The sequence below is a fragment of the Cydia strobilella genome, chromosome 7, assembly GCF_947568885.1.
Source record: "Cydia strobilella chromosome 7, ilCydStro3.1, whole genome shotgun sequence".
Classification (NCBI taxonomy): domain Eukaryota; kingdom Metazoa; phylum Arthropoda; class Insecta; order Lepidoptera; family Tortricidae; genus Cydia; species Cydia strobilella.
The window spans coordinates 12903147-12975235 of record NC_086047.1 but is presented as its reverse complement, the minus strand read 5'-3'; the positions used below and the strand labels follow the sequence as shown (position 1 = coordinate 12975235).

Genomic DNA, 72089 nt, shown 5'->3' with positions numbered 1-72089 from the left:
AGGTTCATCATGTGAAATAACTTTTCATCTAATCTCCACTTTTTAAAAAGTCGTCAAAAACTAAGTCGTTTAGTGATTGAAATGTGTCCGTGATTCTCTAAATGACCGACTGGATAAGCGACACTAAAGTCGTCAGATTGGTACGAAACCTAGTCCATTCGACGCAGAAAAATTTGGCGATTCCAACGATGTATATAACTCAATATCTCTAAAACTGTTGCTTATCCCATTTCTCCTTTCTAACGTCAATATGAATAGTTTCAGCAAATGTTGTAGATTGTTTAAGTATCAAAATTACGTTGAAATTAAGTCGATTTTCAGAGAAATTTTCACTTTTGTTGAAGTAATTTCCGGAGAAAATTGATTTCGTTTAACTTTTATTTAAAGTCATAATAATAAAAATGTAGTCTGTAAACGGTGGAGTACAGGATATGTGTAATACAAAATTACCATGTTTAGCCGTCCAAACTACGAAATTTACAAATAAGAGCGACAAAATCAGTGCTTTACGCGCGTTTACCTAAACGTCCATCAGAAAAAAAACATTACTAATTTAGTGAGTCTGTTTTCAAAAAAATGATCTGATAAAAGGTAAGATAAGAAGACGTGCTTATAGAAACCAGTACGTGTTTATTCAATTAGGTAACAAAAGGTGTATAATTTAACCGACTACATCTATCAATTTTACATTTTTGCGACTAAAATCGACACCGGCCTCTTAATGGCAGTTAAAATATTCCATAATTCCCATCCAAAACACTAAGGGAATTCAAGTAGTCAAAATACATGAAAAAAATTAAACGAAAAAGTATGCGAGCACAGGTCCTTCACTTTGTAGTTTGTACCGCGAAATTTTTGAACAGCTCCTCAAGAGTCTCAAGACTACTGCGTTGCTCGCGCTTTAGAGCGCTATTGGTCCAGGATTTAAGAATGACTGACCGCATAGCCTGAGTATTGCGTCACATGCATAGGTATTGTAATTTTCAAGAAATTGACTTGTTTCAGTCATAACGTGTTTCAATTGTCCCCGTCCTACCCTACTGTCCTAAAACAATAATAGGTACCTATTATTTAATTTAATTCTTAATAGATATCTTACCGTTTACCTAGAACTAACTTTAAAAAACACTCTCGTTTTACCTACGATGGTTGTTGTATAAACCATTCAGTCAAGCAAGCTTGTAGAATTTTTTGGGATTACATTATTGTATCTTAAGCTTAACTCGGCAAGCTCGGCCGAATTTACTTTCCCATACAAACGGAGTCCCGTTCTCATTTAAAAACTACGTGTTGGATTGTAATAAAACTTTACACATAAATCTGAAATTAGTTTATATAGCTCTAGTGTATATAACAATCGAAATAGAGCAAAAACAAGTTTTGTATTAAAAACTTAAATTCGCTGTAGTTTTTTTACTATGGTATCTGAAGCTACATAAAATAATTTCAGACCTAGATATACCTAATCCTATTGTAATTGTACTAAGTTTCAGAGCAATCTAGCTAGTCGTTTTAAAATGAGAGCGTAACTAAGACCGAGCTTGCCGGGGACTCTTAAGTCGATTTCTTCTTGCATGTTCCCTGCATTGTATTGAATGAGAAGGGGTTAAGAATTCGATTAGTAAATTTACAGCTACTCTATTATCTGTGGTTACAACGAGAGCAAAACGCGCGCTGAGACGCGAGCTCGCAAATTAATCGGACCTCCGTACTACGGGCTCGTTAGGCGGGTTCTTTCTTGTCCGGGACTGGAAATACTTTATTTCACACCAATATTGAAATAACCCTACCTAATCATTTCAAGTTATACTTTCAGCTATTTTTATTGTTGAGATCAGCAGGTTTGAGGTTGTATGACGTACTGAGGATTGGTGTTATTTGATGTCGTATGATGCTAGTTGCAAAAAGCTTTTCGCCTAACTTTCAGCGTTTTCATAAATCCTGTTGTGATGACCGCGCGTCGTCGCCATATGGCAACACATACACATTATTGAAAGCCTGCGCCTTAATTCCCATCAGAAATTGGAATCGACAAGCACATTCTTCCTCAAAGGACAACGGAGGGCTGTATCAGGCTTGCGGCGCGATTCGGGAAATGAATTAGTGATTCACTAGATATGAAATAGTAAATATATGTGACGTTCCACGGCAAAAGGTACCTTACAGCGGCTGGCGCTTACGTCGCATAGCGTGTCAAATTATAATATTGCAGCGCTATGCGACGTAAGCGCCATCCAATATTAATTGGAGCGGCGTTAATAATAGCGTACGCGCCAACCGCCATAAGGTACCTTTACCCATGGGACGTCACATCTTTACTATTTCATATCTAGTGAATCTCTAATTCATTTCCTGAATCCCGCCGTTGGAGTTCCCCTTCTACTCGTAGATCAAATTAGAAATGACGGGATGTTTCTAAGCATACAAATTTCAGGGTCCAGATTTCATAATGCATTGCATAGGTAACTGCGTTGCGTGGGCTTAGTTTGTTTCTACCTTAATTGTTTTTAGACATTATAAAGAGGATATTCAGTCTCTTGGTATTGGTAGGTATTTTAGAATAATCCATTCAGCCGTTTTCAATCTAGAGCAGTTCAAAGTGAAATTTTTAGACGTTTTCTAAAAACATGTAAAACCAAATACTGCAAATGTTGTGTGTTATATATTTATAATTTACTCACAAATCCCTTTCATCCTTTTATCTGACACCCCACCACATCCCACATAGTATAAAATCTTTATATTGCCGACTTTGTGACGTCACAGTTACTGCCCCCAATTTTTACGCTTGTCATCTCATTATAATATGTGTGTTATTGTGTTCAGGACATGATCAGCAAATATACCCATATCCGAGATGACTTATTGTGCCAACTTCGAATTCTAGGAGACTTTTGGACCAATTACCGATGTATGTACTTTAATACAAAATTAATTTACTAGTTTTATGTTTCTGGCAGATATGACGTTGAACTTGTCTTAAAAGTAGTAGGAGTAGGGGTCCCGCAAAGGAAAGCCGGCAGGTGCGAGGGGGGGAGACCACCGCCGCGCGCCGGCGCGAGCTCTGTAATCCGACGCAGCCGCAGCCCGGATCTTTTATTGCCGTACGGGAAAAAATACAAGTACGGACCAAAAATACAGATTTATTTGTCAGTTAATTTTGTAAAGATGGTTTTAATATATACCTGGTAGGTACAGTTTTAAATCCAATCAGGCGTCCAAATTTAGTATTCAACGTTCTTGATTTTATGCAAGTATCTATATCAGCTGAAATGCAAGGTATTTATCTATGGGCCTTAGTTGCCTGATAATAAATTATTTCAAGCTCAATTTTCAAATAACATAGATTTCCAATCACCCCACTAAAACCTACGGACCTGTGTGTCACTGTACTGCAATGTTGTCCTTATTCACCTCGGCAACTCTTACTGCTTTTGCCCAAATATTCATTTTTCCAAAGAATAGAGTGTATATAGCGTTATTGTCCTAGTAAATTTTGTAGTCACAGTAAATTTACTGCCATCTATCGACAGGATTAAAATTAAAATGTATAAAAGTATAATAAAAAAATGTATATGGATAAATGATTTTATTTATTAATTATTTATTATTATTTTTAGAACGCCATATGGCGTCATATGACTTTGACCCATGTTCTTTCACTGATAGGTACTTAATTTCAGTTTTTATATCGAATTCTTACATGACTATATTTGCGAGGAGCAGACTCTAAGCAAAGCCGTAAAAGGTTAGTTGGCTCGATAGAAAACAATCAGGAAAACATCTCTAATTTTTAATTTATATTCAACAATATCGTTACCTGCATAGTACAATATAGCAGTATAATCTGTATAATTTTAGTATAAAATAGCTAGTGATAGTAACCGGGAGATTTGACTAACAAAATTTTAATCATAAGTATACTTTAAGAGTTAGTAGTAAAATGTTAAAAGCCACGATATCGCCAAATCTTCCGTTGCAAGTTTCGCGCAGCGCGCCGTATTTCTGTTCCTTTATAATTTCCTGGTTTTACCCCCCACTTTAAGTTCCTTGTAAGTATGCAGTAATGCTAGTAATCCACTCACCCAGTCGCACGCCAACAAAATCTCCTTGCGATTTTTTTCCACTTTATTTCTCAGCCTCCAAAATTGAGTTGTACGAGCTGCACTTTTTCCTTTTTTCCCAGCCGGGCGGTCCTCTGCAATCACGTGTGTGTTTGTTTATAAGCCAACTCCGAAATAGAGTTATTCAAATTGGGTGAAAAGTGTTTTATTAGCGATTGTTGACATTTTTATTATGTAGGTGCCTCAAGTACCATTGTAAAAAGTAAGAGAATTTATATAGGTAACAATCAGATACCTGTTTTATAATATATTGAAACTCCTACTGATTATGAAACGGATCGTCTGAGGATGCGTGAAACCGCGTAAAAAAAGTGTATTGGTATTGGTATATTGTTTATAAGGGTTTCCAGCATATTCTAGTCCAATTATAGTGCAAACAAGCTACGAATTTTAACGACATTTTCACATCTTATTTCTGTTCAATTAATATTTGTACATATGCGAAGTACCCGCATCATTTGTCGTACGATTATGTTAGAAAGCGAAAAAGGTGCCAACTAGACTAGGCTACTACGAAATATTTTTCTTTTGGCGAATTTGACCTAAACTCATATTATAGTAGTTTATGTGACTGCTACATAATGCCTAATTATGTACAGTTACATACACTGCTTTATCTACACACATATTATAAACTTTCTATGATATATTCACTAACCTCATATTACAGACGACATTGGGGCATAGTTGCTCTCTGGCGGAATTCGCGGATATGAGGTGGCATCTCCGAAATATCTTTATCGCACATTTTACACGAAACTTTTGCTACAGTTACTTTAATAACAACAAAACAAATTATTTTTTACTTACAAACTAATTAAAAGATAAACTACACGTCAAATGGCGGCAAAGAAATCTTTTTTCACGTATATCACGCATCCGTAGTTTTTTTTTAATTCAGAGACAAACTAAAGTGGGGGTCGATTGCCATATCGTTCGATAACAACTAACAAGCGAGATTTGTCAAAATTGTATGCAATTGACTTTTCATTTCGAATAAAAAGTCATCTCGACTGATATTAGAATAGAGGTCAAATCAAATTTCTTTGATTTTCAGAGATGTTCGAAATTTGAATGAAATAATATTATCGAAATCGATGTTATTATTTAGCAATAATAACATTTTCACAGATAAAAAATTTGCTGTAACAAAACAGTTTATCTTAATGTTGGCCATTGTTTACGGATTTTGAAGGCATCATAGAGGGTTTATGTGTGTAGATAAAGTATATTTTTGGCCTCATTACATCTATTATCATCCAGTCAATAAACTTTTTATTTTATAATATTACAATTAAATTGCAGGTATTATAAAATAAATCCCTAAACGTCAAAGCAACCAACAAAAGTAACATTAATTCATAAAAAAATGTTTAGTCAAACCAACAAAAGTCTGCAGAGATTTTGACAGCACACGCAGTGCAGGTGTTATTTTAAACGTCAAACACTCACATTTTCTTTTCCTGCAACAGACTTAACCACTCTTTATATTAAATCATTTTACGGTTTAGACTCACTTGTTTTAGTCACTCGCGCGACATGTTTCGGAGAGCCTAGGTCTCCTTTTTCAAGCACTAATAGTGCGAGCAGCGTTCACGACGACCGTGTGTTGCGTACTGCCGCTGCCGCGCGCCGCGTCGCTCCCTGCGCGCGCGCCGAGAAAACCGGTTGGGGGAGGTCTTGCGCTATCGTTGTAGGCGGGCACAGTGGTGTGTTTGGGTTTGGGTCACCTAACACTTGTAGCGCCACACAGCACGAACTCACTAAGTGTTTGGGTGTTTGGGTGGTGTGTTTGGGTTTGGGTCACCTAACACTTGTAGCGCCACACAGCACGAACTCACTAAGTGTTAGGTGACCCAAACCCAAACACACCACTGTGCCCGCCTACAACGATAGCGCAAGACCTCCCCCAACCGGTTTTCTCGGCGCGCGCGCAGCGAGCGACGCGGCGCGCGGCAGCGGCAGTACGCAACACACGGTCGTCGTGAACGCTGCTCGCACTATTAGTGCTTGAAAAAGGAGACCTAGGCTCTCCGAAACATGTCGCGCGAGTGACTAAAACAAGTGAGTCTAAACCGTAAAATGATTTAATATTAGTATGTCTCACAACAGTTTAAATTCGATCACTCTTTATATGATATATTACCGAAAAATATTCCGCGGCCTTTCAATTTTCAAACCTTTCTGGTTCTCATGGATCCTCCCCATCACTGGAATTCTAGAAAATAATATAAAACTTTAACGGCTCTACACTTTCTGGTACTTGTGATCTTATATCTATTGTTCTTTTCCCCTCACTAGCTCGGAAAGTTGTCGTTTATCCTTCAATACAAGCGGGGAAAAACGCGTTTTATCCACTAGTGGGGAAAGTAATTTGACCTTGGATGGAGCGTGTGCTGTAGCTTGACAGATAACAAAACGTAAAACGCTCATGATAATGGTTCATTCGATATTAATTATCATTAAATAAATGGTTTGAGAATCTAATAAAAAATACCAAATTTAGCTTTATTTAATGATTTTAAGTCATAAACCTTAAAATTCCATAAGAAACGTTTGTTTTTTTATAATGATGTTAAATATAATTCTGAACGCACAAGTTGAATCGATGCAATTTCAAAACGCATCGTTGACATTTCATACATCAGATATGTCAACATTTTTTTTACTTAAAACCTTTTCTCATCGACTCGCGTAAAAATACACAACTTCCAGAGTTTTCATAATATCGTAAAGAAATAAGTGATTCCAGTGATGAAGATCATCTAACGCCTGTGGATGTTGCACTTTCCTCGCTATAGTGAGGTGAAAAGTTTTGTGCTACACACGGGCGCAAATGTATTTTACTTCTCGTGTGTTGAAACACTCGCTACGCTCAGGATTCTATTTTAGAACTACTCGCTTCGCTCGTGGTTCACCTATAGAATCCTTTCGCTTGCTCGTGTTTCAATTCTACACTCGCGGGTAAAATACAACTTTGCACCCTTGTATAACAAATAACTATTTCTTATTTTTCTCCTTATGTTGGCATGCTTCTTAACTGTCTAAACTGTCCCCTTTTCCGCTCTTTTTCTAATAAACTGTACATAATATCCTGTGTTGTCTGTGATGTCCATAACAATAAATGTTTTTGTTCTAGGTTCCCAACACAATTCCTTTTATCAAATCAAAATTAATTATTCACCGAACATTCTCTTCGTGCGTTGTACGTCATAAAACGTCGTCATTGGCAAAATCTCTCCTGCCATACCCCACAAGAGGGGAGCCATAAAAAAAACACTGGCACTGCGTGTGCTGTCAAAATCTCTACAGACTTTTCTTGGTCTAACTACCTATTTTCTCACTATTTCAAAACCGGCCCTAGAATTCAAAATCTAGAACACGAATTCTATATTTAAATTCGATCAAAGCGAATTATGCGGATACGGAAGCGATATTCCATTAGATATTTAATCGAGGGCTCGGCTTAACGGTCCATTAGGTTTTTCAACCTATAAGAATTGGTGTAAGTAAATATTTTTTTTACTCGAGTAATAGTGTTAGCAATTTATTGATGAAAAAGATTATTGTAATCACACCGTAAAGTCAATCGAATAACTGACCTAGTTAAAAAACCGTTTAGCGTATAATAGTTGCTCAATATCATATCGGAAAGAGATACGCTGCGTCTTACGTAGGTAAGCGAACAACTTGCGAACGCGAAGCAAAGCGGCACGGCGCGGTGCGGCGAGCCCACGGCGTTCGCGTTCGCAACGAGATCGCCCACCTAGGACACTTCTATAGGTATCAAAGGATTGATTCACCCCGCACCGCATCGCTTCGCTTCGCGTTCGCGTGTTGTTCGCCTACGTAGTACGCGTTACTCAATATAATTTTTAGGATTCCATATTCAGAGGGTAACACACGGAAGTACATACTAAGCCTCCGCTGCCCGTCTGTCTGTCTATTTGCCTGTCACAGGGCTGTATCATAGATCAGCTGAAATTTAAACAGTATGTACTAGTATTTTATTTCTATTGCTACAACAACAACAAAATAATAAAATTGTTTTTAGGGTACCGTACCCACAGGGTACAGACGGGACCCTACTTTAAGACTCCGCTGTCCGTCTGTCTGTCAGCAGGCTGTATCCCATGAACCGTGATAGCTATACAGTAGAAAACTTTCACAGATGATGTATTTCTGTTGCTATAGCGGCACAATACATACTAAAAAGTACGGAACCCTCGGTGGGCGGGTCTGCCTCGCACTTGTCCGGTTTTAATCTTACATATAACGGTTAGACTCAAACTTCTAAATTCTAACTCGGTCGGTGTGGTGGTCGGCAAAATAGGTAAATATTAAAAACTGGCCAAGCGTTAGTTGGACTTAAGGAAAATAATTAAAACATTGTAAATATATTGCGATGGTACGGAACCCTTGGAACGCGAATCCGACTAGCATTTGGCCGGTTTTTGATTTTAAATACCTCGTTATGATAAAAATACATAATTATTCTATCATAACATAACCAAGAAACAAAATAATGTTAAACTTCTTTCTTGCCAAAAGAATCCCCCAAAATTTAATATAATTAATGAAAAAAGAGCCATCTACCGCCTATACAGGAAAATGTGAACTTCTCTTCGAAGAATAATAGGGAGATATGTGAAGAGAAGAGTAAATGCCTGTCTGATTCACCGTCCTCTACATACAACTTTGCTACCGCCCTCTTTCGGTGACTAGGTTAACTTATTAAAGTTTAACTTTCTTTTGGCAGTGAATCAGTCCAAATCAATTTCAAGAAATGTGAGCTTATTAAAATTCATTAACATACCGAGTAATGTTAACAGTTCAACTACATTTTATAGTTGGTTAATATAATAATATAAACCATTAGTATTTTAGTGCCATCTAGCATCAGATAGCTGAACTTATTGTGAAAAGAACACCGGCGAAGCGATGGGAGGGTGAAGTCGTCAAGGCTTGTTTTATAACTCACAGGTGGCGCTATTGTAACCAATATAATATTGTAGGTGATGTTTTAATCATTTTGAATTGGGGCTGTGTTGTACAAATTTTAGGCTAAAATATCAATAAATTTACACTGTCTATCAAACATGTTATATTTCTAGGAGAGAAAACGCATGTTTCAATTGATGACACAGGAGTAATATTTTTCTAAAGGGCTGTTCCAAATATTCTCGTGGTTGGGGCCTAATAGAAGTGGGTTTTGATCTGGTTTTGACAGAATTTTGAAACTTGTATTGTTTAAAACGTGGTTCGGTCCGAAAATTGGCCTGAATATCTCATTTTACATTTTTTTTTAAATCTAAAGCATGACTAATAACCAAAGAGAATATATAGGATATAGGGGTACTGTCATAGTAAATTTTGTAGTCACAGTAAATTTACTACCATCTATCGACACGATTAAAACTAAAAATAAAAATATCAAAAAATGTAGGTACCTATATACATAATATATGGATGTGATTTTTTTATTTGTATTTATTATTTTTATATGATTTTGACCCATGTTCTTTCACTGATATGAGTGATATGTGTTAAATTGTTAAATAACAAACAAAACCGTTAACGCCATCTATCCGAGAATAGGCCAAAGGTTAGTATTGATGGTAGCGCCATCTGTGCGAGAATCAAATTTTCTTGATTTCCGAGTTTTTTCCTTAGACTTTATTCATCTTTATATGGAGTTAGGTCTTTGCTAATAACGAAGTGCGAATTCGTATTTAATTGCTCAGGTACATTAAGGAATAAACATCGTTGCACCCGAGTTGTCCAATTCTTCAGTGTCAACCTTTGAAGAAAACACATCAATAATAGGTACCTAACCCGAAAAAAAAAACATATTATACATAAAATAAATAATAAGTTTTTGGCAAAAATTGGCAATCCCATGCCATTACCATGGTAATCCCAGGTTTAACCGGTTAACCCCGGGTTAGTGGGCAAGTGGCGCTAACAAACTTACATACTAGCAGGGAAAGTTAAATAAAAGCTTGTATAATATAGACCTATTTACTTTCGACCACAGCCTCTCCGAGTTAAAAACCACGGCAACGACGTTGCGAGCTATTTCATGGTTGCCTAAAATAATGTCTGCTATGAATTAGGGATCACGGAAGTGTGAATGATATTAATACACTCAAGAATGGGTAATGCACGGTTTAGTGTAAAGCTATCGAGCACAAACAATAGTAAATTTCGATGCTAGTGCGGAAAGTATGTCATTACTCCACGAGTACCGAGACATCCGGACGAGTGAAGAATGACATTTCCGCGCGTGTATCGAACGACGTTTTTTAATATAGTTGAGAAAAAATAAGAAAAACAACAAGTAAGGAATAAAAACAATATCGAATGTTGCCTTTAGAAACTAAGCTTGCAGTAAGAAAAAACGCCTTCTTACAGGCGTTTCGGCAGCTATTCCTACGTTACCTCTACCTTCCATAGCTATTCCGTTCCATTTGGACAACTTATTAATAACGTGTTAAGAACGGTTTTTTTTTCAATCTTCAATATTAAAAAATAAACGTGTTATAATGATGAAGAGTTAAGTATTAAAATATGAAATATGTGTATTTTTCGTATTCTTACATGAACAGTAGGTTTTTTGTTGGTGACGACGTTTAAAGGAAACTAATATTAACACTCATCAATAAGAAGTCATGAATTGGAACAAGTATAAATTTAAAAGTTTTAGGTGCCAGACGTAAAATACAAATAGTGCTGTCACTATTCACCATTTCCACTACATATCAACTGTTTGATACTAAATAAATTATTATAAGTAAAACAATAATACGTTTCAGTTTAAAATTTACATTTGCATTTAAATGTTTTAAAGTAAAGTATAATATTAATATGTTATTATACTACATATTTATGTACAAAAGTCCCGGTTTTGTTGAAAATACTATTATAGTATATAATGGTAGGCGTCAAGATCGTTAACGCAGTTGTATATAGAGCTCAATTTATTAAATAAAAAGAAACAGTCAACAACGAAAAAAGAGAACTGGTAACAGGTGACCACCGCTGGTGGCGCTGGTGCAACCTAGCTGAAACGTCGGATAAGGTTAAAATAATGAAATATATGACGTTCCATGCCTAAAGTGTCCTTATGCTCCATGTGCATAAGGACCCTTTAGGCGTGGAAAGCCAAATTTATCCCGTTAGAGTTAGAACAATTCAGATCACTGATGTGTACAAAATGCGAGAGTTTAGTGTTATAAAAAAGAAGCTCATAAGGATTTAAGGCATACCTGTGGCAAATATACTTATGACGCTGGTAGCACAGATTATATAATAGTTCTTACGCTGGTAGGTAAATAAGGGAACATACAATTTCTGCTAATTCGTGAAATAATTTTAAATTTTCACACTTTCAGTACCTGAAAAGTTAGTGGCCATGATTGTTAAATATATTAACTTTTAAAAAAGGATGAATAATACGTTGCTTCTAAAAAAATCATGCTGTCAACTGGCGATGGCGATAGTGTCTCTTCACTAGTGTTCAGCACTAGATTGGTTTACGACAGGCCCAATCAAGCGGCGTCGCCGCGACTAACTGCCGCTCCCCGGGGATCCCTAAAAAGACAGTAGAACTGTTAATAGTTAACCGTCAGTTAAGGTTCTTTTGTACTATGTTTGGTATTTTGATAACAAATTTAATATAAATATCTTGAACTACGGCTGTAAATTTTTTATGTAGGTACATATATTTGTAGATGACTGCAGTGTCTCAAAAAATATTTAGTAAAAAATATTTAGCGACGTCTATACACGTCTAGTCGTTAAAATGTACCCATGTGAAGATTAGGATGAAGTAAATTAAACATCAGAAATGCTCTTGCTGAAGATTTGTGAAGTTCTTAACAATTTGTGCGTATTAATACTATAAAGATTTGTGCATATGACACTGATTTTAAATGGCTGCACGGGGTAAAGGTTATTTTAAAATTAAATTTAACTTAACCATACTTGGTTCCACCGGTCTTAAAATCCAGCTTCAATATTGGTTAATAAAACAATGATCATCAAAACTTGGCACCGACACCACACCATAATGTTCCTTTTCCAACCAGCACTGCTCTCAACTTTCTTCGTATTATAACTACTATAAAAAGCTACCGGGGTCGCGCGAATATTATTTCTACAATGTTACGTTTGCTTCTCGAAAAGTCGAGTACAACCTCTCTTGTTTTGATTTAAAGTCGTAAAGTCGTTGCGACCTGACTGGAGTATCTGCAATATTATGTTGGCATTTGTTTTGATTATTTTGGACGAAGATGTAAAGAAATTATTTTTATTCTTGTTTGTTGGTCTTGTACATTTAGCTTTGACTTATTGTATAGTTCTGTTTATGATTTAATAGTCTTGTTTTGAAGACCCAGGGTTGGAATAATCTTGTTTGTAATTATGAGTATCTACTACAATACTGGAGAAGGGGGCTACCGCGAACATCGAATTTGTTGTAAGAATTTATGAGACAAAAGCTTCTTGGCGATTTTTATTAAATGTTCATTAAATACACAGAGGCTTTTCAATATTTTAGAAATTCAGTCTAGAGTTCATAATTTTGTTATAAAATACCCCTAAAATTACGTCGAGCCCAATGATTAAATTGAAATATATAAAGTACAATCACTAATATTATAAAACAAAGTCCCCCGCCGCGTCTCTCTGTCTGTATGTTCGCAATAAACTCAAAAACGACTAAACGGATTTTCATGCGGTTTTCGCCTATCAATAGAGTGATTCTTGAGGAAAGTTTAGGTATATAATTTGTTAAGGTTTTGTGTAACTCGTGGGATCGCTAGTAAAAAATACTTAAATACCAACCTTTGTACTCTTTCACTTACATATTTACTTACTTGCTCACCTAATTTGAGGTAAGTGTTATCTAGAGCATTCAACGATAAACGATAAACGATCACCTTATTTTTTTGGTATTTTAGCAGGTATAAGCATAAGCCCGTTAGGCTTACAAAATATTTTTTGTCATGACGGCAGGTTGTCAATGCTATGATTAAGAGTCCTGGAGGTCTTCTGCGATAACTCACTATGTTTGCCTGGCATAGCAAATGAGCCCGAACGTGGGCTTGCTCGGCAGCATGATCTGATATACTACACTGTTTGGCCCACATGGTAATTTAATGGCAAAAAATATGTCTCGCGCCTTATAATACCTACGTAGAATGATACAGGTTACATTTTCAGATGCATTAAATTTTCATTGTACAATCGACAACGGACCTTAAAAAATAATATAGAGTAGTTAATTTTGTTACGTACAAAACCACAAAGTTCCTGTATCCCTAGTGTTCTATAGCGTTACGTGACGTACGCGTTTGGGTTAAGTGTCACTTTGTTTGGGATTTTGAGTTTACAAAACGTCCCACTTGGCGCGCTGTTCAAAATTCTATACAAAAATAGACGTAACACAAACGCGAACGCTCGTCACGCTATCGAATGAAATTTACACTAGGGGTTCTGTACTCTGTACCCGTACCATGAGTCACTGACAATGTCAAAACTGACATATACGCTAACGTCTACGTAATTTACTTTCTATACATCTCGCTCGCACTAATATGCGAGTACGAGCAAGATGCACAGAAAGTAAGTTACGTTCTCGATAACGTTTATTAGTGCCAAACTGGTTGTAGCCACACTCGACTAGTTAAAATACCTATACGTACAGTACCGGCCAATAATATATCACCTTTGAGTGTTTTTGTATGAGCTTGTATAGAGTAAACAATATAGGTTAGTATGTAGATTGCCTATTTTACTAGTCATTTTATACAAATATATGACGAATATTGCAATGAAATAGTTTGAATTACAATAGGATGCTCAGCATATAACTCAAAAACCTCTGGTAAAAAAATTAAGTTAACAATACATTAAAAAAAAAACTTCTATGAACAAACTATTACATGAGACCAATTTTTCTCATCGCCCGTACAAAGTAATACTACTAGACTACCTAAAAAAGTGAGGTGGAAATCACTAACAAATATAAAAAAAAAAGTTATACCGTAAAAACATGGTGATATATTATTGGCCGGTACTGTATTTAATTTCCATAGTCCCGATTGACTCGTATGGTTTTGGGTAGCGATACATTATATTATAACGTTCGCACCAATCGTCTCATGTACTCGTATTATGCAGATGTATTATTTTCACGTTCTTACATACACAATGCTGTAGTAATCATAGCTTGTTTTGTTAAACCTTGATGTGCCTGAAGTCACTGGTAGTGACTGAAGTTTATAACTGTCTAATAAACACTTCACCACCATAACAACATCAATCACAAGGGAATCGCACTCCCCCCACTAGGGCACTCACAGATTTCTCGATAGCTGTATTACTGATTGACCATATAAAAAATGGTGATTTATCATTTTTATTGCTGGAAAAACATGTTTATGAGCATCTTAAGAGGACAGAGGGTGTATTCTGTACTTACCTACTCTTTTATGAAGTGATTTGTTTTTTTTTTTGCTGTTTTACTTGGTAACTTTTGAGGTTTTATTTTTAGGGTTCTCAGTTAATCAGTTTCAAGATAAACTGTAATAGATGTCATATATTAAAGAAACGAAGCCCTCCAGTGGTGAAGGTCGGATTCGAACCGGCGTCTTTAGACTGGTGGGCTTCGTCACTTGTTCTTTAATATATGACATCTATTACAGTTTATAATTTATATATATTAGTGTGACTACTTAAAAAACACAAATCAAAATATTTAATAAATTAATTTGATTTGTTTCCAAACTTGTTCAGTTTCAACATAAATTTAAATGCGTAAGAATGGGACAAAATATCAAGAAATGACAAAGTATCGCATTTAATGAATTCGCAAAAAATCCTCTCCAAAACTCACTGTATCGCTTGTATGTAGTACAGATAAAAAATTAATCTAAGTTTTATTTGTATGAATCTACTGATGCTCATTTAATAAAAAAATGACAGTAAGTAAAGCAATATATTATATCAAACTGAATTTACATTCTTTAAAAGTCACAATAGTGTACACTCGAATTGCAATCTTTTAAATATATGAATTTAATTTTAATATTGTTCTATAATATTAAAGTTACTTACGTATATATAATTTTCATGCACATTCATCGCATCATAGTTAAAGACATCTCACTCGATGATTCGACCCCCAGAATCCACCCTTATGAGGAACAAAATAATCATTGGGCAGTTATAACCTCCCCGAGGGACTGTTCTTACTATAAACGAGATATTGCCACTGATATACCCCCGACAAAGTTTTTTACTTATTATTGGGGGTGCAATGCAATGGCCGTAATACGTTTGGAAGTTTTGGAAAAAAACTGATTTATTTGAGTGAGTTTGAATGGGAAATTAAATTGATGTGTATTTTGTCATAGATTATTTGTAAGTAGGTATGTATAATTTTCAACAATTGTTTATGTGGTACAGTTTTAAAAATACCTTCGACATTAGTTACATGAATATAGTACACCAAAAAAAAGTGTGACTACATCGACTACTGACGATCAGTCAGTAATCGGAATAGGATAATAAGACTTAAGAGAGAAGAGATTGAGTTTCATAAGTAGCTATGAATGTCTGAAATGAAATGTCGTATTTATATATGCTTTATGTGAAAAAATAAGCCCATTTAAGTGAATACATATCGAACAAAATAAATAGTCATTTATCTTACCATCTTGACTTACATAGATATAGTAAAAAATCAATATTGCTTGCACTCATATTGAGGCCATACTGGTATCATTTTTAAGGTTTATTTTCCGCCTAGCTCTTGTTTCCTAATCAACATTTTGTTCAAAGCAAATCACATGACTTTGAATGTTCCCGCCACTGTATTACATATGGGTCGATAGCCCAATGCCTATCAGTGGGTTGAAATATGCTATTACCTTGTTCGACTCCGGCGCCGCCCCCTATTACCTTGCTGCCCGCGGCTATACGTAAAACAGCCAAACTAAAACCAGGATCTATGGACAATAGAAAAGGCTTATTTAAATAGTTATTTTGTTTATTTTGATATCCTCGCTAGCAATACTCGGTACTTACACTAACTACCTACTTTAATATACCAAGGTACGAGTACTTGTACTCCTAACGTGAAAAAGATATCGTTATAAAAAGCATGAGGCCGGCCTATACAGATAGGAATTCCTTGTTATACATTTATTTCGGATGTGATTTGCAAAGTGACATTTCTTCATCCAGAAATACCTCCGTAGGTACATTTTACTTTCAAAAGAATAAAATAGGTTATTTAATGCGTGACTAAATTACCAGAGCAATATTGCAATATATATGTAATGTTCCTTAAAGTTTTAATTGCAACCAACTAAATATGAATAATTGAATATTCGAATTAGGTAGGTATTTTATTCCAGATTTTATCATCCTATCTAGTAAATGGAAAAATTAAGTCTGAGTCCATGCGGTGTTGTGAGGGATAAAGAATATGAAACGGTCCGGAGTAAAATATGAAATATCCATATTGGCAGGTGCCCGCCATATTGGATGTTCCATTTTCGATATTGTTGTTTATTAATTTATTATTCATATTAATATTGCTTTTAAATAAAAATTTATTTTATTTTATTTGGGATGCTTACTGCCTAATATACATAGGTTAATAGACTTATCTATTAAATGCAAATTACAAGCTTCCACATATACTGCTAAATAACGTAAATATGAAAGTCTCGAAATAGCAAAATATTACACTATATAGGTAGTATAATAATTATGGCAGAAACTACGAACGCAAAGTTGTCGGGTATTTTTAACTACTGTTCAAAATAATATTTTTATTAACATTATATTTTATCTTACTATGAACATCTTTTCTCTTAATGAACTAAAGTAATTTTTGCAATCTTTTTTTTATAGAAAAATAATCGTACCTTGTAACAAATATTTGTTTACTTTGCACGTCATAGAACAATATTATCTGTCAATGTGCCAGAAATATGTTTACATTAGCAGTGGCACTTGAAAATTTACGTTCAAGCGGTTTTTTTTACTTATTCCTATTGCTACGTAAATATCTTTTCCCCTCACTAGCTCGGAAAGCCGTATTTTATCCTTTAAAACAAGCGGGGAAAAATGCATTTTATCCACTAGTGGGGAAAGTAATTTGACCTTGGATGGCGTGTTTAAGTAGCTTTTTACAGATAACAAAACGTAAAACGCTCATAATAATGGTTCGTTCGATATTAATAATGATTAAATAAATGGTTTGAGAATTTAATAAAAAATACCAAATATAGCTTTATTTAATGATTTTAAGTCATAAACCTTAAAATTCCATAAGAAATATTTGTTTTTTTATTATGATGTTGCATATAACTGAACCCACAAGTTGAGTCGATGCAATTTGAAAACGCATCGTCAGAAATGTCAACATTGTCAAGTGTCAACAAAAATTTTACTTTAAAAGTTCTCACTGACTCCGACTCACGTAACAATACACAACTTACAGTTTTCTCTAATAATAGCGTAAAAAAATGCACACACACATGCATTTTGCACTTTCCTCGCTATAGTGAGGCGAAAAGTTTTGTGTTACACACGGGTGCAAATGTATTTTACTTCTCGAGTGTTGAAACACTCGCTCAGGATTCTATTTGAGAACCACTCGCTTCGCTCGTGGTTCAACTATCGAATCCTTTCGCTTGCTCGTGTTTCCATTCCACACTCGCGGGTAAAATACAACTTTGCAAAATAACTATTTTCTACTCGTCGACTGTAATCAAGATTTCGTATACCAGACTGTAATTGGGTACCTTCCATGTATGGACTCACAACTCAACTATAATATTCATTTCGAAACGGTTTAGTCAACTATAACGAAATTGACCAATCACGTGGCGCCGCGGTCCAGTGTAAAAGACACTAACGCGCGACTATTTCATGAGTAATTACCTTTTCATATATTATGCACGCGTTGATGTCTTTTGTACTACTGAGATACTAGGTTTTATAGTAGAAAATGTAGTATTTTAGATGACTCGTAGAAAAAGTATTGTATACAATAGTGATATAATCAAGCTTTTCAATCTCGTAGTCGTACCTTCATTAGGCTACTCAGCAAGCTTCGTGGCCTAAACACGGTACTCGACTGAAAAGCTCTCTATTACATCACGATTGTATAAAATACTATTACAGATGATTCTAACCGCCTTTCTTATTTTTGACATATATTTATATCTTTATCCAGGATAGTTAATTTAATTTATTTAGTATTTAGTTAATGTAGTTTTAAGGATAATTGTCATACCCTACCAGGGTGCCATGTGATCTTTTTTAATTGTAACATCTATTGTATTGTACCATGGTTTGCAATAAACGACTTACTTACTTACTTAGTGACAAGTATCATCTGTGTTTTTTTTATACTACGTCATCGTGTACGTTTACGTCGTTGTGTTTCATGGTGTATGTAAATATGCTGCTGTATAGAGGGGCTTTAAGGGAGAACAGCGCAGAATTATTTTAAAGTCACACTAACCTTCCGCCAAAAAGGCGCTTCCATGCAATCGGTGTTACCTACGCTCTCATTTTAAAACGACCTGCTTAAATTACATAAAACTTGGCATGAACATTTACGTGGGTATGTGTTTTAGTAGTTTAGTTGCTAAAAATAGGTTTCCAAAGAAAATAGAATAAGTACATGTAGATATTTTGTATGTAAAGCTTCTACTCGACTTAATTTCTTTGTATTACAAAGGCCATGCCAGGAAAGTGAATATGCCCCAGCGAGTTTTAGCTTGTAATTCTTAAGGTTCCGTACCTACCGTAGGGGAAAAAACGGAACCCTTATAGGATCACTCGTGCGTCTCTGTCTGTCTGTCCGTCTGTCACAGCCTATTTTCTCCGAAACTACTTAACCAATTAAGTTGAAATTTGGTACACATTCAAGTTTGTGACCCAAAAACGGACATGTAAGGTAAACAAATGAATTTTAAACCCTGGGGCCACTTTTGGGGGGTAAATGAGAAAATTAAAAAATAAAGTTTTTCAAACTATATTCTGTTACATATCAAATGAAAGAGCTTCTTGTGAGAATTTCAAATATGTATTTTTAAAAAATTTACGGAAAACAGTTTAGAAGTTATTCAAGAAAATAGGCAAAAAATTACCATTCCCCCTTTATCTCCGAAACTACTGGGTCTAAAATAAAAAAAAATGCACAGTATATTTCTTTACCTATAGACGACAGGAAAACCTATTAGAAATGTGTAGTCAAGCGTGTGTCGGACTTAATTACTTAGTTATTGATCCGACCCCTATGGGTTTTTTTTTAAAGATATTTCACTCACATTTTACATAAAATAATACCTACATTGTTCAAAATTGTGTAATGGACGGAACCCTTGCTTTTCATGATGTGGCTTTCTATTAGTACCTAACAAGTATGCAAAATTTCAGCCCCTAAACTTTATAGTATTTTGATCTTTCTTCAATATTTATGTTTCTTGCCAGCCCATTTTGACGTGCGTCACGTATCTATATTGTGCATATAGTAAAGACAATTATAGCTGGTCAAGCAAATCTTGTCACTAGAAAAAGGCGACATATTTAAAAAATGTAGGTAAAAAATATACTGAAGTTTTTGAATGTACGAAATTAAGTGGACTGTATGGTTTTACAATAAAATACAAATTCAAACCGAGAAATTAAATTTCTAGATCTTTTCAAACAAGATAGCGCACAATCACATACCTTTTCTGATGAGGATGAGGTTTGTGTAGATTGAGGCTCGCTCCCCGAGGATTCCGTGCCGGCGGAAAACGTGCGAGCTCGACTTACCGCTACATTTGACCCAGGAATACCTCTCCGCGTAGCCATCCACTTTTCCACAAATTAAACCGTAGCAGCGTACGCTTAGTCAAATTCAACGAGAAATTGCTACGTTTAAACGCAAAATCCATTTTGTTGTTAGTTATTAATTAAGATATGCGATATCCGAAGGTAATTTGAATACCCGGCACAGAAGGAACGTATGTATGTATTTTTTTTTAATTTTTATAATAGACCGCGAGCCAGGAACCAATTTCCATGACCAATCGCCTCCCGGGCGATAACTCGTATAGTGGTTAACGGCTATGTATGATGAACCCTCATGAACGTCAGCTGCCGCTCCGTTGGTGGGTTGAGTAAAAATAAAATACATTTAGATGATATTGTAAATAAAAAAGATTGTCGCCTGGTCGCATAAATAAGTAAAAAACCGGTGAAGTGCGAGTCAGACTCGCCCACCGAGGGTTCCGTACTTGTTAGGGTTCCGTACCTCAAAAGGAAAAAACGGAACCCTTATAGGATCACTCGTGCGTCTGTCTGTCTGTCTGTCTGTCCGTCTGTCACAGCCTATTTTCTCAGAAACTACTGGACCAATTAAGTTAAAATTTGGTATACGTATGTAAGTTTATGACCCAAAGACTGACATGTAACGTAAACAAATGAATTTTAAACATAGGGGCCACTTTTGGGGGGTAAATGAGAAAATTAAAAAATAAAGTTGTTGAAACTATATCGTGTTATATATCAAATAAAAGAGCTCATTGTGAGAATCTCAAATATATATTTTGTATAATTTTAGGATAAATAATATAGAAGTTATTCAGGAAAAAAGGCAAAAAATTACCATTCCCCCTTTATCTCCGAAATTATCAGGTCTAAAATTTTGAAAAAATACACATAATAGATCTTTACCTATAGATTACAGGAAAACCTATTAAAAATTGCAGTCAAGAGTGAGTCGGACTTTATTGCTTAGTTTTTGATACGACCCCCTACGGGTTTTTTAAAGACATTTCACTCACGTTTCAGATAAAAAATACATTGTTTAAATTGTGTAATGTACGGAACCCTTGGAACGCGAGTCCGACTCGCACTTGGCGGGTTTTTTAGTATTTGTTCTTATAGCGGCAACAGAAATACAATACATCATCTGTAAAAATTTCAACTATCTAGCTATATTAGGTATTGTATTGTTATATATTTAGCTGTTTAGCTGTATTATTCTGTATATATAGTGATAGATGTAAGCATTAACATAGCTATAAGTACAGACTAACACAAGCTATGAGTCTGTAAAAGTTACTCGAAATAAATGATTTATTATTATTATTATGACGGTTCATGAGATACAGCCCGGTGACAGACAGACGGACAGAGGAGACTTAGTAATAGGGTCCCGTTTTTACCCTTTGGGTACGGAACCCCAAAAGTAAGCGCTTTACCTTTTTATAATCTAGATAACAAAATCATGAAACTGCATGTAGCGTTCCATCAGGCGTTTCAATAAACGCGTCACGGAATACGCATACTTTGCAGACATAAATGGTAAGGCGCGTATTTTTTTACATGTTCATGTGATAACTGACGGGCTTTCCACCGCGATACAACCGGCTCACTATTTTTTTAATTCATGATAGCATCTAAACTATCATCTCACATAGTATCAAGCGGGAGGCGATGACTGACGATATTTGCTCCTGGCCCGCGGAATGAGACCGAAAGTTAATTTGTATGGCGGCGACATTTGAATAGAGTTCACTCTAATTTTCATTTTAGTATGAGCAACCAAGGTAGTCATACCCCGCATCTTCAGAAGCAGTTAAGCTAGATAAATATAGCAAGAACTCGCTTGGCTCCAACCACAACTCCAAACTTGACTGCCTTCAAAACAGTCGTAACCATATAGATAACATTACATACAAATTTCGAGTGTTCATATGCATATTCCGTACATAAGCTTCCTGCGACAGACAAACAAACAGTTGTTCTAGCGCAGGAAGAGGGTTCCGTGCGAACTCTCTTATGTTCGGCCGAGTGGGTTCCGAGGAGCGGTAAAAACCTTGGGTGGACTTGGCATGTGTTGAAAAAATTTAGGGCAATATAAAATTACTTACAAAGTCACATAATGGTCAGGAGGCAGCTGTTAGAGGAATGAGGGCACCGACATCAGAAATAATATCGGTAACACGAATTAAGATAAAGGGGTCAGGGTAGGTTTGTCTTAGTCACTCTCTAGACACGATCTCACGATGGCTTTCGTCATGGGTAAACTCCTTCTAGGTGTATAATTTCTCAACATTCTATATTTTTGTAACTATGTGGACAACTCTGAAGGTACTCAAGTTTACGTGCCGTTTGTGACGTGTTGACGACTAGATCTCTACATGTTGTAAATTTTGTTGCGAAAAATAATTAGAAATATTTTGAGCCTATGTAAATATCTTGATCAGTTAGTCTTAGTAGGTATCGTAGTAAAATGCCGCATCCTCATTTCTTTAGGCAACTTCCGTTCCTCTATAACTCGCATACACGCGGGAGTTATGCAGATTCCCCGTATTTATTGGCAAACTTCACCAGATAGGAGGCGACACCGCTCATCTGATTCCGTTTGCGATAACGCGGAGTTATGGCGGATATAAATCGGGGATAGACTTGGATTGTTGTCTACGTCATTGGTAGAAGACGTTGCTCGTAGACATAAACATTAAGGTTTCTTTTCAGAGATGTTACTAACTACTAATTATTTTGCTAATAGCTTCTAATATAATAGACAGCTTTTGCATTGTTATATGTGATAAGCATAAACTTTGGCTGTCACTACCTATTTGATATGATTGCTGTTGTACCAACCTATCCAACTTTCAAAGTATTTGCGCTAGTATTTTTTATGACGATACTAGGAGATTTATATTTGATTTAGTAAAATCGTAGTACTACCTACATGGAACTTATGCAAGGAACACGATGTCACAATAAAATAGAGTATATAAAACTAGACATTAATTATGTAGGTAGGTACAGCCGACGTCAAAGATGTTTACATTTTTGACCTTATTACAAAGGAGTAAGGTGCAAAATTGTAAACATATCTTTAACGTCGACTATTTTTTTTTTTTTTACTAGCCAAATTTAGTGTCCCACTGCTGGGCAAAGGCCTCCCCTCGTTTCCTCCACTCGACCCTGTCGTTTGTAGTGTCCCGCCAATCCGGATAAAATGCGTCTAAGTCGTCCCGCCATCTCCTTTTCGGCCTGCCTGCACCCCGGCCAGCACCATCTATGGTGTTCCGTGGGTCCCACTCGGTAACCATTTTGGCCCACCTTTCAGGGTGCATGCGGCAGACATGCCCAGCCCAGTCCCACTTAAGCTTAGCGGTCTGGACACCTACATCTACAACTCGAGTTCTGGAGCGCAGTTCCGTGTTTCTGATTCTATCAGTTCTGCGAACACCTAGTATACTGCGCTCCATCGCTCGCTGGCAAACCTTGAGTTTGGACTTTAACGCCTTAGTTAATGACCATGTTTGAGCACCGTAGGTTAGGATAGGCAGGATACACATGTCGATGAGTTTGCGCTTGAGACACAGGGGAAGGTCGCCCTTCAATAGCGCCTTCATGGACCAGAAGCTCTTCTAGGCGTTATCAATTCGTCTATTGACCTCTATGGTTTGCCTGTCGTCGACTATACCTATATTTATCTACCGCTATATTCGTTCGCTGTGTTTATTTTTATTTCTTTGTTTTGATTGTTAGTTACGAAACTACACTTATAACATTTAACTTATCAGTGAATAAATCCCAAAAACAATCGCGTATTCGCCTGGCAGTACGAGTATTCCATTTACATGGCGCGGGGGCCGCGACCAAAATCTCTGCTCTGCGTAGTTAATTAGACGAATGATAAGCCCGCGGAATATGCAAGGCGCGAGCTCGCGACGTGATTCAGATAACAGGACTTAGATGGTAGGGTTTTACTTAAAGTTTCTTAAAATATGATATAAGTTCAGTTTGCGTCATGCGCAATCCAAAAATTTTAAGTAGGTGCCCATCCTCGGTTAAATTATAAACTTTATCTACACACATATCATACTCTATGATGCCTTCAAAATCCGTAAATAATGGCCAACATTAAAATAAACTGTTTTGTTTCAGCAATTTTTTTATCTGTGAAAATGTTATTATTGCTAAATAATAACATCGATTTCGATAATATTATTTTATTCAAATTTCGAACATCTCTGAAAAACAAAGAAATTTGATTTGACCTCTATTCTTATATCAGTCGAGATGACGTTTTATTCGAAATGAAATGTCAATTGCATACAAATTTGACAAATCTCGCTTGTTAGTTGGTATCGAACGATATGGCAATTGACCCCCAGTCTAGTTTGTCTCTGAATTTAAAAAAAAACTACGGATGCGTGACATGCGTGAAAAAAGTTTTCTTTGCTGCCATTTGACGTGCAGTTTATCTTTTAATTAGTTTGTAAGTAAAAAATATTTTTTTTGTTGTTTTTAAAGTAACTAGCAAAAGTTTCGTGTAAAATGTGCGTTAAAGATATTTCGGAGACGCCACCTCATATCCGCGAATTCCACCAGAGAGCAACTATGCCCCAATGTCGGCTGTAATATGAGGTTAGTTAATATATAATAGAAAGTTTATAATGTGTGTAGATAAAGCAGTGTATGTAACTAGGCATACATAATTAGGCATTAAAACACTCGTGTAATTCTATTATGAAACTCACTACGTTCGTTTCATAAACCCACACTCGAGTTTTAATACCTTTCTTTATGTAGCAGTCACATATGACATAAACTACTAGTCTCCTATTCTAAAATTGAATTTTAATGATTGGTTTTCTTCTCATTTTTCCAAATGACCACGCTTTCGTGACAATTTGAAACAAACTATCTATGTCGCATCACAACGCCACAACGACTTGATTTTGACAGCTAAGTATATTACCTACCCAGTGCTCTAAGTATTTGGCTGTGTTAAAAGTGCGTGGTGGGAAAAATACAAGAGAAAACAACGCACGGCAAGGATAAAATGTGTTTGAAAGGTGTTAACTGTAACTATCACATGATTTCATTTATCCCATCCATACACACCAGTCCCACAATCATCCACAGAGCGAATATTAAGTAATGGGTGGTGGACGGGTATTTTCCTCTTCTGCAGGACATGCCATGTTGTGTTCCGGTGAAACTATTATAGAAGCCCTATGCAAGTATGTATATGTCTGCTCATCTATGGTCCAGTATCCCTAGGCTACTAATAATTAGAAAAAAAATCGGAACGATTAGATTAGACGATTTTGCTGTAACACTCATAGAAACTCCTACAGAAAATCAGTGGGCAACCCTAGGATGTAGTACGCTGCGAAGCTTGCTCCAATAAAATATGAAGCGGTCTTAAACATCTATATCGCGGAACGGCTGGCAACACCTTCGGAATACAAACCGAGATAAAACAGACATAAACCGCGCGTAATTGTTATCAGCGTTTTTATGTGTTGTCTGATTGCGGGAACTTATGTAAGAGGACTGTTACTTAATAATAAAATTCAGTTACCGGTTATTATCTTGGTCTACTCAATGTGTAGATATAGTGACACAGTAGGTATTCGTCTGAAAGTCGTCGTTTATAAACATCTTTGAAAATGTCTAATAGATATGAATGTATGTGCCTAGTAGTGGCCTAGTAGATAGCTTTCTTTAGCGGCCGTCATCCTCAAGTATTAGGGAAAATAACGGTTAATTAACTAATTTGACCTGCTCAGCTCATTGTGACTTTTATCAATTTCTTGGAAATTTTCGAAAGCTGGAAGGCTGGCATTAAGTTCGGAAGGGCCAAAAAGGTGTAGGTATAGGTAAATCAGATATCTATAGTTTATTGAAAGACAATTGTGATACTGGAGTTTAGTAGGTATTTGTGATATTGGGTTAGTGACCGAGTACGTACTGTATCAACTTTATAACCTTGCTTAATTCAAAATGGAGCCTTATATCCGTTCGGTAGCTTTCTGGGCCTACGGTTCCGGTACCGCCCCTGCAACCGGCGGTAAATATGGAGTCGAGATATCAAACCTGCAAATAAGGTGCTGATAATAATTACGTATTAGTGGATAAGTAAGGACAGTATTGGTAGAATTGTCATAGATAAATAATTAAATACTACGCCACAGGGCGGACACGCTATACATCAAGAATTAAATCTACCAAACTAAGGGGAGGTGGATTGCTATGGATAAACACTTGTGAAGTTAATAATTTTATTTGATTTCAACAGCCAAATTACAATTTATTTACAAAAATACGAATAGCCTATTTCGCCTATGCTTCGCCCATGAAATCTCAGAAAGAAGAGAGCTCTGATGCCTCTGTCGGCCTATTTAAACACAACTGGTTCTACCCCTTACTCTGCCCTAACTGATCTTGAAGCAGTTTCCTTCGCCGTTGGGTAGATGGCGCTTTCGAGCCATCGATTGATGTGTTGACATTCGGTGTAGTTCCTCGCTCCTCCGCAAGGTGGCGTCAGCGCTGCACTCGATTGCCAACACGGCCGTCCTCTATGGCGCCTGCCTCAGGCGCCTCACGAGTTAAGATACATGCTGAAACATATACATAAGTTAAGAATGTGTAAACTTATTAAAACATTATCGAGTCCACGTCTCCACGTGACATAGCTGTATATTCATACCTAAGTGATAGCCACAGTGTAAGTTACTTTTATAGGCCGCCTATGTTCAAAGAGGTTTTCTCACTTAAACACGTTCGCCTTGGTTTCACATCGGTGGATACCTACTTAAAAGCTTGCCACGCAACAGTTAAGATTTTACGTGTACCCAACTCGATTTTTACCACTCACAACCTCCACTGTGACTTCACTGAGATTAAGTTTTGATATAATACAGCGCATGTCACACATAAAGCAGATTCATAAATTTTGAAGCATTTATCTTAACTCTGAACTTTATTAATCCATTTTAAGTTTGTGAGGGACTATGTGTAAGATAACTTTGTAACAGTATTTAAAAATTTAAATATTTTTATTGATGAAATAAATGAAATAGTACTGAAATTGTAAATAGGTATAATGTTTTGTTTAGTATTTATCATAAGAAGTAAAGGGAATATAAACAAAGCAAGGTTGTTTTACTTATCATCTTACCTTGCCAACATGGTCTTATACACATTGATTGATATTAATTAATACTCCAATCACCAATATTGATCCACCGTTTCATATTTTCAGCGGCAGTTACTCCAGTGTACTTTTTATTACTCCTTTCACTCCCAATTACCTCCGTCACCTCATACCTATCGTTTCCCATAATTTTGCTGACTTGAAACGGGCCCTTGTATACAGGTAACAACTTTTTGCTTTTACCATCATTACTCTGACTTTGAATCGTTACCATAACTAGGTCTCCCACACTGTATGCAGGTGCCTTAGTTCGAGATCGGTCAAACCTCTCTTTCTGATACTGTGCATTTGACTTAATATTACTATCTACATTCTCACGCAACCTTGTCACGTCTATCAAGTTATCATCGTATCCTGGCGCTAAACTATCGCTATCTGTACGTAACCTATATCCGAAGAAAACTTCACTAGGGACTGCTTGTATAGTTTTGTGTATGGTACTATTTAAACCTTGCTGTAATATTTTTACGTACTGATCCCATCTGTCATCGGTTGTATTGGCGCCTAGTGTTTTTAAAGCGTCGAGGATAGTTTTGTTGAATCGTTCCACCTGGCCATTCGAACGAGGCATGCCCGTTGCCACCGTATGCAAATGTATGTTCTTATTAGTGCAATATTGAGTAAACTCGTTTGAGGTAAAACTACTACCGGCATCGGTTATTAAACGTTTTGGATTACCAAACGTTTTTGACAGATTTTCAAGTTCTTTAATAACACATGAAGTTTTTGTTGATTTTACCGCAAAGATAAACACAAACTTTGTAAAAGCATCCACAGCGACTAATAAATATTGATTTTTACTTTTAGTTTTAACAAAAGGGCCTAAATGATCAAGATGAAGCGTGTGGTAAGGTCTTGCATATTTTGGCAACGGGTACAACTCACCTTCTTTAGCCCCCCCTTTCTTTTTGTAGTAAATACAGTTAATGCAATTTTTAATATATTTTTTTAAAACATGTCTCATCCTAGGAAACCAATACTGTAAGCTTATTCGTTCAATGGTTTTGTCTACAGCAAAATGACCCAAATCGTCGTGGTTACATTTAATGATCTGCCATATGCAGTTTTTTGGAACCACCCAACGACGGCCTTGGGACGTTCTTCTGTAAACTTTGTCTCCTAAGACCTCATAGTTAGTAAAAATGTCTTTATTGTTATCGGCGTCTCCTGACTCAATTATCGTCCTAATGCGTTTTAATTCGGGATCTTGTAATTGAACCGTTAATAGCCAGTCCGCTTCGGTTATTGATAAAACAATTTCGGTCTCAGATTTTTCTCCGGACGGCACGGGGTTACGACTCAATGCGTCTACATGTTGCATTCGCGTTCCTTCTCTATGTGTGATATCGAATGCAAACTCCTGTGTCGATAAAACCCACCGTGCTATCCGGGGAATAATCTCCTTTTTAGTCAACGCGTATCGAACCGCGTTACAGTCAGTGACAATCTTAAAAGGCGATCCTAAAAGGTACAACCGGAATTTTTGAAGAGAACAAACAATAGCTAACAGCTCTAACTCAAATGAGTGATATTTCTTTTCCTCATTTGTGGTTTGCCGACTATAGTAATGCACAGGCTTTTCTCCCTCATCAGTAATCTGCATTAAAATGCCGGCAAGACCTTCCCTACTAGCATCCGTATATAAAACGTGTTCTTTATTTGGGTCATAAATCGACAACACACTATCCGATGTAAGTTTGTGTTTTAATATCTGAAACGCTTGTTCATGAACTGTATCCCATACCCAAACCGCATCCTTCTTTAACAACCTCGTCAAAGGGGCAGAAATCATAGCGCAGTTTTTTATAAACTTTCTAAAGTAGCTTATGAGGCCCAAAAATTGTCGAAGTTGGTGTACGGTTTTTGGGACCGGGAAGTTCCCTACAGCTTCCAATTTGGATTGATTAGGCATGACACAATTAGGTTTAATTTTATATCCTAAGAACTCAATTTCAGATTTGAAAAAGTGACATTTTTTTAGGTTCAGGGTTAAGCCATTTTCGCGAAATATTTTTAGAACTCGTTCAAGCAATTTTATATTTTCTTCAACCGTTTCTGTGACCAAATATACATCATCTAAATATAAGATCACATTTTCAAATCTGAGATTCCCTAGGACCTTATTCATCATTTCTTGAAATACTGACGGGGCATTGACAAGCCCGAACGGGACACGAAGGAAGGAATAGTGCCCGTCTTCTGTAATAAACGCTACTTTGTCTATCGAATCCGCGTGCATGGGAATTTGGTAATACCCACTCTTCAAGTCTAAGCTGGTGAAACATTTATGACCCTGAAGCCTATCAACGAGATCTTCTATACGAGGCATGGGGTATTGTTTTTTAACCGTGACTTTATTAAGCAACCTGTAATCAATGCACAGCCTTTTTTCCCCGTTTTTCTTATTAACCAGTAATGCGGGGCTCGCATATGGCGAGTTACTTTCACAGATTATTTTATTTTCTAAGAGCTCGTTAACCATGTCTCTGATAATCTTTCTGTCAGCATGAGATGCCCTAAAGGGTCTGCATTGAATAGGTTGCGGGTTAGTAACCTCAATAATCATTTCATGATTAACCACCTTTCCCAACTCTTTAGTGTTAGACGCAACGCAGTCTCTATAAGTCCTAAAGAGTGCTGTCAATTCGGTTTGATGAGAGTCCGCATCCAATTCAAATTCAGCGATATTGTTACAAAACTCTGTAAATGTTTTCGCATAATCAAACAGGAGGCGGTTCCCCATCCGCGAGTATACCAAGTCAGATCGTTCAGTCACGTTTCGTCCAATTAACATTTCATAGTCAGATAAATCATTCGATATGTAGAAATCAATATTTTTTAAACACACAGAATCCAATTTAAAATCAAGTACCACCTTTTGTTGAACGTATTCTGAAATATCCTTTTTGTAACCGTGCAGCAAGACGGGGGATGGCAAAGGAATAACTTTAAGGGAGTATTTGTTTACCAGTGATTGTGATATTAATGAACAACTACTCCCCATGTCTATAAATGCATCACAATGGTAGGTGTCATTCACGTAAATCTGTTTTATAAATTTATCACGTGAATTTAGGGTAGAAATGAATTTAGTCTCTTCCTGTTTTTCGGTTTTAGTTGAATGTTTTTTATGAAAACAGGCTGCTTCATCATGCCCCCTTTTGCCACAAAATTCACATTTTCGATTTAACTTGTCGCAATTTGCCTTTTTATGATTACCTCCACATACGTAACATTCAATTGGTTTTCGTTGAGTTTGGTTATAAACCTGATTGTTATTGGACGGAACGGTCTGACTTGAGCCTGACTGACTTGTTATCTTCGCGGAAGTACTAGGCTGTGTGGTAGTGACATGTGCACCTATCTTGCCTTGACCATCGCGTATATTTGAACTAAATTGTTTTGAGGTTCTGGATTTGTAAGTACGTCCGTGAAGGAAACTTGCCAAGCTATCACACGTTGTAAAATTGCTCGCTTCGATTGACGCACCTATCCCAGAATCTCCTATATTGCCAACAATTATTGATATAATATCCATTTCCGAGAAATTTAGTGACAAACGATCGATTTTGCTCTTCTGCTCGAAATAAAATTCATACAATGATTGGTTTTCAGTCGGTTTCTTGTCTACTACTTCTTTCAAAAGTTGAAACATATCACGTCTTATTTGAAAGCTACAAGCTAACCTGCGGCGCCAGTCCGCCCAACGCCACGAAGGCCACTCTTGTTCCGTACGCAATAAAGAATCGTACCAGGTCTTAGCGGACCCTTTTAGTTTGTTAAGGGCTTGAAATTTAACCACACCATCTGACCATGAAAAAGTTTTAGCGTAAGATTGAATAATATTAAGCCAAGCACCTATGTCGTCTCGTAAAGGGTCAAATTCATGTATAATATTGTTCACCACAGTAGAAGCTTTATCTGTACTTACAGTTGAGGTATCAGCCTTACGTGATACCTTTGTTTTCTTCTTTTCCTTTCTTGTTTGTTTCGGTGGAGGTGACGGAGTTCTCGTCCGACCACTGCTGCTACTTGAAGTAGAAGTTGAACGCGCACGCACGTGCTTGGCGCGTTTCCGTTTTCCCATGGTGGGCGTTGATTATCCCCAGTTCTGATTAAATCTACCAAACTAAGGGGAGGTGGATTGCTATGGATAAACACTTGTGAAGTTAATAATTTTATTTGATTTCAACAGCCAAATTACAATTTATTTACAAAAATACGAATAGCCTATCTCGCCTATGCTTCGCCCATGAAATCTCAGAAAGAAGAGAGCTCTGATGCCTCTGTCGGCCTATTTAAACACAACTGGTTCTACCCCTTCCTCTGCCCTAACTGATCTTGAAGCAGTTTCCTTCGCCGTTGGGTAGATGGCGCTTTCGAGCCATCGATTGATGTGTTGACATTCGGTGTAGTTCCTCGCTCCTCCGCAAGGTGGCGTCAGCGCTGCACTCGATTGCCAACAAGAATCACTTGCGTTTCTATGTGTGAAGGCACGTCTGTACACGCATCATGCATCATAGTAAGTTGCTTAAAAATAGTACTGAGCGGCCGCCAAACGGCCGTCAATCTGGTGTCGCGGGGCGAGGTAATTCGAGTCGGGGCGGGGCGGCGCGTGGCCGTTCTGTATGATAATACTATTATTTATTCTGTGACTACGCTTTGGTTTAACAATCGGTTAGTCGATAAGAATTTCAAGTTAAGCCAACTAAGTACCTTAAAACCGGTGACTTTAAAGCTCTCAATTTTGTCTGAATTTTAATTTTATTTTTGATCTTAAAAATATTATAATGCGAGCGATTAAAGATTATAATATCAATCGTCATCGAGTATTTGTGGAAGATTTAAAACGACACCGATGAGAGACAGCGAGCCATACACGGAAGACACAAAAAACAGTCAAAGTCGAGCTGGCCCAAGTGCGAATTCCTCCAAATGTAATCGGGAGAACCGGCTGGGTCCGTGGTCTAGTATCAAAATGTATATTTAAAAATTTGAATAGTGTTGCCTGAAGGGTCAATGGAAAGAATAGAGGGAAATTTCCAAACTGCGGGCAGCTGCGGAGAAAATACATGAGTTTTGGGAAGGGCCATTTGGAGGTTTATTTTAAAAAGTAACTGACGTAATTTACTTCACAGTTGATGACAGGTGCGGTAGATTCAGTAAATATTGGTGAGCCTAAAAGAGTGAGAGATGAATTTAAATGAATTGAAATGTTTGGAAAAAACTACATTAAAATTTGACAATTGGATCCTGTATCATGAAAAGACATTAAGCCTAGGTTCCTTAAGGTTCTGGCCATAATTACAAGAAGAGAGGCAGTCCCCATTTCTCACCTTTTATTATGGCTAAAACCTGTGGAGACAATTTTCTTAGGTGCCCACGAGGATATTAAATTTGCTTTATCACATTTAAAACCTCCTATCCAATTACTTACGACGCCGGGCAATGTATTTGCGACGACAGTTATTTTTATGCGCATATGCGAGCATACGGAGAGGCTTTTACGCGGAATTGGTCCGCATATTGTCGCTTACTGCAAGAGATGTATGAATAAATCTGGTTTATTTGTTAGTAATCGAGCGAATAGGTTTTTGAACAGCGGGTTTGTTTATGTTAGTAATATGCTGCATTCATTAATTTAATTCAATTATTTTTGTTAATAATTAATACCTATGTATAATAGTTTCTAATTGCAAACTAGTTAAAAGTAAGAACACCATTTCAGGTTTTAATTCACACTTGAAATCTCTATTGGTACAGAAGGCCTATTACTCGGTGAATGAGTTTATGGATGAGAATAATGAGACCTGACATTAAAATAAATAAATACCTAAATTAACATTTATATTTACCCAAATTGACATCAATTTCTGTATTATTATTATTGTATTCTTAACTTTTCTATAAGTGAAATGTATATACCAATGACAATGTATGATTATTACTGAATAAATGATATGATATGATATGATATGATAAATACAATAGGTTTGACTTAATCATAATATTGTTATTCAAAATAGATTCTTACAGAACACTTTTTTATTGTCAAAAATTGTAGAAAATAATTAACAATCATTGACATTGAATATATAGGTCTATCAAAATTATATAATATGTAGCTCAATAAATTTAAGATTATAACTTATATGCCACGCTTAACTGTAGTGTCCGACCATACGTGTTTGTCTATTAAAAAATCGTCTACTCTGTAATAGCCTGTCTTTATTAAAGTATCTTTATATAAAGTAAGTAAGTATCTTTATTAAAATATAGGTTAATCAATTGCCTATTTAAAAAGGTGCCTAATGAATCCAAAACATTTTTTTTGATAACTTTTACTAACTTTTTATTCACTGCCACTGGAAAAATTAAGATGAATAAATAGTTTAACCTCATATGTATGTCGAAATCATCAAATCAAAGGCAAGAAAATGAAGTACATATACCTAAATGTTTATTCAAAAAATATTAACCATTACGACATCAGATCTTGCTGCTCAAACACACCGCATCTACAAATAATACGCTTCTGGAGGAGATGCGTGTTTGCCACCAGCAGTTGTAAACTATAAAGTTATCGGCTTGTCGTCGACAACCGCTTGACAAATGTGCTTCGCCTTTTTGTTTAGAATATTGTTAAAGTTCAGCACCATGGGTAAGACGATAAATGTTTGTATGTACTAAAGTTTTGCTATATGCTGATATGTAACAAAAATTTACTCGTTTTGGTGGATTCGAGTATCAAGCGAAGGAAATAGAAGCGGTCAAATACATTTTTTTGTGTTTTTTAAGTATTGCGCTTAACAATCCTTGGTACTCGAAGGATTGTTAAGCGCAATGTATATGAGCGACTTGGGGCCTAATGTCTGTGAGCTCTTACTTATTTATTTTTTTGCCTGTTAATTTTGTTATTGTACCTAATTAAGCAGATTGTGTTTTTATTGGAAGCATTAAAATTAAACTTAGTGTTGAAACATACTATATAATGACATGACCAGGAATTAATAAATTACTTAATAAAATGACATTGATGTTTTTTTTATTATCATGTTTGTCGGTGTGCAAAAACTAACCCCCTTATTCATAAAACTTTACGGGCCCGATTAAGTTAAATTATGTTTTATACCTTTCTTACAAATACATAAGTCAAAATGACAGATAAAGACAAATTATTCATAGCTAATTCAGGCCAGTAACGCGTTTATGAATAACGCCATAAGTGTCTCCTACCTACGCAACAAGCATAATACATATCCGTTGTATCTACATCATAATATAATTTATGGTTTCTAAAAATTATAACGCCCAAATAACTCCTGACATCAATTCTTAAACTAGAACAAAACAGTGTTCCACTACAACAGCTCGATAAAACATATTTCACTCTATACGCAACTGTCCAAGCATATTTCACGATAATATGTATTATATATCGCTGCGTCGGGGTTAATATTTTAAAGTGTCATGTCGTGTAGTTTCTGGTAGGCACCGGTCGCATATTTCATCCTCGGTCGTCACCACCCGAGGGTGGATTCTGGAATCCATAAATACTTATAATAATCACATAGACTACTGTATGCTTTAACCCTCTCAATTCGTCGAATTATTTACATGAAAGCCCGCTACGTTATTGATTTGATTTCAAGTTCATGTCACCATAATATGTTTCAAGTAAAAATATACATGGTTACTCTACAATCCGTCTTGTTATGTCATTCTTTGTATGTATTTCCCACGACGGAACAATGGTGTGCCGAAGCTTTGGGAGGCGTGCGCCGAGCCGAAGCCAACACGTAGACGCCCTTCTGACACTTTAATGAAATGTAAGGGGCACACCGAGCTGATGCTGTCCTTGCCCGTGTCATGGGATGTACGCAAAGACAGCTCCCGTTGGGTGCAAGGACTATTGAGAGTTGATGAAATCTAAAATGAACTAGGCTATTGGGTGAAAGCGATGGACTAAGTGCTGGGCTATGGGATAAAAAAACTGGCGGACGCCTGCTTAATAAAATGGTATGCAATTTTATTTTCGGCGGTTACCTATATTATACTTTATTATTATAAGTTATATCTGTAGTCATGATATTCTAGAGCCATCAGATTTAATCAGTTTCTTATTATCTCCGATTTCTTAACCCAACAACTACAATTTAACGCACATAATTTTAGTCACTCGCGTGACATGTTTCGGAGGTCTCCGATTTCTCTATCGAGAATTTAATTCTGAGACAAACTAACCACGTTGTTGCTAACAGCGATCACAATACGCCCGCCCGTCCGGTCGTTAGTTTGATTTTGATTGAAATTTACGGCTGTATCGCAGAGGGCAGGACTGCAATAAGGCACTTTCGTGATTAAATGCCATGCAACATATTCAATATGATATGTCTTAATGGAATAATATAAATTTATTTGGTTCTTTAAACATGCTTTTTATTATCTTGTTGTAATAACTAGTACTTAGTGAACAATTATAAGAATGTTTATTTTAATAAATACATATTAAAAATATAAAAGTACCTATGTACGTTTGGGTCTTAAAATGTTTTGTTTGTTTAAACAGATAATCGTGAAATTAACTTTTAGCCTGAAATATCATACAGGAAAAAATAATATATAGTAGCTGATTTACTTATCGTTATCAAGAATATACCTACGCATGAGCCTTTGATTTACATTTTTTAATATAAGAGGGGATTTTATAATGGGCGAAATTTAGCTTTTTTTTTAAAGCAGTTCTGTACAATCATAAATACTTACATTCAAATTACTCTAAAAGCCCCGCCAAGCTTGGTCTTAGTTCTTAAAAGAATGCGAATCCAATTTATTAAGACAGCTGGAACAAAAATATCATATTTCAAAGGTCTGTTAAAATGTTCAAAAGCATTAAAATTTCAGGCTAATATAATTAAATTGGACAACGAAACCCAGTGGACATGTCACGAAGCGATGTGACATGGAGTTACTAAATAAGAAAGAAGGCATTGCAGCTTGTTTGAAGTAGCTAATATGTACTTTACTAAGTGTATTTACTTAATTGTACTTACATACCTAATTAAGTTTAGTTATGAATAATTATGTACACGTATTTTGTAATGCTTCAAGACATGGCACTCCACTAAAAATAGGTAGGTACATAACTAGGTAAATATGCCATAAAGACAACCCTGTGAGTAAAATACAGTTCTTGACATAAAACTCCTTACAATGATAACTGTAACATTAATAATCAATTAGGCCTTCATTCATTAATTTAATCAAAATGTTCTTGTTTTAGCTATATGTCATTTGTCATTAACTGTAACCCTATAAACTGTATATGTTTAAAGCTAGTGGTAGGTGCATGCAATGTTTTGTATTATAACTTAATTTTAGTACATATCAATCAATACCTATAGCTATAGGCAAACATATTTAATACTTACCTAGGAAAAAAATTGGTACACAAATAAATAAATTAAATAAATATTAGAGGAATATTTCGCGATTTCGAGGTTGATACCATAGTAAAAGTTGCTCAGTATAATGCCAAAACCTCCCTGGCAACGGGAATGCACTTATTTTTTAGCCAGCGTGTATATATATAGTGGTACCACCCTCCATTAGTAGTAGCTCGATGCGACCATTTACCAAATTGCGAGTTGTCTTCCAACGAGCTGTCACATATGCCGACAAGAATGCGTCGGCATTATGAAGACCTCCCATATTTGTGGTCACCCCAATATATATATTATAACATTCGGTATTTTACAATATGTAGATATGGAATATATTGGGAAGTTAGAGAGGACTTCTTTGTTTAGTCCGTTATCTAAACTTATTTAGTAGCAATTGATTTTTGGAAGTAAAATTTAATCAATCACTTACATTGCCTAAAATGTATATAAGACTGGGTTTTACATAAAGTTTTCCATATTGAGGTTATTAATGACGGTTCAGTGTAATATCTAACAATTTTTGTATTGAAATAGACAAATAGTGATATCAATAAAATCGTTGTAAATATCATATTTGAGGTTATCTAGCTAAAATAGTGTAAATGAATATTCATAACTCCAAATAAGCTTGAAACTAAATTGTGACAACATCCTATGAACATAAAGTATAATAATTAAAATATGTCCGCGCAATCTGCGCCGAGTGGCGGTAATGAATTGGCTGGCCCGTGATTGATGCGGTTCCTGCGTCATCCGCTAATGGTGAATACGCACTGCGGTCGAAAAAGCGACCGGGAAATAAACCGATGGTATACATATTTATAACAAGCACTGACAGCAGAGATTTGAATCCACGTTCATACTAATTAGTTATAATATACTAGGAACTAATGCGCGATATACACGGTGTTTCATGACCCACTGAAAACCTAAAAACAGATAGGAGAATCGATCGCGCTATGTTTTAATGGGGGTAATTTTTTAATTTTTTTATTTTTTTTACATGCCCATTCTACAGGTTTGTAATTCAAAAATATCAATAACTAGCATTTGTCACGTTATTTGTCAATGAGCAACACCCTTTACTGGCCATTGGCAAACCTTATCTCGTTGCAGTAAGTTATGCAAATGGTCTGTTAACAGTGTTTTCGATGGTAACTAGCAATTGTTTGATGTCACTAAAACGACGAAGCATCTTGTGTAGAATTACCAGCCGGATAGAATTGTTAAGAAAACTTAACAATTAATATTTTTTAAAATATTTATGGGATTAAAAAATAAATACTCAAGATGAGTTCAAAATAATTAAAAACTGTTGGGGTGTCTCAGGTTTTCAGTGGCTCAAGTAGCACCGTGTATAATTAATAAATAATAAAGTATTCATCATTATATTTTATCATTAAATATTCCCTATTTGTTTTTCAGTAAATTCAAAACTGTGTGTGAATTATCTGCCCTATCTGCATTGGGCTAGCATGAGAATTCTAATCCAAACCAAACAGACTGGTGATACCTACTGATAATCTTTGACGCCAAATGATTAAAATAAAAATTTGCTACCAAAAAATAGAGATTAGTTCTATTCATGTAATGCTTTCGTCAGCATAAATATGGGGCGTTTCTTTACGTTACCCATTAGCTTATAATTTAGCAATAGCGTCTGACCGTCGCAGTGCGTATGAATATTAAGGGTGATTCAAACGAATTTCATTACACAACGAATATGATTCAGTGGCCGGTGAGCTGGAAAAGACGTTTAGCGAGTAAATAAGCGAGATAGTAAGCGAGGGTCCATGTCAGCTTAGCTGGCGTTATGTAAATAAACAAAATAGTTTGATTAAAAAAAAGTAAGGAGAGTCTGAAGAGAAACTAAAATTGCATTTTAGAGGGTTTTAGGTTACTTAAACTAATCTATTGTCCACACTCTACCAATGGTTGGCATCTATAATCTTAATTTATATATGTAAGCAGTGGTGACTTTCGTATATAAGGAAGTGCCAATAACTTGTACAGCACCAGTTACTAAGCAGGCTTTATTTAGGTTAGGCAATATAAATCGGTGACCGATTTAGGAAAGTATAGGTAGTCTATTTTGTGCGGGTTGCTAAACATTTCTATATATTAAATTTTGCTTAATTTTCACACAAGAATCACAGTTTTGAAGGCTTTCAGCAAAAAAAAATCCTCCCACTGCAGGTATTTTGAAGGGTAACCCTTTAATTGGCTGCAAATGAAGCAAGGCGAGGGCGTGGGGCGGGTCTCGGTAATGGCCGATTAGTGCACCTAGGGGTTAAAGGTGAGGGCTTGTATTCTGACGACAATGCTAAGATATATTCATATAGTCGGATTATCGGCTAAGGGTTAACAAATATATTTGATCTTACCCCTTACTTCATATCATAAAAATCAATTTGTTTGAAATTGAACTTTAACAGCTATCAATAGAGTTGAATGTGGCTGTTATATATGGCTGCATATGCGGTAAAGGGTTAAAAATAGCTTACAGGTTTTTCATTAGTAATTATATGTCAATTATATTTTAGATCATACGCGCACAACATAATGCAGGTAACAACAGTGAAGAAGATGATATAAAATTGGTTTTACATCACTTTTGTCTGAGTGTTATTAAATATTTGAAATCTATTGCCATGTCTCAAATGGTACATACCTACAATATACATCCCGTAAATATTGTCCCGTATTTCAGTTTTTGGGTACAATTAGTCATAACTGTTATGTTATAGTCGTTTATGTATTCTTGGGCGTATATTTAGAAAAATATTTTTCTATCAAAAATTTACTTAATACCTACGGAACATTTTTGTAGCACTCATTTTTTTCATAAACTTATTGTTAGATCATGTTATTCATGTTGAAAAGTGGGGATAGTCAATTTATCCCGTCCTGTCCGCGGCCCGCGGCGCGCCGAGATTGGAATATGCAAATACCCTCAGCTCCGACAACTGTTGGCCAACCATTATAAGTAAATAACCGGAGTTAGCTTTCCATTGCGCACGATATTTTTTTATAAAAGGTCTTTTTTCTATGTAGATGCTTAAATAAAGAATAATTAACGTATAATGTCATTGTGTAGATATATTTTTCACATCAGGATTTAAGTGTAAAGGTGGATAATTTATTAAACGCTCTGTTAAAATGAATCTTGTTAACATCGACTAGTGCATTGCATTACAATGGCTGTATTTACTCTTCATCAAAAGCGAAAACTAAATTTTAAGGGAATATGGCTTATTTAAGCTATTTTATGTCAGTTAACTTTTATCTAATGGCACGACAAAAACAAAAGCGTAACGAAATATTAAAGTTATTTTTCGCCCCTCCAAACGTTTAATATTTATGAGTGTAAACGCGTGCGGTGGCTAATGTCGTTGTTTTAACCGGCCAATTTGACGCGAACCCTTTAGGCTACGTGCTCAGTTGGGACAGGGTTGGCTCTTCAAAGTTCTAAGATGTAAGGTAAAAAAAACCGGCCAAGTGCGAGTCGGATTCGCGCACGAAGGGTGGGAGTACCATTACGCAAAAAACGGCAAAAAAAACACGTTTGTTGTATGGGAGCCCCACTTAAATATTTGCATATATTATTCTGTTTTTAGTATTTGTTGTTATAGAGGCAACAGAAATACCTCATCTGTGAAAAGCTATCACGGTTCATGAGATACAGCCTGGTGACAGACAGACGGACAGACAGACAGACAGACGGACAGTGGAGTCTTAGTAATAGGGTCCCATTTTTACCCTTTGGGTACGGAACCCTAAAAAACATGATATAATTTATAAGTTGCTCGAAATGAAAATTCCTCTGCTTACGACTTAGAATAGTACGCGCTACGGCGTGCTACGACGTAGCACAGCCACGCGTAAAATGAGGTAAAAAAATCAACATTATTATTTGCGCATTCCAATAAGTAAAAGCGTGTAATTGTAGGTCAGTTGATTGCCAGCCAACTAATAATAAACGGTGTTGGAACAGGCTAGAGAACGAAACATCAAACATTTATTCAGCAAATAGGCCACAGGGGCACTTTTACAAGCAATAAAAATAACCAAAAATTACAAAAAACAACAAGCTGGCGACTCTTCTTTTAACGTCGAGGTGTGTACAGTCGGCATCATCGGAAACAACGCGCTAAAAGTATCTGCCACCTTGAAATACTTTTCCAAATCCACTTCCATACTAAATTATAAATTCGAAAGTCTGTCTATCTGTCTCTCTGTCTGTCTGTCTGTCTGTGTGTTACCTCTTCACGCTTAAACCGCTAAACCGATTTAGATGAAATTTGGAATAGAGATAGTTTTGAGTCCCGGAGAAGGACATAGGATAGTTTTCATCCCGAAAATCATCCCTTAAGAAAACACTGATTTAAACTTTCACGATTTTTACTCATTATTATTTACAACGACGGGACTTAATCGCGTAAAATAAGTATTAAACCCACCTCCGACGTTTCGAGGACGGCGTTGTCCCCGTGGTCTCGGAGAAGACTGGCTAAAGTTGACATCAACATCTTCTAGGCGCGCGAGTTTTTCGAACTACCCGCACTTGGTCTTGTTTATTAACTTGAACGTTTTGCGCACTAGGGATGTTACCGGGTCGACACACAACACTCACAATATTCGATTTTTCAACTTTCGATATTTGGTTTCGCTTACACTTACTAATGACTGGGTTCCATGTGGATGAGATCTTAAAACCTTCGTCTCGATTGAAATTTCTATGTTTCTTGATTTCAATGGCTTCACGGATTTTTCTACTATAAAACCCACGATCTGTAGAAAGTATTCTAGGGTTGTGAAGCTCAATCCAGTGGTTTGGCCCTGACTCTAGTAAATGCTCAGCAACAGCAGACTTGTTCACCTGACGGTTCTTGACAGCTGCGATATGTTCCTTAACTCGCTCCCCAATGGTACGTTTCGTTATGTATGGTTTGCGATGTTGATGTCGGAGGTGGGTTTAATACTTATTTTACGCGATTAAGTCCCGTCGTTGTAAATAATAATCCCTTAAGAAAGTGAAAAGCGGGGTAAAATTGAGATAATTAATGAAGTGCCTGCTAATTTGTGTGCATAATATGCTCAAATTGAATTATTGCCATGAGATTTTTTTCAGGCGCTATACTTACTTTAGCTGCTGTTACTAAGTCCGCGCAGACGAAGTCGCGGGCAAAAGCTATAGAGATATATTTCTACAGTTCGCGTTCAAAAGTATTTGCCATAATTTAAATGTTCTACATACAAAGACATATCTTTATGTTAAGCTAATGGTAATGGTAGATACTTTTTTAGACACATCGTCTGATCGGCTACTTTTGATGCTGACTGTACCTGTAGTGCTTGTCTTTGCAATGTAACAATACTTTGAAACCTAAAAACTCAATTTATTCTTAACTCAAATTACTACGGATCGGGAGACCTAGGCCGGCACTATTGATTAAAAATCCATTGCTAGTGCGTCTCACTAAACCACCCTCATCCGCATGTTCAATTTCAATTTGTTCGTGTAACAAGTTGACATCCCTATCCCCGCTAAACAGTAGCGTACCCGGCAGAATCGCGTTACGGCGTCATCTTCTGAAGCAATCTTCGCTAACTGGTTTACACCGCGAATCCGACAGAGCCAGTGCCCGCGGCCGCTGTTTAAACGCGTTTTGTATGGCACTGTCGAGGCAGGCGGCGGTAGTCGGAGTGGTAAGGCATGACTTTTAGCCGGAGGATGTGGGTTTGATAAAAAAATCAGTTATTCATTATGTTTTAAATAAAAAAAATGTATCGGACAGTTTGGATTAGAATTTAATAAAACGTACACATGAACGCAGAATAATTACTTAAGTCAATAAACAAACTAGTTCGTCAACACTCAACACACACACATTTGGCGGTACTACAGATACTAATCTGTAGTACCGCCAATTCCAATTAGGTGCTTTCAGTTGGAACGTATGGAAAATCGCAAAGCAGTAATATGATTAAGCAATGTATTATTAGGCCCACTTGCATCTTTCCGCTAACCCGGGGTTAACCGGTTAAACCTGGAGATACCATGGTTACCAATACAATTATCACTGGTTAAACCGCTTAAACCCGGGTTAGTGGGATGGTGCAGTTTATTTTTTACTCAGAATCTGTAATTTTTTGTAATTGTATATACACATAACACATAATGCATCCCATTCTTAGTGTAATACAAGTGGTTTATTTTATGAGTTTTATAAAAGATATTCTGACATCGCATAAATTACCAGGGTGACAAACGTCATTCTACTTTCTGCGTTTATTTAAATTATTCGTATATATTTTATTTCTCTATAACTGCGAGTATGTGAAGGGTATACGGAAAGAACATGTCTAGTCACTTTAGTAACATTTTGAGTATTTATCATAATGTATGGTTATTCCGTGACCTTAGACATTACATTAAATTACATTTAAACACATTAAATTCACAGGCAGGTATTCTGCAAGCGGTTATTGTGGCAATAAACAAAACACTGTCGTTCCATACCATTTCACTTGTAAAAACGTTCCACGTTTAAAAACGTTCGACGTTAGCCGGTATCGCATCACGCGTGGCCACACACTAACGCTGGCGAACGTTAAATATTACCTAAGGCGGGCTTTCCATAAGCCATTAGCAGGTGAATTGTGTAAAGGCGAAGTTGTTCTTCGATTTTTCATACTAATAAAATGGAAGCACATAAAAAACGCATAGGTTATATCTTACTAATGGCGTTGACCTTATCCGGCGTGTCCATGACAACACACAATTTGATTCTACAAAGTCCCAGATGGTGAACACCGTGTAAAACCCCACTATCGCATTTTCATAGTATAGTCTGCATCTTCTCAACTGACTTTTTCACTTTATAGAATGTAGTATTCACAGAGATTACCAGCTAACCTTGCGTCATAGTGCGTTTGGCTGACCGCTGCGCCTTCTATGCCGTATATTTTGAAAACGACTAATCACATGGAAATATTTTTGGTACCAAATTGTCGCTAATTTTCTGCTCTACTCTTCCCTACATGTAAATAACATCGGAGCTATAAAAATTTTGATATGCGCGAAAAACCGATTTGTATGACATTTGACCTTGAATAACTTATGACGCGCACACGATCTATGCGTAGATTTTTAAGAGAACCTTTAATACATCATAACGAAGGTGTATACGAGTTTCCGGCTTATTATCTCTCATTCCGAGGTGAAACCCTTAATTTAACTGGGCCACTCTGCACTGACTTCGCAAGCGACAGTACGAAGTACCACCATACCTACACGTCCATTTAACATTGTTTTTCGTCTAAGACGGTAATCTGTTAAACAAAAGCCGTTGTTCCTTTTATGCGATACTAGGGATATAACCACATCGCGGCTTTTAACATCTTGTTGCGGCATATATTTATACTCAACAATTACATGCCTAGATTATTTGCACGGGTTTGCTGTCTGCGTCACCATTACGCCAACTAAATGGCACGGCGGAACTTTGTATGTTCATAATGTATGTTTTGTCATTCATGTCATGTCAAGAACACTGAATGTCACACCACACGTTTATTTCACGTCGATGGCAAACAGGCATCCAAAAAGTGGTAAACCGGCTACCATAGGCTATGGCCACTAAGGTTCTATATTATATGTGTTAAGGTGTCACACACGCGTTGCTGACCCTGTAATATATAATAAAATAAAATAAAATAATAATAATGTATAATATGTACATATTTTTTTGGTTAAAGAAACAAGAAATGATGAAATAATAGTCGAATCCTTCGAAAAAACAGCGACGGGAAGTTCATTCTACAGCCGGAGCGGTTTCGGGGGAAAATCTCTCTGAAACCGCACAGTACGCGATGATAAAGGTTCTGTGGCCGAGATTGAAAGTCCTACCGATAACGTGCAGTTTGATGGTACCATGGGTGTTAAATTAGACGAAACAAAGGCATTTACCCTTAACGACCAGTTTTTAGAATTGGAATTCAAATTCGAAGTTCGGTTGCGTCCCGAATGCTCCCGAAGCGGCCCGTAACTCTCGCGCTCACTGATTCGTTAAGATAAGATATCCCGAACGAGTTGACTAGGTAGTTCCGTTTTAAATCCGCGGGCCATTGTGAAATCATTCGGGAAGGTTTTAGCAGATTCGTATAAAATAAAATTCTCTTTATTAGGAATAAGACCTATAACGAACCAAAATAAAGTTACCAGGGGTCACACTTGGTAAGGCACTCAGTTAAGGTTGATGAAAAAATAACAAGCAAGTTGTTTTACCCCGTAAGGTACCTTAGGAATGTAATAAACATAACGAACAAAATATTAATAGAATTAGTGTCTAAATGGGCTACAATAGTAGAGTTGTGAACCAAGAGTTGAAAGTGATAGGTACATTGTACCCGTATGGTTCGAGGGCAAAATGGGTGTTTTTACCCGGATTAAACACTAGTTTTCATTTCTTCTTAGAGAAGAGTAAAAAACATATTATACAATCTATAAAGCAACAAATGGAATGAATTAAGTGACCAGTTTGATTATTAACTATTTTAGGTAGGTAACATCATTATTTGAACAATATTGATAATCATTTATGGAATAAAAATTTCAGTTGCTCAGGGTCACAATTTAAATAATACATTTATGTAAGTAGTATTAAAACACTTTTCAATTTGCTCACGTTTCAATTGGAAGTATATTTATTTAAAAAAAACTACGTCACAAGGACGAGAACGTCGTTCATCACTGGCTATATTTACTAAACGCTGACTTTGTTATAACTTCGTCTTTTTGTCAACCTGTATGTTTTACTTACTTATTAAAGTAGAGTTTTCATTAACCCGACTATCGCCGTCGGCATAACTCAACTTGCGCGTTAATTAGTCGCGCAAAAGTTGTTTGCACCGATTATGTGGACGAACTTCTTCAGTTAGGGAGCGAACACGGATTCCGGCTGCCATAGTACCTGTATATAATGTGACGCATTATTTTTAAGATATCCTTAGGAAATAAAATAAGTAGTATTCTGGTCGATCATTTTTTTCTGAAATATTAACGGCTTCAAAGTAATGATATTTTTCATTTTAGAAAACATAAAAATTAAGAGGATAGCAGTTTGATTAGATTTATACTGGCAAACTACAGCTTCGCATTACTCTTTGGTCAACTTTCAAGTCGACTCTTTGCTTTTGGATTATTATAGTTTTATTTTTATTTTTTCGAAAACAAAAACTCTTATTACTTTAAGCCAACTCGTTATTATGTCGTAATACTCGTAGATGATTTCTGATTTTTATCACATGAAAGTAAATAAAAACATAAATTTATGTATTCGTTTATAAACATATGAATATATAAAACTTCCGTGAGACTCAAACATATTAGATTATTTTAAACCGGGTCACTCACGTATTATTAAGTCGTACACGCCGCGCCCTCGACCAGTGAAGACGTGTCGTGTCTCCGTGAAGACGGTCCTCGTAAATTGGACCGAAACATGTCGAGCTATTCGACTTAATAATACGTGAGTGACCCGGTTTAAAATAATCTAATATATATGAATATTAAACATACAGATATACAGATGTTTATTGGTAAAATAAAATACATTTACATTTATTTATTTATTTAGTAAGTACATCGTAGTGGTAACTACTGGCCGAAGGGTTATCGCAACGCCACTTGATCGTGATGCATCAATAATGACTTTACAGTACATATGGTGCTACTTTCTCGCACTAGTGCGTCAAATAGTGCATATGTCGAAAGTTTAAAGAGCCACATGTACTGTAAAACGTTGTACGATACACGTGCGAATAGGTAATTCGCAACTCGTGTCGATTTAAAACACTCCCTGCGGTCGTGTTTTAATTTATTGCCACTCGTTTCAAATTTCCTCTTTTCCGCACTTGTATCGTAAATAACTATTCTTGAACATGCTGCAGGATAGTGCCGTGTCCAAAAAATAACAGGCAGAAATTCAGGTTCGATGTTTACTGGATCAAACCCAGAAAATGGAAAAAGAGTTCCTAAACACACACACACACACACACACACTGCGTAGCTCACCATGCCTTTGCTACAAACAAACTTTACGACAGACATCCGTTTTTTGGTCGTCAATAAGCAAATGTGGTATCCGCCGAGCGATTTTTTTTACACTTAGCTCTTCATTTAATTTTTTTTTTTTTTTAATGGTTGTCCCTGAAATGCCTATAGAAGCTTCTATATCACGGTATATCACATGGCGATCTTCGATGATCAGCTGCCGTACACCCTACAAGCTCTTTAAAAAGCACTGAAGTCGCGTTGAACCTCGTTTAAAGTTATAGAAAATTATCACACGAAAATTTTCCTATGAAATTTCCATTTTCACAACTGACTTGTCAACTGACTCGACGCTGTACTAAACGGTTCGTTTATTTATTTTTGAATTCTTAATTAAAATAGTTTGAAGTGATGATAGTTTTTTTTAAACAATTGTGAATGATTTGCAAACGAAAAGACTTAAAAGGCGGCCCTCGTAATTTGTAGTGTATGGCTGCCGGCCTCGGGAGCTAACAAAGTTGCGCGGATGTTTTATCTCGCGGTCTATTGGGATGATTTGTGTCGAGTCTGTTCAAGTTTTGACGCTGCGGCCTCAGATGAATGCTCAATTACGTGTAAAAGGCGCATTAAAAACTGTTTTAATATTAAAAAAAAAACATTGTTGGAAAAAATAGCAGCAGGTTCGCTTGTATCGGCTATTCCGCATTGTGCATTTTTTTTAACGCTTTTACTCTTTCCTGCCGACCTTTTTTTTATAACTAAGTTTTTCTTATCTTAGTTGTGGAGCTTCTAAACAGACATAAAAAGTATCAATACATTATGTGTATAAGTTAAGGTTTTGTAAAATTACTTATTTTATTGAAATATTGGCAATTTTGCTCATTCTAATCATAGAAAAAGAATATATGTACCAGCTACCTAAAATGTAGATTCAGTTTTGTAACCCCTCGCCCGGGTTGTGAACTACGTTCCTCCCGCTCTCTTAAACTTTTAGTATTTCTTCACCATAGTGGTTTTCTCTCTTCTTCCTTCACCGTACAAGCATTCCGTCTCTGGAATTCGCTCCCTCTGACGATCAGACAGGCTCAAACCAAGTTAATTTTCAAACGTTTGCTTTATAACCACCTGCTAAGGCAGGCATAGTAGGTATTAGTCGGTAGGTAACCCTTAACGCACGTGCAATTGTATGTATATATGTATTTATCCTTGCTTATTCATATATTTATTTATATATAGTGTACTCATAATCATAAGGTATAATTAAGCATATTATTATATTATGCATGTAGAAGTTTTACTTCGCTCAAAAGTTACGTTTCTTTATTGGTTTTTTTCCGTCAGTGCACCCACCTTGACGCTTTTCTGTTTAGCCCTATGATTGACTGGTAGAGAATGCCTATAAAGGCATTAAGTCCGCCTGTTGTACACTTTTTATGTGCAATAAATATTAAAATAAATAAAAAATAAATATGTAATCATCACGAAAATCACAAAGTAACTGTCATGTTGTATAAACAGCCCATAAATTCTTGCATTATGAAGCTGGCTTTATTCGCTAACCTGAATGGGTTCTAATTGGTAAATACCCTATAAATTTGGAAAAACGGATACAGTCGGGCCCGGGGCCGACCGGGCCGGGCGGCGTAATGATCGGAACGGGACGCGGTTCTAATGCTTCCGTGCCTATTGCCGGGTAGCTTCACTCTGCGGGATATTTGTGGGCTTATATATACAGGGTGGGCCTTTAGTTTCCGGTGCGTCATTGCACTAAAAAAGTAACGTGTAAGCCGAAAACGACCAGGTTTAGTGATATCTTCCAAAATTAAAACAACAAGACAAGAGTGAATAGGCTGTTATTACTGAACCGGTGAGCTCCATCTTAGGCCCTGTCTTCACTTTCCATCAGGTGTGACTAGGGCCAATCGCCGATCAGTTTATAATAATAATAAATAAAAAACTGTAGGCAAACTCATTCTCCAACGAACGACATCTACATACATTATACAGGTTGCTGTCAGTTGTCAATTGTTATTACTTCAGCGCGAAATTGGTTATTTTGTTCCAGAATAATCACAAGTTGAAACGGCTATATATAATTGAACCTATGTCATAAATGACATTTTTAACTCTTAATACTATCAGGAATGTGTGGTAAGTTCCAATATTCGCTTCAGCCTGTATAGTACGAGAAAGTATTGTCAGTGACATGCCACAGTAATTGTTTAAGTGAGAAAGAGAGCGTTTCATGCGTAGGGGGCCCACTGACTATCAGCCCGCCGGATGATATCGGCCTGCCAGTTAGAACAAAAATTTGACAGTTCCGAACAACTGACAGGCCGATATCGTCCGGCGGGCTGATAGTCAGTGGGCCCCTTTAGGGAGGGACAGTTCGTGCCCGCGCGTGACCTGAGAAGAAGAAAATATTATCGAGTCTATGATCGTCGCGCAAGCCTACTTATGATAAATCGCCTTTTTGATTGGTCTATTTGCTATCAACGAGTCACCATTTGCATGAGATTAAAGCGTATTAAATTAAACATCGAATAGCTGCGCTGAAAAGAGACAAAGACTAATATTTCATATTGAAATTGACCCCGAGCCCATTTTACTGAGCACTTTGTGAGGTTAATATCGTACGTTTATTGTGACAGAGGAAAACTGATATTCTGAACAATTGAACGCCTGAACACCTGTAATCGAACCCCGCTCCAGTGATCGCTAACTGAGGCAGGGGCCGCCGACTAATATCCGCAGGTGATCCGAACGAAACTACCTCCCATTGTTGGCCTGAAATATTGCACGGCAGGGGTCATAAACTTTTTATTCTTTTGTTTTTATTTTAACCTACCTTAGGTAATGTGTTATTGTATAATATTTAATGATTATAACAGGTCGAACGCGGCACAATTTCATTATTTTTACCTTATCCGCAGTTTCAGCTAGGTTGCACCAGCTATGGTCACGGATGATTCATAAATACTTTAAAATGACTAATGTGTATGATATTTCTTGTAATGTATAATTAAGTTTTGCTTTTGTTCGAATTTGTAATATTGAGTTAAAAGCCTCCGCAGATATAAATATGTGAGAAACAACTTTACTAATAAAAATTTAAGCTTTTAATTACATCTATTCAAATTTCTTAAATATATTTAAGAAATTTAAATATGGTTGTATGGATCTTTTTAAATTGAATAGATAAAATTTCGTTCATATCTGGTGGTTAAGAAAGTATAGTACAAAATTAATTGACACTAACATCTATTTTTTTTATTATATCTATTCAATAATGTAAATATGGGTACCTGCTCGTAGCTGATGTGACAATCTATTAAAGATGTTTAAATAAAATTCATACCGCGGCGTGAGCACCCCTGACAGTGGACCGTGTAGTCATTAATTCAGAGGATCGAGTATTGTTTCCTGTGCACTACTGTAGATTTCATTCTCATTATGAATTGAATGATAGTTATTGTTATTTTATCTTTTTTTATCTCTGCCGATTAGGGAATGCAAATCGGTTATAACCGTAACCGAAATAATCGGTTAAAACCGATTATTGGAAACTCGAATAACCGATTACGGTTATTAAGGTTATTTATTTATTACTTAAATTCTATTAATTGATCTTCTAATGACTACAAAATTCTGCCTTTTTTACCTGTGATGCGTGTGACTATAAGTTTTGTCATTCGTGAACTTTAATACCGAAATTTATGAAATATTTTGATTTTATATTGTACCACGTCCAAGGTCATAATTTCACTTTTACTATATTTTGTGTGTTTTATTAAAAAAACGAAGACATACTCACATTCCCTAATACTGTACATTTATTTTCGTAAATTATTGATTACTTGGTTGTAAATTTAATAGGGACAAGAACCAGGAATGACAATTTACCTGATAATTTAAAAGAAAACTAATTATTTTATTCGTGTTTTAACTTAAAATATTTACCTAATCATTCTAAAGTCCCTAAGTATAATAAGCACTATACCTGGGTGCTTATTATATTTTTAACAACCCAGATAACTTGTCCCTATTCGTACCTTAGTCGTCCCTATTCACCCCGGAACCAGTATAAAGCAGGATGGCCTGTTTTTTTCCAAAAAAATACATTAAGACGAAATGATTAAAAAATATTTTATTATAAATCGATTCTTAAACATAAGACACAAGTTTTTAAACCTTAACATTTGTGACTCATGAAAATATTCCTTTAAAATCTCTCTCAAAGTTCAAGATTGTCCCTATTCACCCCGTTTGACGGTAGGTACTCGTTTTACAAACGATTTATAAAAACCGACATTCCCGTGAGTTCAGTTACAGTCAGTTAGTACCACCTCGCTTCCGGCGGCCCGCGTCCGGCGAGCGCTGAAAAAAGATTCCATGACACTGTATTGTCCGCTAAAATCACGCTCGTTCCGTTGACAGTATTGGCCTTTGTATTTACTGAATTAATTTGCACGTTTGAAAAAGGTGAAATGGAAAGGTATGGCCTGATGGAAGTGGGTACTGCGGTCAAGCGACCCCTAGACAAAGCATTGCAAGGTTTTGTGATACGTGGTTTTATTAAATATGTTATGAGATTTATATAACCAGTGTACCCACCACATAACAGTGTATTTATGTAACCACCTACTCTTTATGAAACGTCGAAACGATTTGCTATTAAGAAGTTGTAAGAAAATGTAGCCTGTGATATCATAGCGTGCTATGAGCACCACTCATTTGTATCAATTTATTTGCTAATTAAAAACCGATGAAAACGTTGGTCCTGTTCCTACGTAAGTATCTATATTTTCATTTATTATTGTGATATAATTTAATCTAACTATATGAATATCTATTTTACTGATTTCCGTCTAGATCTCGTACTTTTCTTATGCACAAAAACGTCTAAACGCTCGCATAATTTAGAAATATTACAAAAAAATCTAACTGAAAATTATCATATACCTACATTATTATGACAAATATTTAAACTTACTCAGTAATAAGTTTATTTATTTATTTTAAACTTTATTGCACAAGAACAAGTACAAAAGGCGGACTTAATGCCTTGAGGCATTCTCTACCAGTCAACCACTGGGCTAAACAGAAATTGTTATGATGGGTGCAGTGCGATGCGAAAAAAAAAATTTCTAAATATAAATTCTAATACTAACGCCAATATACAAACTAGTAATATTTATATACTATAATACCTTTATAAACTACATAAATAAACAATATAAATACATATACAAATTTATCATTTAATATACATAAATATATATTTGCATGTGCGGGGTAGGGGGGAGGGGGGGGGTCCCACTAGACAGTATCTAGCAGGTGCTTGTAGAGCATTCGTTTGAAAGTCAGCTTGTTTGGGGCTTGTCTAATCGTTAGAGGGAGCGAATTCCAAAGACGGATTGCTTGAACAGCGAAAGAAGACGTGAGAAAACCGGTATGGTGAGGGAGAACAGAGAGTTTAAGAGAACGGGCAGCGCGCAGCTCGCAGCCTGGGCGCGGGGTAATAAAGCTGAAATTACATTTGAGATATTCTGGAGTGATGGGCTCAAATAGGATAGAGAAGTGAGGAGAGTATTCGAAAGGATCGGCGCTGACGTATGGGGAGCCACTTGAGCTGGCGGCGGTAGCTGGATATATGATCAAACTTTCGAATTCCAAAAATGAACCATATTCCGTTGTTTACCAGTCGATCGAGTTTGTTGAGAGAATTTTGATCCATGTTGGTTGTGCACACATCAGCATAATCAATGAGCGGGAGGATGAGTGCTTGAACGAGCAATTTCTTTGTGCATACCGGAAGGAAGTTTTTGAACCGGTAGAGTGTGTGTAAGGTACAGGTGACCTTCCGACTGATCTCAGAAAGTTGCCCGTCCCATGAGAGATGCCTGTCAATGATTAAACCGAGGTCCTTCACTTGACTCGAAACTGGGATAACCGAGCCGTCAAAAATTATCGGTGTAACAGAAACCGCATCCAAATTCAAAAGTTGCCATCGACTACCCAGAATAATGGCCTGGCACTTAGATGGGTTGACAGAAATGCCATAAGAACTAGACCAGTCACTTATGTGATCCAGGTCATCATTGATAGCCGCAATAGCGCAGTTGACATCCGCTACCTCGTACGTATATAGGTAATTGCAGATCGTCTGCATACAGATGATGAAGTTTCTTGCATATCGAAATAGGTAGTAGTTTATTAGCTAGTAATATTTCCCCTCAGTATTTTTACCAATGGTATTACATTAATTGCCATGTCCTCATGTTTGCCTTTGTACTTTCTAATGAAATGAAATGAAATTCTTTATTTTCAGGCAGCTATTGGCCCATAGATAAATACCTTAAAACTAGCATACATATTATTCCCTATATCTGCTGTTACCTTACCTTGTTTCTTACAATAAATTGTTTATTGCTTACTAAACTTTGTTCATGTATAAAACAACTGAACTGAACTGACTGTATCACACGTTCGAAGCATAGTCTAACTTACTGAGATTTAAGTGATTGTATTCTCCCCATCGACAAAAGTATTGTCAACATTACTGTCAATGTTTTAACCAAATATTGTCAATATTTTAGCGTTATCGCCATGGCCGCCTGTGCACCCGGAAGACGTTTTTGAATAAATTCGCTAGAAACAATATTTCCCTCGTGGAATGACAGAATTTATGGCGATCGGAAATACGTTATGGTTTTTATTTCTTGCCTTCATGTTTCTGGAAGTTTTTGTTTATATTCATATTTAAATTCGAAACGATGTACCTATACCTACGTTATGTGGAACAAGAAGAAACTCAAGAAACTATTGTACTTAATTGACTATCCCATAGAGGCATCTAAGTAGTATTTTATTATTTTAGAATATTACGCATATAGCTAGCAAAACCTTGGCCTGCCTGAGAGTTAAATATATCTCGATAAAAAAAAAACAAAATAATGTTACGAAAACTATAACATCTTTTGTTATAGCATTGTGAAAATTTTATTTTGTGTACTCAAATGATTTCCTGAGACCTGTATCCCAAAAAAACCTGTGTGTGTTCTGTGTGAAAGAACGAAACCCAGGAAAATTCCCTAAATATTGGATCTCTTTGTCTTAGAACATTGTGGTTGCATAGTTGAACGGATGTGCGTTAGTTCCTGAAAGTTATGGGGGGTCCGCTATTGTATACGATATTTAGTTATAAAATAAAATAGTCGAGTTGCTACGTGAAGGAAGAATACTACCACGAGTTGGTCCCTATCTGTTCCGCTTTGTTAATTAAACTACTAAAACGACTTATCATATCTATCATAAAGAGAATGTGATAGGCTGATAGGTAAGTAAAATAATTAGTTATTTAATCAAATAGGTACGTCGGACAGAAAGTAAAGTAGCTGTAGTGAAAAGGGCTACAAGTCTCTAGCAGCGCAGGTGAAAATGAGTTGCACCCTTTTTCACCTGAGCTGCTAGAGATTTGTAGCCCTTTAAACTAGTCACAGGTATATTTTAAGTATGGTTAGTGTCGTAGGTGTTATTCTTGTTCTTTGAAAAATATTTATAAAAAACTTAATTTATTGCTGATATATATGATACGGGCCACTGTTTAAAATTTTTTTAAGGTTTCATTGCGTAATTGTTGACCAAACCACCTCATAAAAAGAGGAACAACTGGTGTGCCATTACTTTTGGCATTTAACTAAAAGGCCATAACTCAAAATAGGAGTAACATTCAATAAAAGATTGCATTTCCATCACGTCTTCAGACGCTGAATTTATCTACTAATAATAAAAGTGGATCTTCGTTGCGGCCATAAATCGAACATTACCGGCTGATGCATGGATCGACAGCCGAATTATAGGTTCACTAGGTTGCACTGTGGTTTCTCTTGCCTAAAAAAGTTAATATTTTTATTAATATCGTGCATTTGCCCAACAATCTAAATCATAATTCTAACATATGTTTATTTAAGGTGAATGTGTTTAAAGTAATTAAAGCGTCTACGTTTTGTTATATTATTTGCTTGCTATTAGTCTACAGAAACTTTCCCTTAATAACATTTTATTACATTTTTAAACAATTTAAAAAAGCCAATTGTCGAACTTAAACTAATATTAGTGAGTGAAACCGTACTGATCTAAATTTAATGCCAATTGTATTATTAAATAACACATTGATAAAATTTTCATATTAGTACATTTTAATAGTAAGTTAATTCTTACTTGCCTTTACGGTGACACACAAACTACCTAAAAGAGCAACTTTTTTATGATTTTCTATCGGAACTATTCTTTAACTGAAATATGATTATTCCACGGGCGACGGTAATGTCTGATTCTTGATTTATATAACAGAGAATGTGCTTTACTTGATTGTTTATGTGACATATAGCTTTTATTGAAGATATGACATCTCATAAGTTGCGTAGCTCACTGTCAAAAGTTGTTTAAATGTTTTTGCCGACATACATAACATAAACCCTAAATGATACGTTCTAAAACTGCTAATTACAACCAGTATATTAAAGATAAACTGTTTTGTTACAAAGCCTTATGTGCGAAAATGTTATTATTGCATAATTATAACATCAATATCTATTTAATAATTACATTCAAAGCAAAGCAATACTTACCATCTGTTGTCATCTTTTGCTCATATTGGGCGTTTACCTTATAGTGCAGCATTGCCTTCTTCATGGACAAAATTTTGTACCATATTTAAAGGAATATTTTTTTTTAATTCGTTTTTGTTTATCTTACTCACAAACAATGATTTCAAATAAACAATGATAATTTTAAACATCGTTGCAATATGTAAATAGTAAAATGAATCCTGCAACGCAAACAAACCGTATTTAGCCGAGAGTACGTTTATAATTTGAAAACATTTCGGAATTAGCAGACGGTTGTTCAGGAAGAGATTTATTCTATCTTATTTACATTTTGCTACGTAAAATATTTGGCGGCAAGCGGATTCTAAGGACTTTTATCCACAGCTGATGAAAATATTAAGGTATGAATGCATGTTAATTGTAATATAATTTTCAACAAAAAAAGGATTTTAACGATCTTGGCTATATATATAGGTACCAAATCATAACAATGATATCAAATGTTCGTGATTGTGACTTACCTATAACTAGACTGAAAGGTGGTATTTTCATGTTTCATTCTAAGTTTGAATCAGACAACAAAATCCTCTTTTTGTAGCTTAATCGGTTAGGACATACCTAGACAAATTAATTAAAATCAGAAGACAAAAAAACGCTCTATCTAGTTAAATGAAATAAGACGCAATTGAAATTTTTTCTTATGCACTTTGAGCGAATTTCATATATACCTATTCTACAAAAAATAAAACTACTTAAAATATAATTAGAAAATAATAAATCGGTTATATTGGTATTACTTGAATAACCATGAAGCTACTAAACAGCAAACAAGTAGCATACATAAAGACAGTTACACATTATTTAATCTAAAAACACTAGCTATTGATAAATAAACCATCCCTTTAAATTGAAATCAAAACTAACAAACAGTTCCGGGCGAAGCGAAGCCAGTCTATTTAGCATATGAATTAAAACAATGAAATATGGTTAAAATTAATATGGATGTATGCCGCGCTGGCATTAACAATTGTGCTACTTGTAACTCTTTAATATTACCTAAATATTTTGCAATAGCTATATTTCAACATTTAAATAAACCTACAGATTGTTCTGTCTATTACGTTACGAATTAGTAAATATGTCAGAGATTTTGTTTAAATGAATATATAATACTTTTAAGTTTTATTTTCTATTATCGTCACAGTGTTTGACATAGCTTTAATAGATGTCTCTTTTAATTTTAAGCAATATTGATAGGGTTCTCAAGTATATTTTTACATTTATGCTGTCAAACATTAAGACGTTTGCCTTACGGTGAATAACGTCAAGAACAGTTTCCGCCTTGAATTGCAAAACGGTATTCTCAATAAATTTAAAGGAAGTTTTTAAGAAAACTCTTTTATATTTTAATATTATAAAATATGTAGGTAATTAAATACATAAGTAGGTGTATTGGGTTCAAACTGCCGTTTTTCGACGGATCGCGGACGCCAAGAATTGTGGTAATAGGTGGTAGATGATACTAAGGTACCTTAGAGTTAAGTCCATGAAGTTTGATACAAACCTAATGCCCCAGAGTTAGGGCCAAGTGGAACAAATGGTAAAGTATAAAATAATAAGCGGACTGTCGCGGCAATATTCGCGGAATACATTATGTTTGTCGAGCGGAGTTTGTCGCTATTAGCGAATTTTAAGACGCTGCCTTTGCATATCTTACTCGAGTTATAAGTATATGGAGGATTTGAATTTAAATAAAGGTTGAGAAAATTTTGAAGTACAAAGTATATCAATAAAATTTACTTTGTTACGACTAAGGTATCTAGTAACAATAGGAAAAAACCTAACCTAAGAAATCAATTACGTATGAAAAGTTAATTCGTGTAAACAGACACGATACTTCTAGATAGACCAGCGGCACATATTAAGCTGTAGGTAAACAAGTGTAATTAGCAGGGCCCGGAATATTGGGTGCGGCTTTTGACAAGTGTTTGTGGTACCTATCGATAAATCGAGATTTTTTTATTTGTTCTTTTTTTTGTGGTTCTTATTAAATAATATTTCAGACTATCTGATGATGTCTGAAATATGTGTCTGAGTCTTTTCACGGTCGATGACAAAAAAGTTCGAAATATCGGAAAATTTAATCCGATTCATTTGCTTTATTGAAAAGAGTATAATTACGAAAACCTTTATATTTTATAACGAGTTGATAAGCTAAGTAGGTAAATACAGGCATTTGCATTTGCTCACGAGTGTTATTTTATTTATGTAAATTAACTGCATCAATAGAGTAGTAGAGTGATAATATCGATAAAAGCGGTGCTCTCTCCCTTAAATATGTCAGTAGTCGCAATTACGGGGTAATTACGCAAATAATACAATAATTACGCAAATAATATAATAATAACGCAATAACTACGGGGAGTATTAAGTACACAAGTACTTGTTAAGGTTGAATTTACATACAAGTACCTATGTATCCACATATTTAGTGTAGGTAAACTTTTGTATTCAATGTAACTAGTTAGGTACTCTAGTTAGAGTTCCGCTCTCGAAAAATAGATTCCTTACACAATTTAATTTTAAAACTTGAATCCATCACACATAAACTGACAATGGCGGTTGTTAAAATAAAACCAGTACAATGTACTATAAGCATCAAAACGGCGTACCCAATTACCCACTTTAGGAATGGAATTCATTCAAACACTATTGCAGCTGGGTCAGCTGGGTATGTACTTACATGCAATGATAAAATAAAAAGGTCAAGTGTTCATGTATACATACACAATATAATATAATTTAAATTTACACAACAAATGATTCTACCTAGTCGTTTTTTATTATATATATGTCGGAGCGTGACTCCAGAAGGACACATTGCAGGGTTACATTTCAGTTTTAGACGCCTGTATACAATCGATTAGCAAAGTTTTGCTATGTATTACTTAGTTGATAATGTAATTTATCGATTTATGTAGATTGTTGAAATAAGATTAGGTACAGGCTTCGGAACGACAAGTGGTTTAGCTTGCGTGAAGTTAGGTACGAGTTGGCAGTTTTGTTGGTAACTGGTCAAGCAAGTTGGCCTACATTCATTTTGGTGGGAGCGATTAGGCTCCGCCGCTCCGCGGCATTCATTCCAAGATTCTCGATCGGACCGTGCTAGATATCGGACGTTAGCCAACCTCGTGCCTAAACTCACTACGTTCCTGAAGGCTTATACCTGAAGGATTATTTTGAAAGTTATAGATTCCAACATAATTTAATCATTTAGCTAAGTGTTTTATCCCGAGTGTTAATTTGATTTCTCATGAGTCATTAGAGGTTTACTATTGTAAAAATTAGAAAATAAGTGTTGTTTTGAAAAGATGTGTCCCGCCGAGTTTGTTGCCGGTCCCATATAGGGTTAAATCTTCTCGGGTCAAGAGGTGTACGGTTGGAACCGGAATAGCTTTGTTTGACGTTCATAATCGCATTGTAATATGCCCACCTACTTGAATAAAGATTTGAACGTTTAATTGTAATTCTTTTATTTTAAATTAAATCGATTTCCGTTGCTAGAGTGACTAGTTATTTTATCATTCAGTACGAAAGTATAGTAGGCACTAGGTTGATGAGTCCGTAGTATTATTTCATACACTGGTAGCAGTGGTAGTATACTATTTAGCTGTGTAGGCATACATCGATGTACTGCGCCCATTACCGCTATAGACCACCACACCCCCCCATGTCCACGACATATATATTTCTAGAACAAAGTTGTTTTGTCAATCCCTCGCTGACATGGAACTCACTATCTCATTCTCATCATCTAAGCGAATAATAAATCAAAATTATTTTTTAATCGCATCCTAAACGTTACACTTAATTCAATGAAAACGATCCCTATCAGGTTATCTGTTCACCCCAGCTCCCCCATTTACATCTAAATGCATACAAATCTGTACGGAACCCTATACGGAACCATCGGTTCCGGGTCACGTGTCTACCGGGGAAAATCGGTTAAAGAGGACCATTCCTTCACGGTTAATAAAGTCACAATCTTCACAATACAAAAACAGGCTGGCTGGGTATAGCACCCTTGTGTTAAAAAAATGTTATAGATGGTTCTGCACATGTTTTTTAAATATATCGGACTATTTTAAGTAGTTGCAGGTTATAAATATTGTAGATAGTATTTAAATTAGTCATTTAGTTATGTGAGTTAATAAAAACAACAAAATATAAACCTTCCGAAGACTGAGCCTAAGCTCATTTTCAATTCATTTCGTCTCGACTAAGATGTTGTCTTTTGTACAACCTGGCCAAAAATACCTAAAAACGATTCGAGATCAAATTCATGATTCTGCTGAGGCGCCGCGTTCGGTAACCTGTATGATTATGGCAAATAGGTTTTGTATATGGGCGATATGTTAGTCTAGTAAAACTAACCGTGATCATTCAAAACTCAAAATTATATATTTTAAAGCACCTGTCTGAAAAGAGACCGTAGGTGCAGTGCAACTTGCGAAAATTCTTGATAGAATGGAATCTGTTAATCATTATTGTTTTTGAATCATACAATGACTAAACTTAACGCAGAAACCGTTTAGCGGAACCCCAACACGAGGGAACAGATTCCAAATTTGAATTTGATTATCGAAGTGTGGCGTCCATTTGTCACTTGTAATGACGCGTCGCGCTAATATTGTAATCTTGTAAATGCGTTGGGATATATTTATTAAATTTAGCAGCTTTTCTGTATCTCTACGTTTGTAGGTGCCATCATTTTTTTATATTCCGTGATTGGGCATAAGGTTCAGTGATTAGTCGGAAATTTATTAGACGCTTAGCTTTACTTCCCATTTTGCTTATTGCATTTATTTTATTTTATTTAAATCTGGAAAGCTAAAACAGAACGACTCCCTATAGGTAGGTACTATTTTATAAGATGCACTGAAATTTTGTGCACATATTATGCAGTTCAGTTGTCAAACGAACTCCGCACGAAAAACGAGTCAACTTTGCATGAATATTTTTTGAATAACAAAGAAATGGCTGATATGTATACTTATGTAGTCTATTGTATCTAGAGCGCAGTAGTGAACATTACCTAGCCTGAATGAAAGTGTAATCCTAAATGGGCTATATAATTAATACAGTTTTTCCTCAAATAACCTCTAATCTTATTCTCATTACCATACATTTTCTTGGCAGATACTGCGGAGGACAAAGGCCAGGCCAGACCGGGCGGCGGTCACTTCCCGCTCGACATAGGGTCGCACAATGGCCAGAACAGACGGAAGGCGTTAGTTACAGTCGGCGCGTACGCAACTACTTCATTTTTGTTTAATTTTTAATTTATTACCCTGGTTAATTTACAAATTAGTGTCATATAATGTTCTCTCTTTATTTTTACTTCAGGACAAAATCCACAGTTAGATTTTCTCTTTAATGTTGGTAAGGACGCTATTTTTTGACGTTGTGAGTACCTACAACTGGCAACTAACTACATACAAACACTCGTAGTCTTCTTATTTAAAAGTAAGTGCAAGTATTCAAGTTGTTAGTCTGATTTTTCTTGAAGTCTTGAAAAAGTATTTAATTATTTTAAATGTTAAAATAGGACGAATAGGTAGTAATAGAAATCTAAGACACTAGCGCAAAAACGTGATGTAGGTAGTATTGGTTAGTTTTATTTAAAACGCCACTGTTGTCTATTCTTATGTTAAATATACAACATTTTCTCCAAACGTGCACTGTGTATCCAGAGAGTGTCCCTAATATGAATTTCTGTATTAAATTACTCACGGTCGGGCGAGCAGGCAAAAATATTGTTTTCGACGCTTCGCGCGTCTTGTACGGACAAGGTTGCTGCTCGGTGAATATGGGTTTATTGTGTTATTTTGAAATAAAAGAGATGTTTATTTTATTTTACGCCATGGTATTTACTATACATTGTACAAGTACAATATAAAGATGCAAAACCGTACTTATCTACATATAGCAGTAGAACATCTGCATCTTTAAAAGAGTAACATTAAAACTGGGGTAACTATTGCGGTAACTGAAGGCAATATTATATCTAAATCATAATTATACAAAATAAGGATACACTGTCAATAGTTCTAACTACCTATAAACAACTAAAAATACTACTTATAAAATTCCTAATACAAAACAAAAACAACATCATATCATCCTAACTAGGCCACCACCCCATGTGAAAACAAAGACAATCTGCACCATTTTCCCAGAGCTATCCTCCACGGCTGTCGAGGCAATGGCCCGGCGATCGCCCATTCGCACCCACACGGCCGTGGTGCTGGGAACCAAGTCGTTCGCAGACTATTGGTCACGGAGTTAGTCACGGACTTTGTTATAGGGGATGGAATAGATTCAGGACGTTGTGATTTTGATGATCATGTGTTTTTAAAGAGGATAAGAACACACTGTTTTACCCTTTGCGTCATCAAAAATCTTGCGGTATGGCGTATGGCTATAATGCATTTAATTGTGACACTTCTATGGCTAGTTAAGTAAACGCATTTTGGAGAGAGATTGGCAAATCATGGCACCTGCAGCTGGATTACTGTTGCGACATTACTGCTGCGGCCTTGAGTTTCTAATGGCGGCAGTAATGAGTCTACGAACGTCACTCAATTTATCCAGAAAATTTACAGACAGCGTCAGCAGTAGATAATGTCATACCAGTAAATGCAGCTGCAGGCATCCGAAATCACTTTAAGTCAATACGTCGAGTCGCTGTTCTGCGTCAGGTAGGTAAATATTATACTATATCATCATCATCATCATCGTCATGTCAGCCGATAGACGTCCACTGCTGGACATAGGCCTCTCCAAAGGCTCGCCACTCCGATCGATCCTGTGCCGCTGTGTGTATACTATATGTAGATTAAAAACCTTGCCGTCTTTAGATGATGCAAACGGTGAAACATAGGTACCCGAGTTTATTTTACTCTAATCTATATTGTCAATCAGTCAAGACTTCTCACTTGAAATGTCTACTAAACAAAAGGTACCCATCATTTCTTTCTTTATTATAGGTATTATGTTGAATATCTTCCTTATAGTTTTATGGCTTCGGCGTTCTCTTGGCTAATCTGATCATAAGTTTAATATTATCAAACCGAAAATGACATTTAAAGGTGAGAAATTGATAAACACCAAAACTAATATTTTTTTTACATATAAACTCTTCTGATTTTTTGTATCAAACTATTCTGATCTATAAATAAACATACCATTGTAATTTTATTGATCAAAGGCAGTCTGTCATTTTTAGGGTTCCGTAGCCAAATGGCAAAAAACGGAACCCTTATAGATTCGTCATGTCTGTCTTTTGGTAAGTAGATGTATTCTGTGAACCGCATTAAGATTCACACAGTAAGAGAATGATAAAACTGAAAAAAATATATGATGTACATTACCATGCAAACTTCCACCGAAAATTGGTTTGAACGAGATCTGGTAAGTAGCTTTTTTTAATACGTCATAAATCGTAAACCGCAATTTACCTTTCACTTACGTTTCACATAAAAATATATTGTTAAAATTATGTATAATGTACGGAACCCTCGGTGCGCGAGTCCGACTTGCACTTGGCCGGTTTTTTATGAGCTTGATTAGAGAGTAATCAATAGGTATATGTCAATTAAAATATTTGTATTTTAGTCGCACTTCATTTATTATAAATCTGAGCCACTGGTTATGTTAACAATGGGGGAGAATGATGGCTCTATATCTCACCCTCACATTACCTACATTTGCCACGCTAAGCTTCGTTACCAACTGCCATGTTCATATCTAATTTAGTATAGTAGTTCTCATTGTTACGAACTAATTTTAATATTGTAATCTTAATGGATCATCATTATCTAACTTAAAACTTGATCCTTGATTAATTTTGACAAGTTTATCAGTTTAATGTAGGTGTCTAATTTAAACTTGTTTCTTAGATGTTTTCTTCATGAGCCTATAGAAGGCAATCATGATTTGTATCGCAGCCATAATGTCTGTCTTTTAGTTTTAAGGTATTTATCAATGATCCAATAGTTGCCTGAAAATAATGAATATTCATTCATTCATTATAAACTTTTTTGTGTTCGACGGGGCAATGCTAGCAGATCCAGCTTTGTTAAAGAAAATAAAACAATTTATCTTAAGTATTTTAATGATTTGCTAATATATCTAAAATCATATTTACAAAAGAAATAGAACACTTAAAAGCTAATATTGCACATAGAGGATATATAATCATATAACAACAACGATTAAAAACGAATCGCGAATCCACAAAGACCGTAAAACTGACGTAGTTTCAAACATTGACTATTAATAATTAGTTACAACTCTGTTGAATTGAAACAGTTCTGAGGCCGACAGAAAATTTGCATAAGCGACTCATTTGTGAATGAGCGAACCATTATGGGGGTAGAACTGTTTACTTTTCTTGTTAAAATTTTGTGGGACGTCGTCCATGTCTCCTTCTTTGTCTTGGTGTGCTGTCATATGCCTCGTTAGATGATGTCTTTCTCTAAAACTTTCATTGCAAACGGGACATTTCAATTTTTCTTCTCTCTTTCTCCTGTTAGGGTCGGATACGGACTCACTTTTGTGGTGTGTCCGCATGTGGTAAACGAGATCTGAGGTCATTCGGAAACTAATGCTGCATTTTGCACACACATTTTGAGCAGGCAAGGAAAATGCAGCCAATGTCGGTGGCAATAATGTGCTGAGTAAAGCAGCCGCTGGGTTAGAAATAAGCGGTTCTCTTGCTGGAACTGGAAACTTCATGAATTCTGGATTCGGCGGTTGGAAGTTTTGAACACTGAACGGATAGGTAGATCCCGCTTGTAAATAAGGTATGTCTGGTCTGAACGGTAAAAAGTTTAACTTGTTGGGAGACATCTGTGGCTTCAGGGTACTTTGCTTTTCTTGGTATTCAACGCCTTTGAATGCTCCACTAGTTCTTGTTTGATTTGGACTCGGTTCGGGATAACTTGGAGATGAAGGAATGCTTTGTGCTTTAAAGAAATTATTACCATTTAAAAGCTGCGCTGGTGTAAGCAGATTATTAAAACTTGGTCCTTTCGTAAAAGAATTCGAGGATTGGCTAGTCGTAGATAAAGGCGGACTGACAGAATTTTGATACAGCAGATTGTCAGGACTGACTGATGGATTAGGTGAACGCATGGTATAGTTAGAAACTTTCGTGAATGCGCTTCTCGGTGACATTTCTGGCGGCTTCTCAATGTATCGGTTTTCATATCTTGCTCTTGATTGCATGCTAATCAAAGTCGGGTCGTCGAAAATCTTATTCTTATATTCGGGTAGAAATTTCGGCTGCCTTGCTGCACTTTCATTAGAATTTGGGCGGCTCCTTGAACGATCGGAATTCTCGGAATCACTGCAATACATCGCTTTATTTGGATATTCATCCGTACCGACGTCGATGTTAATGTCAGAACCAAAGTTGGGAGATATGTTATTATTGATCCGCATTCTGTCGTCGTCTTGATCCTTTAAATCCATTGTATTTTCGTTAGAGTACTCACTGTTTTTGTAAATTTCTGGAATCCTCTTTAGCGGATGTTCCCATTGTTCGTTATTGAAAAGTTGTTTTGACACACGGAGATGCCTTTCAGGTTGCTTTTGACGAAGTTTTTCATCCGGCATCATTAGGAAAGCAACGTCAAACGATCTTTTTGAGGTCTTCCCAGCATTCAGTACCGTCGACTGCATCTCGGGTTTTGTGATCTGCGATGTCCTTGCACTCTCGATATTTAGATTACTCTCCTTCGAATCAGGAGATGCCTCTTTATAACTTTGATAGTTATTTTGAATGTCCATTGTCATTGTTTTTTCATTTAATTAATGCTACACTTTGCAAAACTTTTCACACTTATATCGCGAGCTCGCTTATAAGACGCGTGCGTACCGCCCGGCAGTAACTTTATGAATGCTAGCGCAATATAAGGGTGGAAAATATATAAGTGGGGTTTTGTCTACCCTAAGCGTAGCTCTGAAGTTGAGAGGGCGTGGCGCAGTTGGCCAGTCAGCGTCGAGCGGGAGGCGGGAAATAAATCCGCGGACCAATAGACGCCGTTTTCAACGATAGAGAGCAGGAGAGCTCAATCACCGGGTCAAGTAATAATAACTGCCTCGAATTGAGAGCGCATTGAGTTGCGGTAGGGTCAGCCCGACAATTACAGTATGATATTGAAAACCGCGAGCGGTTTATGCTGCTTTCAATACGGATGCTGGTACGGTTGGCAACGCAGTAAAATTTTGTCGTATGATGTGGTAAGTACCGAAGGACATAGTTGTAAACTGAATGCTACAAAATATAATATATATATATATATATATAATAATTTTGACTAATGTGAATTTGATTTTTTTAGTTTTTAATGGGGTATAAATAAAATACACTAGAATTAGTAAAAAATATTTAATTCACCTAGGTTTAACTTTCATGACCCACAAAGAATGATTACCTACTACCTACTGATTTAGGTATTATTATAAAGATGGTTTGTTTAAGTTTATTAAATATAAAGAAAATCTAATCATCCATTCAATCAGTAGGTAGGTATTAGTATACATATATTATATGTTTGTTAGGTGGACGTTATTGTATTTTCCCATTTGCTCAATAAAAAAAAAGTTTTTTTTACTAGGTCGCACACATTTGCGTCCAAGAAAAACTCTACCGATTATGATTGCAATAAATATGTTTTATATGTCGCATAAAAAATGATACCTCGCTATAGTCGGCCTAACCCCCGAGTGTATGGATGAGATTGCGAATAATGCTATTAACACAGACGCTTCTTCTCAAATTGATATCCTACCTATACCTTTGTAAAGAAAAGTAAACCTAACGTTGCGAATATCAAGGCGGAAAATAAGAAAGCAGACCTGGCTGGAAAATCAATGAGTGCAGCTATAGCAAACTAAAGCTTAACAATATTTGGGAAAAGTTCAAATTTATTTGAAGAAAAGGCAATAGAAATGAAAGAAGTCTCAAATGAGAGTTCTGTTCGGTAGTAACGATAATAAGATAGGCGCAGACGTTAAAGGAAAGCCATTTGTCAGATTTTAGCCATTTTTTGGCCATTCGCTCGCTCTCAAGGAAATCTGTTCAAAGTATATATTTGCGAGTTTCCTTAATGACAGTTTGGGTTTTGATGGATAATCTTTTGTGATTAGGGAGTGGAATCAGGACCAGGTTAATGGTAGAGTAATTAGCTTTTTCATATACCTACCTATAATTACCTACTACTATATTCGTATATAGGTACCTATTCTTTAAACGAAGAAAAGTTGTTCTGAATGATCAGTGATTTCATCTAAATTGATTAGTCATACGTCAAATCCCAAAAACTTTGGGAACAAATTAAATTATTATATTAAATATTTTTATTTGTGTTTTTTAAGTAGTCACACTACTATATATAAATTATTAACTGAAATAGGGATTTAAGGCGTTAGCCCGGATTGCTAAAGACGCCGTTTCTAATCCGGCCTTCACCACTGGAGGGCTTCGTCACTTTTTCTTTAATACATATAACATCTATTTCAGTTTATAATAATTTTTGTCTTTTCTTACAAAGACGGGAAAAACTGTAAATAAAAGTTCTATCTATCTATCGGATAGCTCAGATAATCGGAAACAAACGCCTTCCTTCATCCATCAATCCGAAGACCGGCAGGCGATAGACGTGACACCTTATTAACTGAGCGACAAATGTTCTCGGCATCAGTCAATCGATTCACATGTTGTCCGAGTGATAGATTGTGGAGGTCTTCAAACAATTGTGTGATTCTTAAAATACAAAATATTCTCTTAATTATTAAATCTTATAATTTTAATGGCATCGCAAATTGGTACCTAGTCAGCATAGCAAACACCAGGTCGTGGTTAGCAATTCAGGAAATTTCATTTACATATGGGAGCGATTTTTGGCACAAGTATTTAGGTATAACATTGAGGTTATTGATGAGTAAGAAAATTCTCTAATTAAGGACCAGGTTTGTAATGTGTACCTATTATCGTTATATTTTGCCAGACATGGCACTATTGTAATAAAGCCCAGTTGCTTTCCCTTAAGCCGTGCCCTATTGACTTAAGTAGTTAGATAGAAGTAGATATATAAAATTGACTTTTAAAACCAAACTAAGTTTGTTTAACTACTGCTACCAGAGCCTTTCGCCGGACGACATCAGCCTGGATTCAGTTAACCGCAAGAGACCATGCACTAAAAGTTCTCTGTCAGTTTTCGGCCTGACGACTAACACGAATCGATAGTGTGTAGCCGCTTGACGATTCCGGTCAGCGCCGATACATATAGGCCGGACAGTCCGTGGTCTTTGGGCGAAAACTAATGACTCTAAACTGCTAGTGTGTAATCTCAGAGGTGGCAGCAGGAGCAGGCCATTGCCGGGAGGCAATAATCGCTTATGTGTGTAGACGTTATTGGCCTAGGATGGCAGGCCGCCCGATATTTAAGGCCAGAGACTGCAGGCGGACTGGTAATCAGTGGGCCCCTTAATGAGCTATATAACTTTTTTAATTTAGTAGGTAGGTACCGATAAAGGTTGCCGCACACCAAAAAGGTCGGCACCAGAGGTTCGCGAACCACGTTTGATGTGTTGCCTCCCTGTCACACTTACGTACGAATTTACAAGTGCTACAGAGAGGCAACACGTCGAACGTGGTTCGCGGTAGAGCTTATGATCGGCACCGCCTTAACACGACCCGCTACTCTTTGTAGAAAACTCCATAGTGTAACGCACACTTATCAGCATCCGACCAGCATCGTTTCGCCTTGGCAGCTCGGCACAAGCTCAGCGGTGCATTGACAGCTCGTCGTCGTTACATGGCTGTCACCGCGCTTGCATCCCGCCGTCGGCGTGTGGACAGAGAAACCTGAACCTAAGGCTAAGGCGACAACCATAGGTTAGAGCGAGACACAGCAATCGGACCTTTCGTTCCCACCTATGGTTGTCGCCTTAGTCTACCCCAGTCGCGCAATACCGTGGCCAGCGCGTTAGATAGGCGCTGTCGCTGTCGCCTAGCCGCAAGCGCGATGTCAACCAGCCGTAGCTAGTAGCCGTACTAGATCTTCGAGGTTTTGAGTCGCTTCCGTTGCGTGCTTACGTATGGTTGACGACTAGTTAACGGCGAACGGTTCAGGTGGGACGGCGCTGCTGGTCTGGTGCCGAGCTTGGTGTGCTCCAACTTTAAATTTCAATCGTACCTACTTCACCCGACTTCTTATAAAGTGCTAAAGTCAGACCAAGACAGGTCAGACTTATCTTGTACCTGTAAATTTTGGTATTTTGTAAAAAGCATAATTTCAATTAAATTCTTCTAAAAACATAAAGGTTTATTATCATAATATTTATCCCCCTTCGGCTTTTAACGACAGCTAATAAATAGACTTGTGTTAGTGATAATGATAACAGCTTATTGATAAGTAATTGGCAGCGCGTGCCTCGGATTATATGGCGCGTGGCTAGGATGCGAAGGGAGATGTTGTTGTTGTTACCAACGCAACCTCATTGGAATATTTATTTGTAAACATTATGGTGTAAATAAATAAAAAAATACTCTTGTAAAAAAAGTAATTCCAAACGCTCACTTCAGTGTCAAATAAAAAAAAAATGCTGAGCGAGATTACTAATCACTAATCTCGCAAATATTTATAGAGAATGCTCACCCCAAAGATACAGTCATCATTGCATCATTAAATACACTGGAGCAGCCACAGTCCTCACAAATATCTTAAAGGGGAGAGTAAAGCCAGGAAATTAGAAGGAAACACTGTGACTATTGCGGTGGAAGATATGGCCGTCGCGCGGGTGTTTGCCTGTTATCTCAATAACTCTGAAAATATAAGTACTTCTATTAAGAATTTTGCTTGTCAGATCCCTCGGCTATATCACTAGCTATTTTGCACTAAAATTATAATGCAGACTAACGATATACAACTGAACATAAAGATTAGACATGCTTTCTTGATTTTTTTTCTATCGAGCCAACTTTAAACTTTCATTGCGTTACTCATAAACGTTAGATAAATCTAACAAACTGTTGATAATCGTTTGTCCCTATCCGTGTATATCTAAATTCTAAATAGGTATATGACAGGTAATTGTAGTAATTTTATTCGTTTGAATGTTGTTTTTGGAAGGAATCCTATAACCCTAAATATTAGTCAATTCTTCAGATAGAACTTCAGCAAAATTCAAACATTTTCAATTCTCATATGGCATGTTAAATCCCCAAGCGGACGTAGTCAACTCAAACCAATGATGATCAAAGCACTTTCGTATGACCCACACAGCACATATGTCTAAGTGGGACTGTATAATTAAACGAACTCGACTTGGGGTAACTTAATGCAATTATGGCAGAATTTTGCGCGACATATGGCGTTAAAACGGTGGTTTAGACGCTTGGGGCGCGGTTTTTTCGCGTTGTGATAATAGTTGGAGAATCAATACTTGGTTTTTAAACTATTTGCATGGTCCAAATAGCCATCATTGTCTACATTGTAGACTACAGGATGAATAACCACTTGCTTGCTATACGTCTGCAACAGTTTCAATAAGTATATTTTGTTTATGTTTTTTGATTCGGCTTGCCTGTAAGATGAATGTGTTGACCTGACGTCAAGAAAAAGGGAGGACAACTTTATTCGAGTGAAAATCAGTAGGCCTAAGTGGCTTGCTGGATTTCGATGCCTATGCTCAAGTATCGTCGTGTATTGATCAAGTATTGATTTACTTAATCAATTCGGTTACCTTATTATTTTTTACTTTACTTGCTTTGTATTTGTAGGGAAGTTGGAACTAAAGTAGTGTCTTCAAAATTTCACAGAGAAACAAATTTCGAATCTCGGTCTCCACCACCTCGTATTGCAGTGTAACATATTCGCGCGTTCACGGACTTTACGGTAACCATCTTATATTTTATGAACTTAACCAAAGTCCAACAGTTTTCATTAGGAATTCGAAATTAGGGTGAGCATCCCTGGAGCCCTGGGCCTGCATATGGCGTGTAAATGCCGATCGTATTGCATCCACCCTACTTTTTACAAGTGCTATTGTTGAGAACTATCGATGCGGTTTGCCGGGTGGTGGATTATCGATTATCAAAACCTTGATTGAGATTTTATATAATTATTAACATGTTTTTGTACTTTGTTATTGTAAGTAAAGTAATAAAACACTTTTGTGTCTATTCAGCTAATGCCATCTTCCGGGTGGGTGCGGTAAGTAATAAGTAATAACTATTTAATAAATACAAGCTTCATTATCATTAGCTCTTCTTTACCATATTTTACACAATAAGGGTCGGTTGCACTAAACTGTCTGTCACCGTTAAAGCGTTCGATAAACTGTATTGTATGTATGGGAAATTTCATATATTTCTGCTGCGTAACGTTGATCAGTCTGTTAACTGTGGTTGGTGAAACTATTATTATTTAACGTGTAGCTATTTTCATCGTTGTAGAGTCTAGAGTACCCAGTGATGTCCATTAACGACGCTTGACTAGACAATGTCATACTAACCCATTTTATGTCCAATTGAAAGCATTCATTAGGGTGCCGACTAGTAAATTTTGTAAAATGATAAGATATTTGTAATTTGTATTTATTTACTAAAATCACGTAAATATTTTTAAGTGGTGCACGACTGAATGCGACGTACAAACATTTTTGTACATTTAGCATGATCATAATATCATATGACATAGGTACTTCAAAGTGGACTGCAATTTATCTGATTCATAACACAGGTTGGGGATGGTCGCTATTATGGTTATTGTGATCAGATGGCGGCGCTCGCGCATATGTTGTGTGATTGTGAGATGAGGATACAATATTCTTGATACGTGAGAGGAACTATTACGATCTCAATCATAATCAACATTTTTAACTAAATGATACCCAATTTAATATGTTTATAAAAAAAATCCTTGCAAAGGGTAATACTTACTTCAAATTTTAATGAAATATCGTGATATCAGAAATCATACCATTGATGCACTCTAACACAATATCGACGACATTTTCTTATCTTGCCGTTAATAATTGCCGGTCAATATTAAGCGGTAGGTGTTCGAAACGTGTTTGCTTTCTACAGATAATTCATGCTCGGGTTTGGATTCTGCCATCCCCTGTTTACTCGCAAGTACCAAAATGTGTTCCCCCTCTATGGCACCATTGTCATTCAATACAATATACATTATTGCACGGCCTGCGCAACATGCTGTGTGTTCGCGCATGCGTACTACATAAACATTACTGGGTCGGTTAATTGGGTTCCCGTTATCGATAACTTATCATTAACAATTGGTACTCACTTACTCTTATTAACTTATTATTATTATTCTTAGGTACTTAGGACTGGAATTAAATCACTTTTTATTTTACAGTTATTTTTTTCCAGTATTGTAGTCTGGTCTACATGCGGATACAAGGGCAAACTGAGACGTATTTTTGTCAGTAGATACCGAGTAGATGGGTGCCTATCCACTTGTAAGTACGAATGATCATGAAATTGTTGTGTAAAAAAATAAAACTGTTTATACAGTGATTTTCTGGGTCGTGATCCAAAACCAGTTTTTCTGACTGTAATGATCCACTATCATATGGTAGTATAAAAAAAAGATAATTAGTTATTTTTTTCTTATTTTCAAGTAAGATTAATCGTATACTAAGTTATCATGGTCACCCTATGACTTTTAACAGTTTTGACATACGCTGTATGGAAAGCGACAAGAC

General features: G+C 36.3%; 1 protein-coding gene across 1 annotated transcript; it reads right to left on the bottom strand.

The window, feature by feature from the left end:
* Window positions 1-63424: 63424 nt before the first annotated feature.
* LOC134742776 (uncharacterized) lies at window positions 63425-65584 on the bottom strand. Its single transcript, XM_063675964.1, has one exon. The coding sequence runs from the start codon at window positions 65145-65147 to the stop codon at window positions 63693-63695; it is 1455 nt and encodes a 484-aa protein (XP_063532034.1). The 5' UTR covers window positions 65148-65584; the 3' UTR covers window positions 63425-63692.
* Window positions 65585-72089: the final 6505 nt, after the last annotated feature.

What these genes read in the sequence shown, in the direction of transcription:
- LOC134742776 (XM_063675964.1), bottom strand. Translation starts at nt 65,147, where the DNA reads ATGACAATGGACATTCAAAATAACTATCAAAGTTATAAAGAGGCATCT.